This window comes from Nicotiana tomentosiformis, chromosome 2 (genome assembly GCF_000390325.3).
Source record: "Nicotiana tomentosiformis chromosome 2, ASM39032v3, whole genome shotgun sequence".
Classification (NCBI taxonomy): Eukaryota; Viridiplantae; Streptophyta; class Magnoliopsida; order Solanales; family Solanaceae; genus Nicotiana; species Nicotiana tomentosiformis.
This window is the reverse complement of record NC_090813.1, coordinates 46,975,022-47,037,805: the sequence shown is the minus strand read 5'-3', so window position 1 is coordinate 47,037,805 and position 62,784 is coordinate 46,975,022. Positions and strand designations below refer to the sequence as shown.

Below are 62,784 nucleotides of genomic sequence, written 5' to 3'. Positions count from 1 at the left end.
GAAGACATTTGATGATTTTTGAGTATTTATTTAATCACACTTGTCCTTATAATTGCTCACACTTTATTTTACTAGATTTCTCACCTCTCACTTATTTAACAATTAAAAATCGACCATTTCTAAAATGTTTAAAAGGATAATTACATGGCTAGTTCACCTTGGCTTGCCTAGCGGCGACGTTGGGCGCCGTCACGACCTATAGGGAAAATTGGGTCGTGACACTTAAGATCCTCATATATATTTAGCGTTATCATAGATGTAATCGACGAACATTTTATATCGGTTCCAACCCATTTGTTTTTCATAAAGACATAACATAGAGATCTCTTCATTCATATTTTAAGGTACCTAAACCTCTCTTGAGATTTTATGACGTGTTATGTCATGTGATCTTCTAGATCACTTGCCTCCTTATTATGACCATTTTGATCATTTGTTCATCTTCTCTATCAAGAATTTTATTTGAAACCAATTTGTCTATACGTTTTAAACGTACCATAGACTTATTCTAATATGAGCGTTTGTAGTGAGAATATAGTTACTTTCTTTGGGTCAGCAAATGCGTCTGGCATGATTTGCAATATATTACAAATGAATTATCTTTTTATGAAATTGAAGTTCATGTTATTTTATTCGAGGATATAGATGTACAAATGATAATTCATTCCATTACTTTTTTTCAATTGTTTATCATGTCTCCCCCTCATGTTAGAAAAATTAACTCGTTTCCTCAACTTTGAAAATCCACCTTTGTGCATTATGGTGTTAATCAAAATATACACCGCACATCAATAATAATAAGATGAAATTATTTGGTTCCTGACCCTGAACCACTTGTGAGAGGAGAATGTAATATACTTTCGTATATCAAACTAATATAAATAATTCTGTTCTCATAAGCAATAGTTTAGCTGTTAAGTGGGGCACTCAATAAATTATTTTGCTAAACCAACTGTGAGTAAACCAACATATCAAGATGAACTTCTTGAATAGAAAATCTGAAAAATTATGCTCTAAATTTAATTATTGAGCAACTTACCTCGCAAACACCAGGTTGCGGGTTAATAATAATTTTACACGTAATCATCTCGTAGGTGTATTTTATGTGGTATACATGTCAGGTGAATGGGCCCATATTCACCTTAGATATTTCCAGCATTCATGAGATTCAGTCCCAATTTTAGTTGGTCTATTAATTAATGAGAACAAGCAACATAAGAGAATTCGTAATGAACTTTCTAGTTCTTTAATATTTACCCATATGAATTCTCTTTTATTTTTGCACATCATACTTAAATTAACATGGCTAAACCAATTGTATCAACCAAATAAATTTATCAATATTGATAAACTTCAGGTTTACACCATGACGTGTGCAATTATAAAAATACTCCAAGTTTATTATGATATGATTTTTTATATCAATAAACATCCACTTTATTGTAGTATTCTTTTATTTGTGTAATACAAACTGAAGAATAAAGTAGACAACTTTTCACATACATATTACCCTGTTACAAGTTGTAGTAATAAAAAATATTAAATTTTTTCTTTATTTATAGTCTCAATTTAACCAACCGCTTTCACGAATACTTTAGAAACTCAATTAAATTTCTTTGAGACTTACTACAACACAATGCCTTATTGATAATCAATTTTATTCCTCCAAAATAGTAATAATTGGCTCTTCCAGAGCTCTCAATTAATTTGGTACCACCACATATTCATCAACATCCATATGGTGAATATCTCTTTTTAAGAGAAAGTTATACCATTATGGTTATGGTTAAAATTATATGCAAGATCTGTTTCTTGCATTTCCGTTATCCTTTAATAATCATATTGCCAAAATATTTTGGTGTACAATAGGTACGTGACCAATGACCATTCATGTCATAATAATGACATTATTTTCTTATATCATCTCAAACCTCATTCTAGAGGTGAGTGTGGTATATTCACTACCACTAACACGTTCATATTCTTCCAAGAATGAATATGTATTCATAAATCACATGTTCTCACATTCACATTTTGAATGGACCCTAATCATGTATATGTGCTTTACAAAATCTCATGTCAAATTATGTACAAGATGAGCACAATGCACGTATCCCAAAGCCTAATGACCGCATCATATACCTATTGTAGGAATATCAATGAATTCACCCAAGGGCCTCATGCAAATTCCTATATCTTCTCTCCACGGGTGGTTTAATTTCTCAATCGCTAGACAACTAATTAATAGTATGTCACAACCCGAAATTCTCACCGTCGGAACCGTAATGATGCCTAACATTTCACTTGCTAAGCAAGCCAACGTTAGAGAATCATTAAACCAATCATTATTCCATTCAATAATTAACAACAAATTTAGCTAAGATGAAATATAGTGAGTGCGGAATAACATCAAGGTTGTATTAACTACTACCACCCGGATCAGGAGTCACAATTCACGAGCATTCTAGAATTTACTACAAATAATAGTCTGAGAGAAATATAACTGTTTGAATGAAAGAAACAGTAAAACAGAAGAGATAGACAGGGACTTCAAGGTCTATGAACGCTGACATATCTACCTTGAGTCTCCGGATAGCGGGTCCAACAGCTAAAATCTCGATCAATCCGAGCCGGTACCAAAATCTGCATAGAAAGTGCAGAGTGCAGTATCAGTACAACAGACCCCATGTACTGGTAAGTGTCGAGCCTAACCTCGATGAAGTAGTGACGATGCTAAGACAAGACACCCACAAATCAACCTGTACAATTTAACAGTGTATATACAAATAACAGCAATGAAAGCTAGACAGGTAGTATCGGGAGGGGGAAACATGCTGAGGGGAAATATGAGATAAAGAACTATAGCAAAATGATAAATGGAACAGTTAATATACTATGGATCAACAGAATAGTGAATACAGTAAAGGAAAAATGCACGGCGTCACCCTTCATGCTTTTACTCTCAACATCACCATAAAATCAATAGAAACAGCACGACATCACCCTTCGTGCATTAACTCTCATTTCATGGCACGGCATAACCCTTCGTGCATTAACACTCACAATATAGTACGGCATCACCCTTCGTGCATTAACACTCACAATATGTCACGGCATCACCCTTCGTGCATTAACACTCTCCCTTACTATAATGCAATGAACAATTAACAACAGGGAGATAGAATAACATGTACAAGCCATACTTTAACATTTTGTTCCACAATATCAATCTCAACTTTGATATAAATACTCAATTATTACCAGAAGATCCATAAACATGATAAGAACGATCAATTTAACAACACTAGTCTAAACACGTAGCAATTAGGCATAGAAAAGAGACAATATGAGAAAAACGGGAGAAAACAGGGGAAAAACAGGTAAATTGGCAGCGTATAAGTACTCGTCACCTCATATATACGCCGGTAACATGAATTTCACATAGCAAATAATCTGAGGTTCCTAACTCCCTCAAGTTAGGGTTAACCACGATACTTACCTCGCTCCGAAGGCCACTCAATACTAAATCACAGCTTTTCCTCTAGAATCCACCTCCAAACCATTCGTATCTATTCAAAAATGACTCAATAATATCAAATATTGCTAAAGGAATCAATTACATTGAATAAATTTAGATTTCATAAATTTTCCTCCAAAAAGTCGAAAATCGACCCCGGGTCCGCTTGGTTTTAACCCGAGGTTCGGATCAAAATCCATTTACCCATTCACCTCTGAGCCCGGATATATAATTGATTTTGGAATCCTACCTCAATTTGAGGTCTAAATCTTCAAATTTTCGAAATCCCTAGTTTCTACCCAAAATCCCTAATTCTACCATGAAAACCTTAGATTTTAGGTTGAAATCTTGTAAAATGTAGTGAAAGATTGAAAGAAACCAGTTTAGAATCACTTACCTATGATTTGGGGAAGAAATGGTCTTTGAAAAATCGCCTCTTGTGTTTTAGGTCTTGAAAATTTGGGAAATGAATGAAAATTCCCGTCCAAAAGTCATTTTGATCAGCTGCAGATGTCGCATTTGTGACCTGAGCTTCGCAAATGCGAAGGAGTCTTCGCAAATGCGAAGCCCTTCACAGTTCTTCTGCCTTCGCAAATGCGAAGATAAGTACGCAAATGTGACCTTGAATCTTCGCAAATGCAACTAAATGATCGCATTTGCGATCACTGCCCTTCCCCGACTCCCTTCGCAAATGCGAAAACTCTTGGCCCAGCTTCTCTTCGCATTTGCGATGAGAAGCTCGCAAATGCAAACCTCTCAGAGGTCGCAATTGCAATGCCTGATCTCGCAAATGCGAGATCAGAGGCCTGCAATAATATCAGATGCACCAGCAGTGTTTTCCAAGCCAAATCTCACTCCGTAGTCTATCCGAAACTCACCCGGCCCTCGGGGCTCTAAACCAAAGGTCCACACAAGTCTAAAACTATCATACGAATTCGCTCGCCCGATCAAATCACCATAATAATACCTAGAACGACAAATTTAGCACCAAACCAAATGAAATTCTCAAGAATACTTTAAAATTTCTATTTTCTCAACTGGACGTCCGAATCACGTCAAACCAATTCCGTTTCTCACCAAATTTCACAGACAAGTTTTAAATATTATAATAAACCTGTACCGAACTCCAGAACTAAAATACAGACCCGGTACTAACAGTGCCAAACATCAATCAATACTTAAAAATATTAGATTTTCAGACTTTTAATTTTCATAAAAAATTCATAACTAGAGCCAGGGATCTCCGAATTCGATTCTGGGCATACGCCTAGGTCCCATAATTCGATACGGACCCACAGGGAGCGTCAAAATAGGGATCCAGACCCGTTTACCAAAAATGTTGACCGAAGTCAACTCAACTGAAGTTTTAAGGCAAAAATTCTTATTTTTATCAGTTTTTAACATATAAACCTTCGGCGCCAATACCCGGACTGCGCACGCAAATTGAGGAGGGTAAAAATGAGATTTTTAAGGCTTAAGAGCGCATTATCAAGTTCAAAAATATAAGATGTCATTTTGGGTCATCACATTCTCCACCTCTAAAATAAACGTTCGTCCTCGAATGGACATAGAAAAGTACCTGAGCTGGTAAAAAGGTAGGGATATCTACTCCGCATATCGGACTCGGACTCCCAAGTAGCTGCCTTAATAGGCTGACCTCTCCACTGCACTCGAACTGAAGGGTAACTCTTTGATCTCAACTGGCGAACTTGCCGGGCTAGAATAGCCACCGGCTCCTCCTTGTAAGTTAAATCCTTGTCTAACTAGACAGAGTTGAAATCTAACACATGGGACGGATCACCGTGATACTTTCGAAGCATGGACACATGGAACACCAGATGAACGGATGATAACCCCGGTGGCAATGCAAGCCAGTAAGCCACCTCTCCCACCCTCTCTAGAATCTCAAAAGGTCCGATATACCTAGGGCTCAACTTGCCCTTCTTTCCGAATCTCATTACACACTTCATGGGTAATACCCGAAGCAACACTCTCTCTCCGACCATGAATACAACATCACGAACTCTGCGGTCGGCATAACTCTTCTTCCTGGACTGAGCTGTGCGAAGTCGATCCTGAATAATATTGACGTTATCCAAGGCATCCTGTACTAAGTCTGTGCCCAACAACCGAGCCTCTCCCGGCTCGAACCACCCATCTGGCGACCGACACCGCCTACCATATAATGCCTCATAGGGAGCCATCTGAATGCTCGACTGGTAGCTGTTGTTGTAGGCGAACTCCGCAAGGGGCAAGAACTGATCCCATGATCCTATGAAGTCTATAACATATGCGCAGAGCATATCCTCCAAGATCTGAATAGTGCGCTCGGACTGCCCGTCTGTCTAAGGATGAAATGTTGTGTTCAACTCAACCCGCGTACCCAACTCACGCTGTATTTCCCTCTAGAAGTGTGAGGTGAACTGTGTACCTTGATTAGAAATGATAGATATAGGCATACCATGAAGACGTACGATCTCACGAATGTAAATATCTGCCAACCGATCCGAAGAATAGGTAACTGCCACAGGAATGAAGTGCGTTGACTTGGTCAGCCTGCCCACAATGACCCAAACTGCATCGAACTTTTCCTGAGTTCATGGGAGTCCAACAACAAAATCCATAGTGATACGCTCCCACTTCCACTCTGGAATATCTATCTTCTGAAGCACACCATAGGGTCTCTGATGCTCACTCTTTACCTGCTAGCAATTTAGACACCGAACTACATATGTAATTATATCTTTCTTCATTCGCCTCCACCAATAATGCTTCCGCAAGTCCTGATACATCTTGGCGGCGCCCGGATGAATAGAGTATCGGGAACTGTGGGCCTCCTCAAGAATCAACTCACGAAGTCCATACATATTAGGCACACAAATACGACCCTGCATCCTCAAAACTCCGTCATCTCCAACAGTAACCTGCTTGGCACCACCATGCCGCACTGTGTCTCTAAGGACAAGCAAATAAGGATCGTCATACTGCCGATCTCTAATACGCTCAAACAAAGAAGACCGAACAACTGTACAAGCTAGAACACGGCTGGGCTCAGAAACATCCAACCTCACGAACTGATTGGCCAAGGCCTGAACATCCAATGCAAGTGGTCTCTCACCAACTGGAATATATGCAAGACTACCCATACTAGCTGACTTTCTATTCAAAGCATTGACCACCACATTGGCCTTCCCGGGATGATACAATATGGTGATATCATAGTCTTTCAATAGCTCCAACCACCTCCTCTGTCGTAAATTGAGCTCCTTCTACTTGAAAAAATACTGCAAGCTCCGATGATCCGTGAATACCTCACATGGCACGTCGTAAAGATAGTGCCTCCAAATCTTCAGCGGGTGAATTATAGCTGCCAACTCTAGATCATGAACATGGTAATTCTTCTCGTGAACCTTTAGCTCCCGCGAATCATATGCAATAACCTTGCCACCCTGCATCAATACCGCACCCAGACCAATACGAGATGCGTCACAATATACTGTATAAGATCTTGAACCTGTGGGTAACACCAATACCGGTGCCGTAGTCAAAGATATATTGAGCTTCTGGAAGCTCGCCTCACACTCGTCTGACCATCTGAACGGGGCACCCTTCTGGGTCAACCTGGTCAATGGGGCTGCTATGGCTGAAAAAACCCTCCACAAACTGACAGTAATAACCTGCCAATCACTACGGATGTCTGTAGCTTATGTGGGTCTAGGCCAGTTCTGAACTGCCTCAATCTTCCTAGGATCCACCTGAATACCCTCTGCTGATACAACGTGACCCAAGAAAGCAACTGAACTCAACCAAAACTCACATTTTGAGAACTTAGCATATAACTGGCTGTCTCTCAGAGTCTGAAGAATGATCCGAAGGTAATGCTCATGCTCCTCTCGGTTATGGGAGTAGATCAAGATATCATCAATAAACACAATCACAAAGGAATCCAAGTAGGGCTTGAACACCCGGTTCATCAAATCTATGAATGTTGCTGGGGCATTTGTCAGCCCAAATGACATCACTAGAAACTCATAATGCCCATACCGAGTCCAAAAAGTTATCTAAGGGACATCGGATGCCCTAATCCTCAACTGATGGTAGCCAGATCTAAAATCAATCTTCGATAACACCTGGGCACCCTGAAGATGATCAAATAAATCATCAATCCTCGACAATAGATACTTGTTCTTGATGGTGACTTTGTTCAACTACCGGTAATCTATACACATCCTCATCGATCCATCTTTCTTCTTCACAAACAACACAGGTGCACCCCAGGGCGAGACACTAGGCCTAATGAAGCCCTTATCAAGTAAATCTTACAACTGTTCCTTCAATTCTTTCAACTCTGGCAGGGCCATGCGGTATGGAGGAATGGAAATGGGCGGAGTGCCCGAAGCCAAATCAATGCAGAAATCAATATCCCTGTCAGGTGGCATTCCCGGCAGGTCTACAGGAAACACCTCTGGAAACTCACGAATAACCGGCACTGAATCCATGGAAGGAACCTCCGTACTAGAATCGCGGACATAAGCCAAATAAGCTAGGCACCCCTTCTCGACCATATGCCGAGCCTTCACATAAGAGATAACCCTGCTGGTAGAATGGCCAAGAGTCCCTCTCCACTCTAATAGAGGCAACCCCTGCAAGGCTAAGATCACCGTCTTGGCGTGACAATCTAATATAGCATGATAAGGTGACAGCCAATCCATACCCAGTATGACATCAAAATCAACCATATCGAGAAGTAGAAGATCTACACAAGTCTCAAGACTCCTAATGGTGACCACACACGAACGATAAACACAATCTACAACAATAACATCTCTCACTGTGTAGACACATACACATGAGCACTCAAAGAATCACGGGGCACAACCAAATATGAAGCAAAATAGGATGACACAAAGGAGTAAGTAGACCCCGGATCAAATAGAGCTGAAGCATCTCTACTGCAAACTGTAACAGTACCTGTGATAACAGCGTCAGATGACTCAGCCTCAAGCCTGGCTGGAAAAGCATAACATCGGGGCTGGGCCCCACCACCCTGAACTACGTCCCTGTTACAACCTCTAACTGGTTGGTCTCTATCTCTAACGGCCTGACCTCCACCTCTAACAGTTTGTCCTCTACCTCTAGCTGCCTGACCCCTGCCTCTAGATGGCTGAGTAGGTGGTGCAGCAACTAGTACCATAACCATGGCATGAGAACTTTGATACTGTGAGTTGCCCGTTGCCAGAGGGCAAATTCTAGCAATGTGCCTCGGATCACGACAAGTATAACATGACCTCGGCTGCTGTGATTGCAAACCCTGAAACTGACCCTGTCAACCTGAGTAACCACCCTGATAACTCTGGAGTGGAGGTGCACTAATAGGAGCTGGTGGTGCACTATAGGCTAGCTGGTCGGAATAAGGCATATGAGGACCACGACCACCTGAGGCACCGTGGGATGCTTGGAATGCTGAATGAAATGGCCTGGGAGGATGACCTCTACCAAAAGTACCCCTACCTCTAGATGAGGCACCGCTGAACTCACCGGAATGACGAGGTCTCTTGTCAGGCCCTTGACCTCTCTGAGTAAGAACCATCTCGACTCGTCTGGCAACATTGGCAGCCGCCTGAAAAGAAATTTCACTCCCAGTCTCCTTAGACATCTGCAATCTGATAGGCTGAGCAAGTCCATCAATAAACCTCCTCACCCTCTCTCTCTCTCTCGGTGGGAAGCAGAAAAATAGCATGACGGGCCAAATCCACAAAACGGATCATATACTGAGTAACAGTCATACCGCCCTGCTGGAGACGCTCAAACTGATGGCGACGCTCCTCTCTCAATGTGATACGCAGAAACTTCTCTAGGAAGAGCTGAGATAACTAGTCACTAGTCCGAAGTAAGAGCGGGCGACCCAGCTGGTCTGGTCAACAAATAATCTCTCCACCATTTTTTGGCGGAACCAGTCATCTGGAATGCAGCAAAATCGACCCCATTGATCTCCACTATGCCCATGTTCCGTAGAACCTCGTGACAGCTATCGAGATACTCCTGGGGATCCTATGAAGAAGCACCACTGAAGTGAACTGGGAAGAGATTGGTAAACCTATCCAATCTCCACAAAGCCTCAGAAGACATAGCTGACCCGTCACCGGTCTATGGCGCAACAACCGGCTGAACTACTCCAACTGGATGAGCTGCTGGAACGTGATACTAGGGAGCTATCTGCTCCGGAGCGGGAGTAGTGGGAGTCTGGGCTCCTCCTCCAGCCTGAGAGATGGCTGGTGCCATGGAAATGCGCCAGTCTAGGCCACACTCTCCATAAGGCCCACCAAACGGACCAAAGCGTCCTGAAGTACTGGGGTGGCAATGAACCCCTCTGGAACCTGAGCTGGTCTGCAGGAACAGTCTGGGCTGGAACCTCCTCGTCAAGCTCTATCTGAGGCTCCACTGCTGGGGTTGCTGCTTGGACTCTAGGCTGAGCCCTGCCCCTGCCTCGGCATCTGGCATGGCCTCGGCCTCAACCTCTGCCCCGCGCAGGATCTGCCACTGGTGGCTCTCGCTGCTGCTCAGCTGAGGAAGCGGTACGTGTTCTCGCCATCTGCGAGAAAATAAGAGTGGAAGAGCTCAATCAGTATTGAGATAACAAAATCGCACGACAGAGAAGAATATAAGTGAAATTTGTTCCTAAACATCATAACCTCTGGAAGATAAGCACAAATGTCTCTGTACCGATCCTCCAGACTCTACTAAGCTTGCTCGTGAATCGTGAGACCTAGGCAATCTAGTGCTCTGATACCAACTTGTCACGACCCGAAATTTCTACTGTCGGGACCGTGATGGCGCCTAACATTTCACTTGCTAGGCAAGCCAACGTTAGAGAATCATTAAACCAATCCTTATTCCATTCAGTAATTAACAACATAGTGAGTGCGGAATAAAATCAAGATTGTATTAACTACTACCACCCGGGTCTGGAGTCACAATTCACAAGCATTATAGAATTTACTACAAATAATATTCTGAGAGAAATACAATTGTTTGAATGAAAGAAACAGTAAAACAGAAGAGATAGACGGGGATTTCAAGATCTGTGAATGCCGACAGATCTACCTTGAGTCTCCGGATAGCGGGTCCAACAGCTAAAATCTTGATCAACCTGAGCCGGTACCAAAATTTACACAGAAAGTGCAGAGTGCAACATCAGTACAATCGACCCCATGTACTGGTAAGTGTCGAGCCTAACCTCGATAAAGTAGTGACGAGGCTAAGACAAGACACCCACAAATCAACCTGTACAATTTAACAGTGTATATTCAAATAACAGCAATGAAAGCTAGACAGGTAGTATCGGGAGGGGGAAAATATGCTGAAGGGACATACGAGATAAAGAACTACAACAGAATGATAACTGGAATAGTTAATATACTATGGATCAACAGGAATAGTGAATACAGTAATGGAAAAATGCACGGCATCACCCTTCATGCTTTCACTCTCAACCTCACCATAAAATCAATAGAAATAGCGCAGCATCACCCTTCGTGCATTAAATCTCATATTATGGCACGGTATCACCCTTCGTGCATTAATACTCATAATATGGTACGGCATCACCCTTCGTGCATTAACACTCACAATATGGCACGACATCACCCGTCGTGCATTAACACTCTCCCTTACCATAATGCAATGAATAATTAACAATTAACAATTAACAATAGGGAGATAGAATAACATGTACAAGCCTTACTTTAACATTTGGTTTCACAATATCAATCTCAACTTTGATATAAATACTCAATTATTACCATAAGATCCATAAACATGATAAGAACGATTAATTTAACAACACTAGTCTAAACACGTAGCAATTAGGCATAGGAAAGAGACAATATGAGAAAAACGGGAGAAAACAGGGGAAAACAGGTAAATTGGCGGCGCATAAGTACTTGTCACCTCACATATATGTCGCTCACATGAATTTCACATAGCAAATAATCTGAGGTTCCTAACTCCCTCAAGTCAGGGTTAACCACGACACTTACCTCACTCTGAAGGCCACTCAATACTAAATCACAGCTTTTCCTCTAGAATCCACCTCCAAACCACTCGTATCTATTCAAAAATGACTCAATAATATCAAATATTGCTAAAGGAATCAATTACATTGCATAAATTTAGATTTCCCAAATTTTCCTCCAAAAAGTCGAAAATTGACCCCGGGCCCGCTTGGTCAAAACCCGAGGTTCAGACCAAAATCCATTTACCCATTCACCCTCGAGCCCGGATATATAATTGGTTTTGGAATCCGACCTCAATTTGAGGTCTAAATCCCTAAATTTCCGAAATCCCTAGTTTCTACCCAAAACCCCTAATTCTACCATGAAAACCTTAGATTTTAGGTTGAAATCTTGTAAAATGTAGTGAAAGATTGAAAGAAACCAGTTTAGAATCACTTACCTATGATTTGGGGAAGAAATGGTCTTTGAAAAATCGCCTCTTGTGTTTTAGGTCTTGAAAATTAGGGAAATGAATGAAAATTCCCGTCCAAAAGTCATTTTGATCAGCTGCAGATGTCGCATTTGCGACCTGAGCTTCGCAAATGCGAAGGAGTCATCGCAAATGCGAAGCCCTTCACACTTCTGCAGCCTTCGCAAATGCGAAGATAAGTTCGCAAATGCGATCTTGAATCTTCGCAAATGCGACTAAATGATCGCATTTGCGATCACTGCCCTTCCCCGACTCCCTTCGCAAATGCGAAACCTGTTGCGCAAATGCGAACCTCTCAGAGGTCGCAATTGCGATGCCTGATCTCGTATAGCCTGCAATAATATCAGATGCACCAGCAGTGTTTTCCAAGCCAAATCTCACTCCGTAGCCTATCCGAAATTCACCCGAGCCCTTGGGGCTCTAAACCAAAGGTGCACACAAGTCTAAAAATATCATACGAACTCGCTCTCGTGATCAAATCGCCACAATAACACCTAGAACGACGAATTTAGCACCAAACCAAATGAAATTCTCAAGAACACTTTAAAATTTCTATTTTCTCAACTGGACGTCCGAATTATGTCAAACAAACTCTGTTTCTCACCAAATTTCACAGACAAGTCTTAAATATTATAATGAACCTGTACCGAGCTCCGAAATCAAAATACGGACCCGGTACTAACAATGCCAAACAACAATCAATTCTTAAAAATATTAGATTTTCAGACTTTTAATTTTCATCAAAAATTCATAACTCGAGATAGGGATCTCCGAATTCGATTCCGGGCATACGCCTAGGTCCCATAATTCGATACGGACCCACCGAGATTGTTAAAATATGGATCCAGGCCATTTACCAAAAATATTGACCGAAGTCAACTCAACTGAAGTTTTAAGACAAAAATTTTTATTTTTATCAGTTTTTAACATATAAACCTTCCGGGCCAATACCCAGACTACGCACGCAAATCGAGAAGGGTAAAAATGAGATTCTTAAGGGTTAAGACCGAAGTCAACACAACTGAAGTTTTAAGGCAAAAATTCTTATTTTTATCAGTTTTTAACATATAAACCTTCCGGGCCAATACCCGGACTGCGCACGCAAATTGAGGAGGGTAAAAATGAGATTCTTAAAGCTTAAGAGCGCAGTATCGAATTCAAAAATATAAGATGACCTTTTGAGTCATCACATAGTATATCTACAAACTAAAACAACCGCCCTCTACTCAATTGGTTATAGTCTCGTGATGATAACGTGTTATAAAACAATAAAAGAAGAAGAGGAGTATTGCAGAGAAAAGTACAGAGAGAGAATTCTTATTGATTTGGGATGAAATTACAATGGAATAGAACCCTTCTATTTATAGAGAAAAAGTGACTTAGCCACCAAGTAACAAATTCTAAAATCTCTCTAAAATATAGATATTCACCATAAATAAATTACTATTTATAACAAATGCAATATTATCATGCTAATATATTTTTTTAATCATTTGCGCATCGCGCGGATTCTAATACTAATTATACTGTAATAATGAAGATGGTGAAGGGTGACTTTGTTTCCATGATGAAGGGAATTCACTGTTTGGGAAGGTTTCCGTGCTTGGTAATAAATGAGTAAGAAATAAATGTCCTTTATAAAATTAGATTGGGCGCTTTCAATATATCATCTATATCTATACTATATTAAAAGCACCAAGGCCCTTAGCGAAATGTCGTTCGCCTTTTTTACTCTTTAAAAATATATTTATATTGGACAAAATAGTAATTTAGTTATTTTCCTAATAGGTAAGAATATTCATTAATTATTTTTCTAATATGTAGGGACAATCATTTAATTAATTGCCTAATATTAAGACTTTGATATGGAAAATCATATAATTACCTTTTTGTTGTAAAAAATTTAGTTTAAGAGTCCTTGACGAGCTCTTTTTTTTTGGTTAAAAAGTTTTAGGTTTAGTAGTGTTTTCTTTCTTTTTCAGAACTCATTTTCTTCGTATAATTATGTAATTTGATTATACAATGAACTACAGTAATTTATTCTTTTCTAATCTATTGAAAATAATTCATATAATATTTATTATTAATTCAAAAATAAATAATTTGCATTTTACTCTTGAAAAAATGGTTATTTTCTATAATATCACTGTAATCATTTAATTAGTTCATATAATATTTATTATTAACTGTATTATATGTTGGATAAAATTGTCAATACAAATAAAATATCTTCTTGAAAAGAATTGCCGTAAGATAAAAAAGGAAGAATAAAAGAAAAGAAAGTAGGAAATTTCTTCTTAATTAATATCCCTAATGACAGAGAAGGTAAAAGTCGGTCCTTTGATAGCTTGCAGGGAAAGTCAATATTTTCGAAGGAAAAAAGCTAAAAGATAAGACAATAACTACGAAAGTCAAAAATTTCGTAGTTTATAAAGAAAAAAGAACAAGACAATAAGTAGAAAACTCATTAATTAATGTCCCTATTAGAAAAGTCAAATTTTGTAGGTTAAAAAGGAAAAAAAGAATAGATAATAAGTAGGAAACTTATTCTTTAATATCAAAATTAAGGAGTGTAAAAAAAACGGTTAATATCCCAATTTTTATTTTCCATGAACACTTTCTTTTAGTTTTTTGGGTGGTCACTAATTTCATCTACCTATTTTGTTTGTAAGTCATTGTTAAATTAGAATTTTAAAACTAATTTTTTTGTAGAAAAAGGAGTTAAAAACTTCTATAAAAGAAGCTAATATTTTATATTTATTTAAATTTTTTTTTGTCATTCCTCTATTTTTTGTTAGCTTTCCTAATACCAAACAAAAAGAAATTTGCTCTAGAGATAACATTTTGTTAATTAGTTGACATTGTCTGTGTCATGAACTTAAGATTATATATCATTCAAAAAATATTAGAAAAAACTCTTAAATCTTCAAGAGTTTATGTGTTCTTGCTAAAAAAAATATGAAAACTTGAAAAATAATAATGAAATATAAAGATAAAATAAATTTTTAGTTGAATATATAGACCAAGATAATTGAGGACTTTTTAGTGTCATCATTTTTCTTTATTGAGTTAGCTAAATATGATCGAGAATCATTTTGAAGAACTTACTTTTTTTTTTATGTAACTATTTTATAGCTCAAAGACTATTCGTTAATATAATATTGACGTAATTTTTAAAATTGTGTACTTATTAAGACGGGATACACGTGTAACTCGCGTACCCTAAGACTAGTATATTTATAAAAGTTTTAAGTTTTGCTTGCACATGGAATTTAAGTTATATGTATCGGCAATGTAAATAACTTTTAACTATCAGGTCACTCAAAGAATATCTACATATAAAATAAAAATAAAATAAAATAAAATAGCAAACCTCCTAGAGATATGACATTTGTGATTAAAAATAAGATAGATCACCTGCTTAAAATAAAAAGTAAACATGACCTAAAGGCGTAAACTTCCTTGGGTTAAAGACTGCGAGGGCCTGCCTAAATCCCACCACCCTACACTTGCTCAGTTTAAAACACTATGCGCTCAATCTGAAAGAGCTAAAGTCCAAGACGTAACTCCATAATTCTTTTTCAACTTTCCCCATCTATTACCCAAACCCCACAAACCAACCTCCACGTCCACCCTAAATAGAAATATTATTAATATTACTTTCTTTTTATGATATAAAAAAATAATTTTTTTATTTTAACAAAAAAAAGTACTTTCCTTTTATGATGTAGAAAAAATATTTTCTTTCATTTCAACAAAATGACGTAGTAAAAAGTATTTTCTTTCATTTCAACAAAAAGAGTACTTTCTTTTCATAATGTAGAAAAAATATTTTCTTTCATTTTAATAAAACGAGATACTTTCTTTTCATGATGTAGAAAAAGTATTTTCTTTCATTTCAACAAACTGAGTATTTTCTTTTCATGATATAAAAAAAGTAATTTCTTTTCATATTGTAGAAAGGATACATTCTTTTTCAACAAAATAAAGTATTTCCTTTTTAGCTATCGAGCTCAAATTTCAACATTGTTCTCGTGTGAAAAAGTAAAATAGACATTAGTTCCTTTGAGTTCTTGTAAATTATTGAAGAAAATTGAGTCCGGGGGTGGAGGGAGGGGGGGGGGGGGTAGGAAACATGAGGATTTTGAAGAAGGTGGGTTGAGGAGAGTAGCATAAAAAATTATTTTACTAAAGATATTTTACTCTCTAACCAAACACTGAAAAATATTTTCCGGAAAAAGTTTTTCACTCACCAACCAAACAAGGGAAAATAAGTGATAAAACCACTCATTTCCCAGGAAAACATTTTCCTTACTACCAAACACACCCTATATCTATGATCATTTCTCCTTTATCATGATGCTTTTATTGATAAAGGATAATCGGAAGAAACTTGAACAAATTATGATCTTAGGGATGAGGATAATCAAAAAATTATATTATAGTCAACTCTAGACATAGTTTAAGGTTTTAAGCCAATACAACAATAAATGCATACTTATGTCATGATGGAAGAAATAATTGTCATAATAAACATGTATGCGACAGAGATAGCTTTACTGAAGACACTGATACTACTGAGAATAAAATGAACAAAGATCCTACATGCTTCAAAGAGTACGTCAACTGATGATACTTGTATTTTACACAAAGCAAACTAGAAAACAAAGAGAATGTTGCAATTTCCAAATCTAAGGGCCTCGAAAACTGTCTGCTTTATCCAGTCTTGAGATACCTGAGCTTGAGGATTCTCCCATTATATCAGGAGAAGGTGCTGGACGTGTTTCCCGCTTCAAAGAAGTTGGCAATCCTGAAACTTCCTGGAAAAGAATTAAAAGGAGTAACAGTTCTTATCTACACAATTCAATGACTAGGAGAAATGATCTCATTTTGAATTCTTTGTTCCATTTCTTTAAGAATACATAGTATTACCAACCACTGTAAGAATTGAGATGACTGATTTCCCAGTGAACATCAAAAAGCAAACAATTATACGGTATTAACATCAATGTTTGAGAAGTTGTGCAAATATTTGAGCAAATCAACAACTCTAGCTAAATCAAATCCAGATACAACAACAACCAACCCAGTGAAATCCCACAACTAGGAGGGTAAAGTGTACGCAGACCTTAACCCTACCTTATGGAGGTAGAGAGGCTGTTTCCGAAAGACCCTTGGAAACAAATCTAGATGCTGCTGGAAGTACAGGCCTTGGACATAGAGTATTGCTATGATTCCTTTAGACACAAAATACCAGGCGCAGAATGTTATCTTTCCTCTTCAAAATGCAATGACGTCACTATTTTAATCTTAAATGCAGGTATCTGTGCTCTTATGAAGCATCACAACATATAAGAATGTAAGAATCATTTTCCTCTGAACTTATTTCATTTTAGGGGTTATAAGAAGAAAAAGGTAAATGCATCAGTTCAATCGTTACGGACACAGTACAATGCCTCGCTCTTAGAGGAGGCCTTGAGTCGTGCTTAGTTTAATATGGTATCAGTAGCTGTAGCTGCTTCCAGTTAGTTCAACAATTTCTTATTTGGCAAAGCACAGTTTGAAGTTTCACTGCGACATAAAGTTGCAACATAGAAGATGAAGTTACATCATGCATTAGAAACCCCAGATGAAGGAGCATATTTAGGATGCACCGCTAATTAGACCTATCAAACTGTTCTTACTGATGGGATCCGGAAAGAACAGTAGGCTGATTTCTGTTTCCTTGTTGTTCTGTTCTTTTTCTGTACCATCTTGGCACCATTCAATAAAATCTTTATCTTATCCAAAAAAAATAAAATGTTCTTACTGAACTTGGATCACATAACAAATGAAGATTATGTAACAATAACCTTAGATTTTTACCTTCTGTTCAGTTTCATGCTCAAAGTCGGAATGAAACTGTTGCACAGGGTTACATGCAGCAGTCTTTTTTTTTTTTCTTTTCAAAACAATGCAGCAGTTTTCATTAAGAAAAATATGGCAACTTACAGTAGAATACTATAAGGAGAACAACAAGTAAGGACAAGATGGGACCACATCCAGATTTGGTGCAGTGATGAGGACAAGGAGTAAAGAAATGGCAAAAGAAAAGAGAGTTGGGAAAAAAGCGGAAGCAGAAAACAAATAGTTCTTTCACTTGTCCCTAATGGCTGCTGTGCTTTTACATGCTGTTAGAAATTTGTCAACTATGAGTCATTATTTGGTTGAAATGGCTGAGATCCTCAAATTTGAGTGGTTATCACACATTGTACTCATGAGATTGTTCCCATGTGACACTGATACAACAAAAAAATTCATTAATGCACCTTACCTTCATCAAATGCAGTCTCAAGTCACAAGGTCGAACTTGATTACCAATACAGGCCATCACAAAATTTGAATATTGAAACAAGACATCTGCAGCAGCTTGCTTCTTTTCTTCAACCTGGAATTTTATATGAGAGTTAAAGCTAATAGCACAATATAGAGATGAAATTTGCAAAGGATCCTCATGCACATTGCATGGTAACCAAACACAAACTTTTCAGCAAGCAGTGGTCACTCCTAAAATAAGGAAAATATTTTCAGATAACTAAAGTCAGCGATAAAATCTTATATACATGGCCAAGCTTCTAGCCATGCTTATTTCCATCTTACAGGGGTTATGTCAATTATTTATGCACCAGCGGCGTCCCTAATACATGTATCAAAAACCCAAAACCCATGACTACAGATGCTTAACAAAACAATAATCATCAAACCAATCCCAAGGAGAATTGTTTCTTAAGGTAAATAATTTAATCACGTGGGAAAAACTCCTGTATACAAACCGTATACCAAAAAATAGAGAACATACACAATAACATGGTCTGCTAATGTCACTCAATACAAAAAACTTCATGGCTACAGCAAAAACTATAAAAAAAATTATGCCTATATTATACAAGACGCTTATTTTGCAGTCAAACACTTCCATCAATCCTTAGAGAGGTGAAGAAAACTCTCTCACTTAGTGGGTATTTCCACTTTCAACTATTAACAATCAAATTTTCCTATACAGAATTTTATTACTGCCAAAAGATGTAAATCTTGATTATCCTTTTTCAAGTTGATTACCGGTTCCTTTCTTTAGCTAGGCAGTTCACCAATTTGAACTAGTCATAGTTTCAATCTGAGGAAATAAATCTCCTTTTCTTTTTGTTAGCTTTTTTAAAGAAAGATTAAGGGAGGATTTGCCTCCTAAAGCCTTCACCTATTGCAAAGCATGCAATTGCCTTTAAGGAGGTGATCTATGACCAGATAAGGCAAAGCTAGAATCTAGAAATCAAAGTCACTACTTGCTCGAAACACTTCTTCCCATTAGCCTAAGCTTTGGTTGGCAGTGTTACCTGGTACCTATATCAAATACCATCGTTATTAAAAAACCCACTTTTGAAAATTACCTAATTTTGATATATTCTTTTTAACCCAATTTTGATAATCATTCTAGACTCAAATGCTACTAAGGCCACAGGATTTCGAGATCCAACAACAACAACATACCCAGTATACTCCCATACTAAGGGTACTATGTACACAAACGTTACCCCTACCTAGTGAATCAGTATTCCAAGATCCAAGGCTCAAGATAGTTTCTTCCATGCTTATGGGTAAGTTATGTTTGGAACTACTGGTTCCAATCGACAAACAAACCAACTTTATTGTCATCTTATATGGCATCACTTCTTCCAAAAAAAAAAAAAAAAATTACAGTTAGAATTGTTCAACTGCATCCGAGATAAGGACTAAATTTTTTAATAAACTTGAAAGCAAAACACAAAAGGGGTAATAAGAAGCTCCAGTTAAAGCTTCAAAAAACACAAACAATGTCGAGTCTCTATAAAAACCAAAAGCAGAAGGTTTAAAGCCGCAATCGAGAATCAAATCAAAATACCTAGTGTTACATAGCAAAAGGATATCAGACTCAATATAGATGAAACAGTTAACAGGAAAACGGCAGAAAGCAGAAAGGTTGGTACCTCGTAATCGTCCTTCATCATGCCTGAAATATGGGTTTTCTTCCTCCTGCTTCTCCCTCAAATCCTAAATTAACGTCAATTTTAATATTGAGTATATTTGTTTTTATAAGTATATTTCTAGAGAATCACCAATGGCCCATTAGCTCAGTTGGTTAGAGCGTCGTGCTAATAACGCGAAGGTCGCAGGTTCGAGACCTGCATGGGCCAACGTTTGCTTTTTGCTTTTTTTTTTTTTTTTTTTTTTTTTTTAACACATACACTGTCTTCTTGCTCCTTTTTTGTTTTTTATATATCCTTGCGACAATAAAGTTATCTTATTGCTTTTTTTTAACACATACATATTTTTAACTTCTTTGTTTAAATAAATTTTTTCCCTGGTTTAATAATTTGCACGTCAAAGATTGTTCAGAAATTAGAAGTTAATTTTCGTAACAGAAACAAAGACACAAAAATTAAAGTTGGGAAAAAAATAAGAAAAAACCAGCAGTAATATTGAAGACGCTTATTACAAACTTTTGCATAAACTATAACAAATACATAATTAGTGTTCAATGTGATACATGTTATATAAATAATTTTGATAACTCAAAAAAATATATTCAAATTGATGGCTAGGTTCATTCTTTTAATATTATATTAATGGGTCTTTAATATACTAATCAGTTGGAATATATTTTTAATATTTGTAAGTTGAAAAGTTTTGAATTCAACTTTGACCAAATGAATTTGGCTATTGCATACTTTAATTGTTGAACGTTATTTGACAAATGTAACTGACTATTTACTAGTCTTAATATTATTGATATTTTCATGGATTTACTAATGATAAAGTTTGCTTCTCTTAGTTATCAGATGTATTCTATTTTGAACTATATATATATATAGCCTTGTGTTCATTTTAGTGAAGAGTGAAAAAAGGAAAAACTTTCTTCTCATATTTTTTTTTTTATTGTGGTGGATTTTCTTTTGATTAATCTTTGTTGTTTATACTCCTAATTTATACTGGAAGAGCTTGTCGAATCCTAAGGGATATACCTAATTTTATTCATCACGGTGTGAGCGAAATATTAAGGACAGTGTCTTTGACACGCCTCAAGCTAAATATTATTACTCTCCATAACCAATATATTTTTTTACAACAATACATACATCTCCTGTACAGATTGCTAATATCTTTTGCTAATCAACACTCTGCTTAAGCTAACTATAAAAATAAAAATAAAAAGGCAGCGCGTGCAGTGTTGTAGACACTTATTAATTAGAACTTCTGCATTAGCTATAGAACAGATACAAAGTTAGAACATTTCCTGTACAGATTGCAAAACTTTTGCTAATCAAAACTCTGCTCAAGCTCACGAGCCCTTCCATTTTTATTTGTTTCTACTGTTTTTGGAGAGGTATGACGGTTAGGATTTTCTGTTGGTCAAGGAAAGAATGGTGGAAACCATCAACTTTCTGTCGATGGGCTTGGTCAAATAAGCATCCATACCAACCTGTAAGCATTTTGCTTCATCTGATGACATTGCATGAGCTGTCAGTGCAACAATGGGTATGTGTGTTCCTGTCCCCATCTCCGCTCTTCTAATTGCCTTTGTTGCTTCATAACCATCCATCTTCGGCATCTGTTAGCAGAAATGTTTCTAAAACTCTTAGAATAATCATCCGGAGAGAATTAGAATTATACACGCAATAACACATTTCTATATTTAGTATCTCTTTTAACTATAAACTTCCTAATTTACCCTTAACGACATGCTCTTATAGCTATAGAAATATCATGGCATGGCATGTTCAGAACCACAAGTTCTAAATTCTAAGAGTACTTTTGGCACATGCAAAAAGTCTTTATTTCTTTATTGAAATCCGTGGCCAATCAAATATTGTTGTATAAGATGAAAAGGAGGGATTATTATGTAAAAGTCGTGAACGACTTACTTGACAATCCATGAGGATCAAGTCATAAGGAAGGGAATCAGCGCTTTCAGCTTGGGGGGTAATTGAACTGCCTTCTTCCTGAAGAGATTCATTTCTACATTCATCAGAACTAGACATGGGTTTTAGTGCATCCACTGCCTGCAGTCCATCTCCTACAACAACCACTTTAGCTCCCAATTTTTCCAGCATTATTCTAGCTACTCTTTGCAGCACTGGAGTATCTTCAGCAAGCAGTATACGTAGATCAGCTAGAGATTTCTGGTCTGCCATCTTATCTGAGCAGGCATTAGTGACCTCTTTGGTGGCAGTGCTTGTCAAATGACGTTCTCTATTCCTCATTTGTCCAAGATCATTCATGTCCGAAGTGTTTTCTTCATTGAAGTCAATATAGTAGTTATTTAATGTCCCAAAATGTGAGAGAGAGGCTTTGGCAAAATTTTCTTCCCTATTTTTTTCAGAAAGGAAGGCACTTGCACATTTTTCATTTCCGTTATCTGACTTGTCAGAATCATCTGAGCAGGCAATGTCAGAGTGGTTAGGATCAATTTCAAGACAATCATGCAAATCTCCTTCTACTGTTGCACTGTCAAAAGAATGCAGCTCAAGATTTTTTTCTTTTATAATAGCTTCCAAAATCTGAATCATTTTCCCTTTATATAGTGGTCTATTGACCATAACTAGGTGTCTCCTTCGCAGTTCCATCTTAATGGTACTGGGGGTATCATGGTAAAGAATCCATGCAAACTTTGCTCTGCCGTAGTATTTATCAAGAAAATTTAGCTGCTCCTTCCATATATTTGTGCTCAAGTCAAGTATGCCAATGTCTACAACTATGACAAGAAGTGATGGGGCACTAGGATCTTGAATGCTCAAATCTTCAGGTTCTAAACATTCACAAGGTTGCAAATGGCTTTTGGAAATAGAAATCCCCTGAAGAATTTGAGTGAGCTCATTCCAATCAGATGCTCCGCAAGTATGCACCCCATTTCTCTCTAACCACTGGGACATTATTTCTCTACTCATTCTGCCATTGAGTGCAAGCAACACCTGCATTCAAGTTCCATTATGTACAATTGCAACTTTCACAATCTTATACTCCCTCCGTTTCAATTTAGATAAGGTAGTTTGACTCGGCACGAATTTTAATTATAAAAGCTTCTCATTAACGGTAAAATTGGTAAAATGAAGAGTTTAAAGTTGAATTATTTCCAATTGTAGAAATGTGTCATTCTTTTTGGAACGGACTAATAGGAAAGTGTGTCATCTAATTTCAAACAGAGGGAGTAATCATTTGAACTCAAGGTACATGAGGGTTTTCAAAAGTTCAAAGTAATTTAACCATTCTTAATGAGGGTGCTGGGGACTGTAAGGGCTAGTTGGAGATGGATCATGATAAGATAATGAAGTAGGGATATCACATGATAAAGTGCCAAAAAAGTACTTTGATGGGTGCTTGCAAAGGGAAGAATCCGTATCAATTATACATTTGCCACAAAGAATTGTATGAGGGAGCGATCACAAGGGTGAGACAGGAGTGGAGATACGAAAGAGCTTCCCATAACCGTGAATTTATGCCGATGATCTTCCTTGAGTCTATACTTGTTACATATTTATGGATGAACTGACCACTACCATACATGCTGAGATTAAAATGTACATGCTATTGCATATAATACTGTTTTAATTGACAAAACTAGCAAAGTATTCAACCAAAAGTTGGAATATGGAACACAAATGTAGAGCGGAAAAGTTCTAGGATAAGCAGAAGTAAGACAGAATATATCTGCTGCAAGTTTAGTCCCATAACAATGGAGGTGAACTGAGATTAGACGAGATTGTGTGCTTAAAATGAAGGCAATTTAGATATCTAGGTTCAGTCATTAGAAGAACAGTATGATAGATGAAGATGTAATACATAGAATTCAAATAGGATGACTGAAATGGAGGAGTTTTGCAGGCTAGCAAAGTAAGGTGCGACTTTTTAGAATAATCAGAAGACCAACAATGTTACATGTGTGTAAATACTGGGCCTAGGTGTCTTAGAAATTTGAATGCTATGATGGACGTGCAGTAAAACCAGTATATACAGGATTAAAGATGATCAAGTCCACAGAGAATGCAACTAACTAACGCAGATGTATATGACATAAGTAATTAGATAAGTTAGCCTAAGCTGGTTTGGTCATGCTCTGTGTATTCCGACAAATACATCATTGCGTAGGTGCAGCACTACAGACACATCATTTCGTAGTTTTACTTACCCTCAGTTTATGTTCTTCAAAATTGAACTGGCAGTGGTGTCCAGTAACTTCTGCAGGACAGTTTAGTTGAAGGTATAGTTGCATCACTGTCCCTGGTCCATTTTTCTTTACAACTTTAATCCCTCCACCCATTTTGTTAACCTGCATATCATCCTATCATCATTAGAAACTGGCAAGGCAGTCAATATTCTTCACTTGTATGCTTAAAGCCTATTCCAAGGGGAACCTTTTTAGAAATGATGAACAGTGTGGAATTTTGGTTTGAGAGTTGTTTATGCCATCTATTGGCTTGTAAGGAGCTTAAGACGTCATCAAGTCCAGAAAATCATAAAGATAGAACTTGAACTCTTTTTCAAGCCAAATCCAATTTGAAACATTTTTTCTTGCGAATTCGAAGTCTCAAATTCCTGAAACTTATTTATTTGAAACAGGAAAAAGTTGAACTCACCAGGGTACGTACAATGCATAGTCCAAGGCCAGTGCCACCATGCCTGAGTATGAAAGTAATCAAACAATGAAATATATTTAGTTAGGTATTAAATAGCTTTAAGGTGTGCAGGAAGTAAATTCATTCAGTCATACATGCATACTGCTAACTAACTAACAAAGTTTACCCAATAGATGAAATTGATGTGAAAACTGCTTACAAGCGAGTTGTTGAAGGATCAGCTTGCTCAAAACTTTCAAATACAGATTCCCATTTACTTGGATCAATTCCTAGAGCAACAAAAAGGAAAATATCCAGAGAGAGAGTTAATATGCAGTAGCAGCAAGTGGGGAAATAAGTTTAAATGGTTATTTCATACCACAACCAGAGTCCTCAACTTCAAACCACAAGATCATTTTGTTATCTTTCTTGGACAATTTCTTTCCCTGGCTTTCTTGTCTCTTCAACTTTACTTTAGGAGCAGACCAAGAGTCTTTCTGATTAAGTGGAAAATTCCCTGTGCGAGAAAAAGTGTTTGCACTCTCGCACCATCCCCGAAGAATGATGTAGCCCGCTGTAAGGTATTTCAAGTTGTAAAATCACCAAATGCACTTGTCCATCAAGAAAATTTTATTTATCAAGACCCTAATCTCTTCATTTTATCAGAGGTGGTATAGGGTCGGTAGAATCACGCTATTTTATTCTTGTAAGGGCTTTACCAATTATGAGGACAAATGAAAGAACTTGCAAATGTATGTATTAAAAAGGTGCACTTACAGGTAGTAAACTTGAGAGAATTGCTAATTAGATTTGCGAAAATTTGAACAACTCTGGCAGAGTCTCCTTTAACTAATTTTGGCATATCATCTGCGGATAGAAATATGAAAACACAATATGCCTTTAGAAAACAATGCGAAGAGTCTCAAATTCAACTCTTAATCATAATTCTTTTGCATTTTCTACAGTTGTACGGAGAACAAAGGCTCTACCGGAGATATCTAGAACTGTCTCAACATTGTGATTAATGCACTGGACAGAGAACATATCAACAAGTCCTTCAAGTTCTTTAGCCAAGTCAAATTCTGTTTCTTCCAACACCAGTTTTCCAGATTCTACCTGTACAAAAAGTATAAGATGATGTATATAATTTTTCTCAGGTCTAATTTAAAACGATTATTTGAAGAACAAGCTTAAGCCTGCTGCAACGTTACCCAAAATGGTCCATGAAAATCTATCGTGCTATTTCATTGCTACTATAGTTTCTCCAAGGAACAGTGAGGTAACTTTAGCCAATCAAAGAGTAAACTCTTTCCAATATATCATCAAAAGAGTTGTCAATGTGCTATATCAGTGTTCACAAACGTGTTGATATTTCCTTAGTTTGCTTTTGCATCTTACCTTGCTGAGATCCAAAATGTTGTTCAGAAGCCGAAGCAAAGCGGTTGAGCATTTACGAATCTGAGTAATAGTTGCATACTGCTCATTTGTAAGATAACCATCACTTATAAGGATGTCCAGCAAGCCAATAACTGCAGCCATAGGTGTTCGTAATTCATGACTGTGAAAAAACAAAGCATGAAGTAACTGTAGAAATGTACAGCTAAAAGCTAATTATTGTCTATATCAGCTAAAAGAAACTAAAACTTTCAACTGATCACAATGAATCAGACCCTAAGGCAAGATCTAGAATAGAAGAGTGGAAGTTTAGCTAATTATTGTCTATATCATCGAGTTAAAAGTAGAAAGCAGTCCAAAAGAAAGGAAATATAAACAAAAAGCTAAAAGCTCAGAAAAAACGTGCTTCGTTGAACAAGCAAAAATGTTAATGCAAATTCTGCTGAACTTGAAGGGAGCACGTGTTGGTTAATATTTCGTGCAGATGTTGAACCTTAATTTGGCAAGTAACAATTCAGGTACTAATAATGCCTACCAGTCATTATTTATTTTGCAAAAAAAGTCCATATTTTCATGGAATTCGTCTGTTTTCTGATGCAATTTTTAAAACAACTATGGCGAGCAAAAATTAGACCAAAGGATAGACACTGCTGAAATGTCTGATAGCTTTATTTCAGATAATTTATTTTCAGAAGATGGCCGTCACTTGCTAATATGAGCTGTGTAAACATAAACAGTGCAATTATTTCTCTTTTGAATCTGCTAGAATTTAACCCATTATTAATGCACTAAAACCCCCCACAGCAGGTACAAATATATTAAGCTAATAATAATAAAGGACTGATGAATATTCACCTCATGTTTGCTAGAAATTGGCTTTTGTAATTGCTCGATGCCTCTGCCTTCCTTCTTGCATCAAACTGGCTTATCAGCTGTGCTCTAAGTTTCATTTCTTTTGACACTCCATTTGTCAGTACGAAGATGCAGACACATCCAATGATTAGGATGCATATTGATGCTGAGATCAATATTACTAGAGTCTTGATAGCCCTCTCGTCTACCTTCCCCATTATATATTTCCTTGGAATAATGATAACTCCTACCTGCAAAGATTGCAGATCAGTAAGACGTCTGATAATTTTGCCTCGAACTTAACCAACCATGATACTGAACTTGTGCTAAGCTAACAATTTACCATTGGAAGTCTCTTTAAGTGCAGGAAAAATGAGTCAATATAATAGAGCTGGTTCCCAAGTTTAGCATTCTCTATGTGCACTTCTTGACTTGGGGGAAGCCTGTTTCCATATTCTTTCTGTAAGCACTCAGCTCCAGACCGTATAACTGGGTCTTCAGAATCAATAGCCATCATTAGCTTTGGTCCTTTCGTAGTATTCATCAAGAGAGGGGAATTCGTGGAAGTAGCGAGCAACCATCCCTCCTGAGAGGTTAAATAAATGTGACCACTGTGGAATTCAACAATTTCTTTCATCAATTGACCTACACTATAAAGAGCTGTAGTAACTCCAACAACAGCAACTATGCTTTTGTTTGATGGATCCCAAACTGGCAGCGCTGCTGAAAGCAACGGCGAGTCTGTGTACTTGCTCACAGCCACATGCCACGAAGCTGCACCATCTGGTACTTGAGATATTCCAGCAATGTTTATCAACTCATCTGGTGGGATTATGCTTCGCTTTCCATTCCTTTCTCCAGTCGAGGGATCTAAGGGTTCTCGGTACCAAACTGCCGAGATGTTGTTGTGTATAGTTTGATCATTCCATCCTTGACGAGACGATAACAAATTAACATCATATATACCACTTATAGAATAATTGGCAAGATCAGAGTATATGTAGAATGTATTGTTGCTCCTGTGATCTCTGTGGAAAGCCTGAACAAAACCATTTCTATAGTTGATGGTTAAGGAATTAAGAGCTTTCCGACTTGCAAATAGAGCCCACGTTACATCCTTCATGGATTCGTACAGCTGCTGAGGCGCAAACATCAAATTAATAGAATTAGATAATGAGAAGCTTGAACACTGCTTCCAAAAAGTAAGAAAGCAAGAGGAGAAAGAAATAACCTCTACTTGTTGAGCTTGATCAACAGGTTTGCTATACTTTCTGATTACATACTCTGATAGCTTGACCTGAGCAGTGGTTATTTCAACAGTAGAATTCAAAATGTTCCACATTCGTAATATTGGTCGCTGCAGAAGTTCATGACGAAGACCAAATGCTAGTGTGTTTAGTGACCTTGTTGTGTAAACTCTGGTAAAATGCCATGTTAATAAAGTTAGCATTCCAATCAAAATAGCTAGCATGACCTGCATACACCCATAAAGAAAAAGGCCAAATCAAGAATCTGAATATATTTCCACCTCATTTAGCTCAATATATATCTAACCAACACTTGTACTATCTCAAGATGAAAAATCAAGATTCAATTTTCCAACCACGGAGCCTAGGAGCAACGGTACAGTTGTATCCGTGTGACTATAGGTTACGGATTCGAGCCATGGAAGCCGCCACTAATTCTTGCATTAGGGCAGGCTGTCTACATCAAACCCTTGGGGTGCGGCCTTCCCCGGAGTACAGTACCGGACTGTCCTTTTAATTTTCAAACCAGTAAAATATTAGAAGTGGGATATTGAAATAAATTGACAGCTCAAGATGAAAATTAAACAAAGGATTTAATTTAATATGTTTCTAGTAGACTAGCAAGAAGATAAAATAGGCTGCTAATGCCTGTAGTTTAGAAGTTTTTCTCCTATGGGGGTGAATCAACAAAGTTGGCAAGCAAAACAAAAAACAGCCAAAACTGATTGGTACTGTAATAAGAACTATGCATATTTACCCCTCCCCACCTCCCCCAAAGAAACGATTTCTATAGTTGCTTTCAATAAACAAAATTTACCATAATAGCAAGACGAACAACGAAAACACCACGGTAAGAGGACTGACAAATGCTACTGTCGAACTGAAGTTCTTCATCGACTTCAACATCCTTATGGAAGGAAGGAGATAATTGGTTTCTTTTGGAAATATCAGCAAAACCAAGCATCTTGTAAAGAGCCCTTTCAGGCAATGATCCATTTGGTGTAATTGGAGGTGATGAAGATTCAGAGCTTAGACTAGTACTAGTTCCATAAGCTTTATTATGTGCCATTAATATTCTTTTTGTTCAACTGTAAAGAGGAGAAATAATCACAAGACTAGGACTTTGCAGTAATTAACAACTTGAGGAGAAAGTTGAAGACCATAGACATAAATGACAGAGACTAAAGAAGGGGCAGTGTGTGTTGATTATATAAAATTTCTGGTGCAAGTGAATCAATGTCAGCGTGACACTGTCGCTTCCCACTTTATGAGCTTGTGAAATATGAACAGTGATTGGGAGGTGTGGTGTTATTATTCACTTGGTTCCTCATCCACATACCACCAATTTTTCCTATACTAACCTAAGTTGATTGTCTAAATATTCAATTAGGCTACATAATTCAATTATTTTTTGTTTTTTTACCCAACCACCCACGTCATCAATAGAGGACACCTTTTTTTTTGTTTCTCATCCGGTATCCGGTATCCGCATTGGAGCCCGACTATATCCGGATTCGCACAGGATATGGCCCCATTCGAAGGTAGTATTTTTCCATACCCAGGGAAGGAGCAGCCCTATCCACTGCACCACATCTTTGGTGGTGCGGACTTCCTTTTTTACTAAGGGTGTTATACGACACCCTACAAAGTACCAATTTTTTTGGGGAAAAAAACATGTATGTGTACACTAGACTAGATCTCTTGAAATAACATAAAGTGAATATCAGTTTGAAATAAAAAGTAAAATTTTAGTCCTTGATTCAAATCACCATACAAAATATATTGTGATAATAGATTGACATTGCTTGTGCAGAATTCTGTGTACGCCTTTGCATCCTATTCCATCCAACCTACGAAAAATCAGATTTTTCATGGTTGGAGGACTTGGAAGTGCTTTGGAATATTTGGATGACTTGGAAATTTATTAAGTTCAATAATCCTTCATCTCATTTTACATACTCCTTTGTGTTAATGGCATTTAAGAAAATATTAAAAAAATAATTGAAGATTAGTGCGCTAGAGAAAATACTAAGTGGGCGTTTGGACATAAGAATTGTAAAATTTCAAAATAAGGGGAAAAATATTTTCAAGTAAAAATGATATTTGAAATTTAGGACCCGTTTGGCCATGAGTTTTGCCAAAATAAATTTGAGATTTTTTTGGCAAACACATGTTTAGCCATAGATTTTGCCCACATTTTGACAAAATTTCAAATCCAAAATCCCAAAATCACCTCAATTGCTGATTTTGGGCCAAAACATGACAGTTACATTTTTAAATTTTTTTAAATATTACCCTGAACTTTTATAGTTTGTAAAAAAGCCACATTTATTACGACCAACTAAATATTTGATGAATATGCTCCCTTATCAGCTCAATCGTTTGTGCATCTTACTTTTGCTTCTGATTTGTAGGCTAAATGACTTTCTGAATACTCATATCAGTTACTTTTTAATTAGGAGCCGTAATTCTCTAATCGGATTTTATTGTAATTAATGATTTATATAGTTCATTATAAAAATAATAATTTTGTACCAAACTTATTTATGTTCAGGACTATGGTTTGTGATAATGGTACTATTGGGTATTTGTGATAGTTTTTAGAACTTGTGGGATATAAGTCATGTTTCATGTTTTTTCAAATAAAAAGTGAAATATGTTTTGAAAAATCATGTCCAAACACATTTTCATCTTCAAACCAAACTTCACCCAAATCAGATTTTTCAAAACAAATTTGGAAATCTCTGACCAAACGCCAGCTTAGAGTTGTGTTTGGACATGAATATAATTTTGGGTTGTTTTTGAAGTTTTGTGAGTGATTTGAGTGAAAATTTTGAAAAACAGTTTTTTGGAATTTTTCAAATTTTCGAAAATTTCCAAAATGCATCTTCAAGTGAAAATTGAAAATTTTATGAATAACCGTTGATTTCGAAAAAAAGGTGAATATTTTTTTGAAAAAAGCGAAAAAAATTTCTTATGTCCAAACGGGCTCTAAATCATATTTTAAACGTCAGAATAAATGTGATTTGAATTTTTAGTTTGAAAGCTGTGAAAGTCAAATAGATTATAGAATAAATTTATGAGTACAATAGTACGTGCCAAATATTTTGAAGTATTCCAAAATGGATAGAGTGCAATCTAAAATAGGGCATAAAGAGTAATAGCTCTTAGGTCACTGGTAGAGCTTTCACCCAAAAAATTATATATTAAAAAAGGAGGAAAAAGACTTCTAAAAGTGTTAGTACCACTTAAAACAAGGACATAAATGAAAAGTCAAATGGTCTGCCCTTCGCTTTTTAATCAATATTCTGGAGTAGCAATCTGGATTGCAAAGGGTAAATACAGTGGCGTTTCATATCATGACCTCTGAGTTTAGGAGAAATCCTTGATCATTGAACCCACCACTTGAACTTTAATTTTTTACTTTTATCATTAGCAGCTTGTTATTAACTTTACAAATGTGACTTGAAAAAAAACACTAAGGTTTTGTAGCTATTGGTTATTAAAAGTCTATTTGACCAAGTTTCTTAACAGACTAAAAGTGTTTTTTTTTTTCAAAAGCATTTTTTTTTTCTAACTTGAGGTGTTTGGCCAAATATTTTTGGGTAAAAAATACTTTTGGGAAGAAGTAAAAAAAATAATTTTTTTTCAAAAGAAGAAGCATAAGCAGTTTCGACTTTTTTTCTTATCAAAAATACCCTTAACAAAATATAGTATATACCAAAATACTAACTGTTAAACCTAATACTTAGGATATTAATGTATAAATATTTTTTATTATTTTTAGGATAACTTTCTAATATATAATGACTTTAAGGGTGAATGCTTTTTATATTTGTTGAATGATTTTAAATATATTTAACTTATATTAAAAGAATTAAGTACTTTTAAATTTTATTTTCATATTTTACATAAATAAAATAAAAATATTTAATTATTGCATGTCCTTATTCGTAATTTGATACTTAAAAGTACTTTCTAAAAAAATACAAATACAAATTATTGTTCAAGAGTGTTTTTGAGAGTGATTAGTCAAACACAAACTGGTTTTCTCCAAAAATATTTTTTTCAAAAATATTTTTGAAAATATCACTTCTCAAAATAAATTGATTTCTCCGAATTGGCCAAACATGCTATGAGGCTCTTTTCTTTATTTTCTTTTCTTTTTCTCTTTTGGATTTTTATGGGAGAGGTGTTTGATATTGTGATTCACATTGCTGAAAACTACCATTGAATAGATACAGACTAGTCAGCGGTCATCATCGAAACCTTGTACTGGCAATAGCTAGGCAAAATGTAGTTGTCATTGACGACTTATTATTGATTTTTGAGGTCACAAAATATCCAAGTGTATGGGGGACACCGACATTATCTCTTATGGATCCTTATATGGACTACACTGCTTTGCTGTGTTGAACTGGAGTCCGTGTTTTTTTTTTTTTTTTTGTTTTTTCTTTTGTGTTGCGGACTTAACAGTCGACGTGCAACATCGCATTTGGCATTGCTCTTAAATGCTTTCCCATGCAATAATATTCAAATTTTACGCTGCATATAAACATGATATAGGCTTGTCCGCTGGAGACGAATTTAGGATTTAAATCTTATTGGTTCAACTTTTAAAGTTTTTAGTATTGAACTTGTTTACCCTAAAAATCGGATAACAATTAAATTTATACATGATTTTAAGGATACGTGATATAATTTGATACAGAGTGATAAATCGGATCAATTATGGAAATAAAAGATAAAAAAGTAAATACAAACTACGCAAGTTTGAGCAATCTAGCCTTGTAAAATTAATCTCCCCCGAGCTAGAAATAATATAATTGATGATATTATTGATGTTGTAGTGCAATGAACTATGACAAAGATAAAAATAACACTATATAACCTTTTGATATGAGTTACAATTATGTTTTATGAATTGTCAAGTCCCACTTATATATTAGGGGAGATATACCCTTTGAGATATTATTTTATTGTTCTATAAAAGGTAAAAGTCCTTGATTTGCTGACCGTTGGTTCTCTTTTTGAGTCGTTCCGTGATTTCTGCCATAATGATTGGTTAATGGCGAGAATTACGGACCCATATCGGATGAGTTGGCAAAACTTTCTTCGAGACCATTAGAAACATAACCGGTCACGCCTTCGGCAAACTCGAGGGTAAATCTGATGGTTTTGATGGCTAATTTTGATAGTGCTTTAGGTTCGATCATAATTACCATGTCCCGATCTTGATTGGTGATGTTAGTCGTCAGATCGATCTTTGAGCTCGACTTCACCCGATCACAGATATTTTCGGCCCTGGCATAATCAAGGAGTTTGGAAGCTCGATCGAATATCGAGCTCGGTTTTACCCGTATACAGAACTCGTTATATTTTTAAAGTTATGAGTTCATATCTACTATTTTTGTAATTTTAATAAATTTTTACATGTAAATTTTTACTCCGCATAAAAAATTATGGATTCAACATGAACCTATCGGTAATACGCTAAGTCCGCCCTTGCTGCCCACTGCTTGCATTATAGCTGGGATTCAGCTGGGCTTATAGCGTGACCAAAAATATTTTTTTCCTTTCCAACGTTAACGTGTTTGACCAAGTTTTTAGAAGGAAAAAAGTGTTTTAGAATAGAAGTTGAAGCAGATTTTGAGAAACACCTTTGAAAAAATACACTTATAAATATTTTTTAAAAGTTTGACCAAACACTAATAAATGCTTAAAAGTATTTTTTAAATTAATTAGCCAAATAAAAAATATTTCTCACTAATTTTTTTTTTTGAAAAGTACTTTTTAAAAAAATACTTTTCAAAATAAGCTTATTTTAGAAACTTAGCCAAACATGCTATCATTATAGTCATAGCTCACCTCGCTTAATTTAGTCAAAATTCATCTCAACTCGGTTAGCTCGATTGTACTTTAAAAGTAAAATCTATTCAATAGGTTCGATTAAGTAGCAATCAATTTAGAGCTTAATTTAATAATGAGAAATTTGCGCTTGTAGTCAGTCAAATATTAATAAATTTTAATTTTGATCCTTATGATATCTGACTAAGCACATTTAATCTTCTATTAATTGAAATGCGCATTTTTATCCTGTGCCTGTGAATCTTAACAAATTTACTGATTTTAACAATTACACCATTTAGCTATCCATGAGATATGTTAAGTTTTTCCCGTTATTCCATATTTGATAGTAATATATAGCTCTAAAAATAGTGTGGATATTACATATTTCCTATTGGATACATTTTAAATTAGTTATCTCTTTACGATTGGCGTGAATCAACATGACTACACTTCATAATGTTGTTACCTGAATAGAAAATCTATATATTTAAGAAATTGCATAAAGGTACAATATTCTTAAATAGTCTTAAGGGTATAAATGGTATCCAACCCTACACATCCACCCAATTTAGACCATATTTATCCTATCAGGAGAAGGACCTCTACTTTGATGATACTAAAGTTTGCATTATTTAAGCCGATTCCAAAGACAAAGAGAATTAAAAAAGATATATAGGTTCAGCTCAGAAATCAAACTTTTGAAGAACCCAAATATTCGAAGTAGACAAGCCATGGATTTGAAAGATTGCAAAATATGGGAGACATAACACGTGTATTTTTCTGGAATTACTACCAGCAAAAGGCAAAGGGCATCTCTGAATTTTAAAACGTCGCTCTGTAGGATGCATTACATAAAATAATATATGCATTACTAATAATATCTTGTTTGGTACATTTTTTGAATTTATGTATTAGTTATGTAAGCATTAGTTATACACCCTATTTGGTATTATCCTATGCATAACTAATGCATAGAAAATCATGATATTAAGAATGCAATGAGTTAAATGCATTAGCTTAGTTAAAGACAAAATTGTCCTTCACAATTTATGCTTGATTAAAATATGCTATTATATTAATGCAAGTTTAAAATAATCCAAATAGTGAGAAATAAAATTATATCCCAAGTAAATAAATAAATACTTAGTATATTTCCTTTTTTTATAAATAAATATTTAGTTCTATACTACAATATAGGTAGACAAATCAAATAATTTTTTTAAAACTTTTTCATATAATAACATTTCCCAACATATATTTCTTTTAAAAAGATAGAGTGATGGACTGGTTTTGAGGGTATTTTTGTAAACAAACAATTCTTTTAGAAATTGTGCAATACTTTAATACATCAAACCAAACAATGGATAAGAAATATGTCAGCATAATTAATGCCATCAAAACTAATGCAAGCATAACTAATACCAGCATTACTAATACACTATATTCAGTATTATGTTATGCACCCTACCAAACAGACCCCTCATGGTGCTGAAGGCTGCGTGTTTTGTAGATGCGCCGTTGGTGCATTACAGTCCGCTACCATACACAGAATCTGTCGTGAAATATTAATAGTAGTAAAAAGTGTCATGCTCAATTCTCATCGTACCTATTATATGAGGACTAAGATATTTTAAGCTATACACTAATTTATCCACTCGACCTACTCCCATTGCATAATCTAGTCGCGTTGAGTGAAAAACAATTGCTTGATACGCATGTATACGGTCGAAGTTGAGCTCGACTATAACTTGATAATTAGGCTTGGAACGTGGCGACCAAGGACTAAAGATCGACCTCGAGTTCCATCGAGCTAGAATCCGAGGTCGGAAAGCCTGCCTTCGAGGAACATTAAGTCCGGTGTCGACCTTAGCCTCGGACGAGCTCGGAGAAACATTGTTGAGATAACTAACAAAAGTCCGAAATATCCGTGATCGGTCGGATATTTCGGCGGGAATCTCAGCACGAATCAATAAGGAACCGGCAATCAGCGAATCAAGAGATCTTTTACCTTTTATAGTTTTGTACCTAAAGTAAGATTCCTCTACTATATAAAGGGGAGGTTTGATTATTCATAGCGGACATTGTAACACGCATCCAAAAGCAATATGTTATTATTCTCCTTAAGTTCTTATTGTTCTCTTGTTGTTCTGGCCCTATTGAAGTACCAAAGGTGCGCTCAGCCCGGTGACTAGGAAATGGGTTTGCCCTCGATTAAAGCACTTCTGGCTCGAGGGTGGCCAACCTTCCAAGGTTAAGGTTGTTCAACTTGTGTGGTTTGCATTTACTTTTCCATTGCTTATTTGAATTACAATTTGATTTACCGTTTTGTATCAAGTTAGATCACGTATTCTTAAAATCACTTATAAATTCAATTGTTATCGGATTTTATGGGTAAACAGTTTGGCGCCCACCGTGGGGCTAAGGATAATAGTGGTTATTTGATACAAATCTCCATAATACACACTACTTTACGCTTGCTCTTTGAAGTGTCTCTGATTGTAGGTTAAAATACAAAATGTCAAACTCTCAATCAGTTCCCCTACATGTTGACCACGAGTCTGGTTACCACGGTGAAAATAACAACATAGCATCCGGTAACGAGGTACCGCCCGCTGATCCCATCGAAATTCTGGTCGCAGACCCAATTGACGCTAATTCACATGTGGCTATCAACGCAAACTTGCCAACTGACCCCGAGAATAACGTCTATGGTGGAGCCCGATCGGCAACTCAAAATACAAAAAATATTGGAGGGGACGGGATCCGTTTACGGGTGATCTTCGAAATGTTGCAGGCACAACAGGCAGCAATAGCTTAGTTACAGAACCAAAGCCGTGCACCGAGCAGAGTTGAACCTGATCCACCTCGGGAAGTCATCCGCATGGATGAACCGGTCGCAGGAAGGTTGAATGAACATGAATCGGGGCTAACCCCGAGATCATAAAAATGCTCGAAGAGCTGACAAAACGGATAGAATAAGAGGAGAAAAAAATCGAAGCTAATGACAAAAAAGGTGAAAACCTACAATTCCAGGGTATATCAGATCCCAAAAGCACCACCGACATTGAAAGGCCTGGATTCCAAGAAGTTCGTGCAAAAACCTTTTTCTCCGAGCGTGGCTCCGAAGCCGATCCCTAAGAAATTCCTCATGCCCGAGATTGCTAAGTATAATGGAACGACCGACCCAAATAAGCATGTGACCTCTTACATATGTTCCATCAAAGGGAACGACTTGGAGTATGATGAGATCGATTCTGTCCTATTGAAGAAGTTCGGAGCGACCCTATCAAAAGGGGCTATGATATGGTATCACAACTTACCTCCTAATTCTATTGATTCATTTACTATGCCTGCAGATTCTTTCGTGAAAGCACACGCTGGGGCCATCAAGGTCGAAACCAAGAAATCAGACCTTTTAAAAGTAAAACAGAAGGATAATGAGATGCTCAGAGAGTTTGTGTCCCGGTTTCAAATGGAATGAATGGACCCACCACTTGCCTCTGATGATTGGGCCGTTCAGGCTTTCACTCAAGGGCTCAATGTTCGAAGCTCGGTGGCTTTGCAGCAGTTGAAACAAAACCTGATTGAATATCCGGACGTTACTTGGGCCGACGTGCATAACCGGTATCATTCGAAGATCAGAGTGGAAGATGATCAACTCAGGGCCCCTTCAGGGTCTGTCTATCCCATCAGAAACATTGACAGAATCAAGAGAGATATCGATCGTGAATCGAGATCAAACATAGATAGGTACCAGCCGTATAATGGAGACCGAAGAAGCAGAGGGTCCGGGCGGAACGCTATGAGAAACGAAATAAGAAGTGACAGAGGTTAGAGCAATCGGGGACTCATAAGCAAAAACAGCTTCGATAGGACCATCAGGCCCAAAGAATCACCAAGGTTATTAGAATACAATTTTAATGTCGATGTCACCGCCATTGTATCAGCTATCGGATGAATCAAAGATACCAAATGGTCTCGACCTCTACAATACGATCCAACCCAAAGGGATCCTAACCAGATATGTAAATATCACGGCACTCACGGCCATAGAACGGAGGATTGCCGACAGTTGAGAGAGGAAGTAGTCTGATAATTCAACAGCAGGCATCTTCGAGAATTCCTGAGTGACCGAGCCAAGAATCATTTCAGGAAGAGGGATTCTAACAAACAAACCGAACAAGAAGTACCTCAACACGTCATTAACATGATCATTGGTGGGGTCGATGTCCCTCGGGGGCCGATGTTGAAACGCACCAAAGTGTCCATCACGAGGGAGAAACTAACTCGAGATTACATACCAGAAGGAACCCTGTCCTTCAACAACGAGGACGCGGAAGGGATCGTGCATCCCCACAATGATGCACTGGTAATATCTGTACTCATAAATAAAATTCGAGTTAAATGTGTGTTAATTGATCCAGGTAGCTCAGCCAACATCATCTGATCGAGGGTCATGGAGCATCTTGGTCTGCAAGATCAAATCGTGCCTGCAGTCCGAGTTCTAAACGGATTCAACATGGCATGCGAAACCACTAAGGGTGAGATAACATTACTGGTGAACACCATTGGTACCATCCAAGAAGCTAAGTTTTATGTAATCGAAGGAGACATGAGGTACAACGCTTTGTTCGGAAGGCCGTGGATCCACAACATGAGGGAAGTACCCTCAACTATGCACCAAGTGTTAAAATTCCCAACACTAGGCGGAATTAAAATGATCTATGGAGAACAGCCAACCACAAATGAGTTGTTTGCGGTCGAAGAGGCGATTCCGATATCCGCACTTGCAATGACAAAGGGGCCGAGTTCGATCACAAAGCCAGAAACTAAATAGCAATTAGCGACACGAGCTCCGACCCAACCGGAGAAATATGGGACTGATGAAGATGATGATTATGATTACGGGGTACCCAGGTCTTTTATAGCCCCCGATGACTCCGATGCCACTAAATCGACGGTAGAGGAGATGGAATAGGTCATATTGGTCGAGCACCTACCCGGTCAAAAGGTATACCTGGGCACGGGGTTAAATCCCGAGCTCAGGAAAAAAACTCATTCAGTTTCTTATAGCTAATATAGATTATTTCGCTTGGTCCCACCTTGACATGACAGGGATCCCTTCGGAGATAACCACTCATAAGCTAAGACTGGACCCGAAATCCCATCCGGTGAAGCAGAAAAGGAGATCCCAGTCCGAAATCAAACATGCTTTCATCAAGGACGAGGTATCTAAACTCCTTAAACCTCTTTCATCACTAAATACGACACCTATTGCTATAACGTAATGCCATTCAGGTTAAAGAACGCCGATGCCACTTACCAATGCCTAGTAAATCGGATGTTCGAGGAACAAATAGGGAAATCAATGGAGGTTTATATTGACGATATGTTGGTTAAGTCCCTGCGAGTAGAGGACCATTTAAAACATTTGCAGATAACCTTCAGCATATTGAAGAAATACAATATGAAGCTGAATCCGGAGAAATATACATTTGGAGTTGGGTCAGGTTAATTCCTCGGATTCATGGTATCCAATCGGGGAATCGAGATCAACCCCGACAAGATCAAAGCCATCGAAGATATCACAGTTGTGGACAACATAAAGGTCGTACAAAGATTAACTAGGCACATAGCCGCCCTTGGGCGATTCATCTCGAGGTCATCCGACAAGAGCCGCCGGTTCTTCACACTATTGAAGAAGAAGAAGAATAACTTCTCATGGACCCTGGAGTGCCAGCGGGCTTTGGAGGAACTCAAGCGGTATCTATCGAGCCCACCGCTGCTTCACACACCAAATACAGACGGGCAACTATACTTGTACTTGGCAGTATCAAAAATAGTGAAAAGTGGAGTCCTGGTCCGGGAAGAACAAGGTACGCAATTTCCAATTTACTATGTTAGCAGGACCCTAGGTGAGGCCGAAACTAGGTATCCTCACCTAGAAAAGCTGGCGCTCGCTTTGCTAAGCGCCTCTAGAAAGCTAAAATCATACTTCCAATGTCACCCCATATGTGTCGTGACTACTTACCCATTAAGGAATCTTATGCATAAGCCCGAGCTCTCGGGCCGGCTGGCCAAATGGGCCGTGGAAATCAGTGGGTACGATATTGAATATCGACCCCGAACCGCCATTAAGTCTCAAATTTTGGCAGATTTTGTGGCCGACTTTGCGCCGACCCTAATACCCAAGGTCGAAAGAGAGTTATTAATAAACTCAGGGACCTCCTCAGGGATCTGGACCCTCTTTACGGATGGCGCTTCAAACACAAAAGGGTCCGGACTTGGCATCGTATTAAAGCCACCAATGGGCAATATAGTTAGACAATCTATTAAGACTGTGAAATTGACTAACAACGAGGCCGAATATGAGGCCATGATTGTAGATATCGAACTAGCCAAAAGCTTGGGGGCAGAGGTAATTGAAGCTAAATGCGACTTCCTCCTTGTGGTAAACCAAGTTAATGGGACGTTCAAGGTCAGAGAAGAACGAATGCAAAGGTACCTGGAAAAACTGCAGGTAACATTACATAGATTCAAAGAATGGACTTTGCAACACATACCTCGGGAACAAAACAGTGATGCCGATGCCCTCGCTAACCTAGGGTCATCGGTCGAGGATGATGAGTTCCACTAGGGGGGCATTCGTACAACTTATGAGATCGGTAGTTAAAGAAGGTCATGCCGAGATTAACTCAATGAGCTTAACTTGGGACTGGAGAAATAAATATATGGAATATCTGAAGACCGGGAAACTACCCTCGAATCCAAAAAAATCGAGGGCCCTGCATACAAAGGTAGCCCGGTTCAGCCTGTCCAAATACGGAACCCTGTTCAGAAGAGCATTCGATGGCCCACTTGCAATATGTCTACTGCCGGGGGATACCGAGTACATTACAGGCGCCGAATCATTGGTTTGAAAAATAATCAGAGCCGGCTATTACTGGATCGATATGGAAAAGGACGCGAAGGAGTTCGTACAAAAATATGATGAATGTTAAAGACACGCTCCGATGATTCATCAGCACGGGGAGTTGCTGCATTCAGTTTTGTCACCATGGGCGTTCATGAAGTGGGGGATGGATATTGTTGGCCCCCTTCCATAGGCACCCGGTAAGGCTCAATTTATATTGTTTATGACTGATTATTTTTCTAAGTGGATGGAAGCCTAGGAATACTAAAAGGTCAGGGAGAAAGAAGTCATCGACTTTATTTGGGATCATATCATATGCCGATTCAGAATGCCAGTCGAGATCGTATGCGACAACGGGAAACAATTCATCAGCGGCAAGGTAAGCAAGTTTCTCGAAGATCATAAGATCAAAAGGATCCTATCAACACCCTACCACCCTAGTGGGAATGGGCAAGCAGAATCGACCAACAAAACCATACTCCAAAACCTCAGAAAGAGGTTAACTGACGCTAAAGGAAGATGGAAGGAAATCCTGCCCGAAATCTTATGGGCATACTGAACGACCTCGAAGTCCAGTATCGGGGCCATCCCATTCTTACTAGTTTACGGCGTCGAAGCTCTGATACCGGTTGAAGTCGAAGAGCTAAGCCTCAGATTCTGATATGCAACCGAGGGATCAAACGGCGAAGCTATGAACACGAGCCTAGATTTATTGGATAAAAGGCACGAAGCAGTCCTTGTCTGGTTGGCCGCCCAAAAGCAACGGATAGAAAGATATTACAATCGAAGGACCAACCTTCAATGCTTCAATGTCGGGGACTTAGTACTAAGGAGGGTTACACTAAATACCCGAAACCTGAACTAAGGGAAGCTGGTGCCGAACTGGGAAGGCCCTTATCAAATTATCGAGATCACCAGTAAAGGATCATACAAACTCGGAACGATGAATGGTGAGAAACTACCGAACAACTGGAACATAGCTCACTTGAAGCGATACTATTGCTCAGGTACGATCATATTCGGTCCCCTTTATTTATTTACATTCCGAACTAACACTTGCAGGGAATCATCAAGGAATGATTCAATTTTTAGGTCTGAAAGCACGCGTTGCACTCTTTTTCTCTTGAACCGATTTTGTCCCAAATGGGTTTTTTGGCAAGGTTTTTAACGAGGCAATGGTAAATCGTGCTAACTTAGAATTGAAGGCCGGTTAAGAACCGGTATCAAAGATCACGGCAACAGTATTCGGGTTAACGACTTTAGCAAGGAAGGAAATTTTATGATTGAACGGTCCCAGCTCGATCGATAGGATTTACTGTAAGGGCCAAACAGTCAGATAAACCGTGCCCGCATAGACTACTCGAGTCCTGGCAAAACAAATTGTACACATATGTAACTATCACACACAAGAATAAAAGTTTAGACCTTGCGGATATATATCTTGTCCTTTAAGAATTTCTCTTTTTTCTTTTAAGGAATTTCTTACATTCGATCCCCTAAAGGTATTGAGCCCAAGGGCCGCCTTTATCGTTCAAACAATCACTCCCGATCGGTGGCTGCGGTCCTAAAACAAACTCGGACAGCTCGGATTATCGGAACCCGGGGGCACAAGACCTATTAGGCAACACCCGAACCTTAAAGGTTATGGTCGCCCCCATTCGGGGATTGTTATCTTAGGCAAGCCCCGATAACCCGAGGTAACAAGCCAATTGGGCAACACCCGAACTAAAAAGGTTACGGCCATACTAAAATGGCTCGGGGACATTCGAGACCCGTAACAAAAATAAGGCCTTGGAAAAATTTCATAACCGTTTCTAAAGGCTACCCTCGGCACACTACAATCTAAAAAGTCATAAGTACTTTGGGGGAAATTTTTTTGATCATATCAAACCCCCATAATGGCTTAAACAAAATAATGTCGAAGGCAAGTCCTGTTCGAACCTCCGAACATGACCTAACTATTTTATGCTAAGGCATTTCGACCTTTGCAAACATAAAAAATAAAGCAAAGGAAAGCAGAATATATAAACAATTGAAGGGGGAAAACAAGCCTCATATATTATATACAATATTTACAAAGACTAAATGGCCCTAACGAAAATACAAAAGTACACGAGTACAAAAAAGCAAAGAAGCAAATGTTTTTTACAAAGGCGTCTAAATAGCCTGGTCTTCTTCGCCCCCGGTTCCATCGAAACCATCAGAGTCTTCTTCTTCTTCTTCTTCTTCTTCTTCTTCTTCTTCTTCTTCTTCTTCTTCTGGGCAGGCCGATTTCCTGGCCTCTGCCTCGAGTTTCTTAGCAGTCTCAATCTCGGCCGATAGATCGAAACCCCAAGCATGGATCTCCTCGAGGGCCTCTCTTCATGATTGTCACTTCTCGTATTCAACGATATCTTTTAAGCTATCTTGGGCCACCTCGACATCGGCCTTATATTGGGCCACCGTCTTGTCGGTGTCGCGTTTCAAGTTCCTTGAGCATAGTTTTCCGCTTGGAGGTAGCCGAATTTAGCCGAGATTAGAGCTCTTTGACTTTCCTGGCTTGCGCCTCGGCCTTTTCCTTTGCTGCTCAAAGCTGGACCTCAGTTGAAGTCCGTTGCTCCCGAGCAGCCTCTTTTTCCGAGGACAGACGATCCATCCTGCCCCTCTATTCATCGGTCTCGGCCTTCACAGCATCCATCTCAGCTTGCAGTTGATCGATTTGATCGTTTTTGTATTCGACCTGCAGATTCCGATAGTTAGTCACCAAGTCTCACTCTTCGTCACTAAGCTCAAATAATTTTACCTGCTCGACCAAGTAGGCATGCTCCTTTCATGCCACCTCCAGCTCAGTTCGGAGGCTCTTAACCTCCCCCTTGCGTTGCTCACTGAAAGTTTGTACGTATCTCTCTTCTCAATAAGCTCTTTGGCTTCGGTCTCGAGGAGACTCAGCTCTTCTCGATAACAGAGGAAGGTCTCGTGGTGAAGCACTGAAGCCTGCAAATATAAAGGGAAAATATTAAGATCATTAAGTAACCAAAGCTGGAAAACGAAAAGGTTTGGTAAACACTTTACGTGATTCAATGCCTGATGTGCTTCGTTGAACAAACATGGAGATTCTACCTCATTCATCTTTGCAAGGTCTTCTTCGGTCACCAGGCACCGAAGGTAGCTAGCTACCCCAACAGGCGAGGAAAGGACCCGGGCGACCTCCGGAATAGAGATAATGAGCGACCGCTTCCGATCAGGATCGGTATTCGGGGCAGGAAATCGGTTGACCAACCTCGGGCTAGAGTTAGATTCACATATCCCCGAGGGCGGACTTCTTCTTGGTACTTCTATGTCACCCAATCCGGTGACATCCTCCACGGCAATAGAGTCCACACCATCGAAAAAGCATTAGATGGGATCGTTTCTCTCTTTGGACCCCCTCATTTGAACGCTCCTTCACCGCTTGAGCTTCACCGAACATTGAGTCCGTGAACGAGGGTGATCCCGTTATATCGATGACACTGGGTGGAGCAGAACCAGCACCTTGAGGGTCCTCGACCCCCACTGATGCATCGACCTCTTGAGTTTGGGAGGGATTGGCCTCTATCGTCTCCCATTCGGTCGATACCCGTTCTTCAAGGACCGATGGCTCCCGGACCACTAAGATTTCATCCTCTTTAGACTCGTCCCTAAGCCGGTAGAGGAAGTCCGAATCAAGTATTTGGGAGCTGGAGGTTTCTTTTGTCTTGCGGATCAGCCTCCTTTTTGGTTTCTTTTTCTTCGAGCTTGGAGAACTCGGGGCCCTTTTTCTTTTCTTCTCTTCACCCTATCTCGAGGCAGGGGAGTCAGTGGGGAGATCGTCATTACCGGATGGAGGTCTCACTTAGACATCCTTGGGTAAACCTACAATAAGATATAAAACAAGTGAGGACTTAGTCGTGCAAAAGGGAAACCAAAAAGTACTCGTAAAAGAGATCTCACCGTGCGAACGAGTCTCCCATCGACCCTTTCAAAGCTCACGCCACGAGCGCTCAAAATAAGGCCTTTGGAATACTATGCCCTTGACCCACTCCTTGAGTTGAGGAACCACGTTCGGGATCCGGGCAACAGCTGCACCGTCACAGAACACCGATAAGAAATAAGAAAAAGGGCGATAAATAAAACCTTGAAAGCAAAATTATATACTTACGTTTTATGTTCCACTTCTCAGGGAACGACATGTACTCGGCCGGGATCAAGTTCGAGGTCCTCACTCGGACGAAATGGCCTAGCCATCCTCGATCCCTATCTTCATCGATACTCGAGAATGCAACTTTGCTAGCCTGACGGGCAAGCTTGATCACTCCTCCCCGGTAGAGTCGGGGACTGTACAAACACATCAGGTGGTCGATCGTGAAAGGGCACCCCTCGATCTTGCTCATGAATAAACAGAGGAGGATTACGATCCTCCAGAAAGAAGGGTGAATCTGGTTGAGGGTTACCTCGTATCTCTTGCATAAGTCGATAATGACCGGGTCCAAAGGACCCAACGTGAAGGGGTAAGTGTAAACACTTAAAAATACCTCGACGTGGGTGGTAATGGCCTCGTCAACTTCAGGAACCACCACAAATTTGTCAGCCCATTTACAATCCCTCTTGACTTCGAAGAGAATGTCCTAGGTTATCGAACAGATGTACCTCGAGACCTCCTCACACCGGCCTGGTACGGAGGAGAGCCTTTCAATTTTAAAGTCAGTATTGATCGGGAATCCCCCTGGGATGAACACTTTTAGAGGGGGTTCCGATACTGGTTCCTCGACAGCTGTATGTGAAGCGGTCACTTCGGTAGCCGGCCGCGAGGTGGGAGGATTCTCTTTTTGAGGAACGTATTTTGAAGTCTTCGCCATTCCTATGGAAAATGAAGGAAAAAGAGGAGGTTAGAAGAGTATGCTTGACGGTTTGAGATAAAAGAAGAGAAGTTCCTGTAAAAGGATTTCAGAATAATAAAAAAATTAATGCTTGGAAGTGTTGAAATTTCTAAGGTACGGGCAAAAGGTTTGAAAGTAACGTTTGAATGAACTAATGAGGGGGTATTTATAGTTTCTCAGCGACTGTTCACATCTAGGAGTGGACGACCGACAACTGACAGGCATTTAATGCCATTAAGACTTGATAGACGAGACGTTTCGATTGTTTTGTTATTTCTGCCACAAAATATCAAAGTCAGCATCGGAAGTTCATGTCGTTTCTCGTAATCTACTCTCCGAAATATTAGGGGACTATCTGTATACGATCAAAGTTGAGCTCATACACAACTTGGTAGATTAGGCTTGGAACATGGCGACCAAGGACTGAAGATTGACCTCGAGTCCCACCGAGCTAGAACCCGAGGTCGGAAAGTCTGCCTTCGAGGAATATTAAGTCCGGTGTTGACCTTAGTCTCAGACGAGCTCGGAGAAACATTGTTGAGATAACTAACAGAAGTATGAAATATCCGTGACCGTTCGGATATTACAGCGAAAATCTCGGCACGAGTCAATAAGGAACCGGCAATCAGCGAATCAAGAGTTCTTTTACCTTTTATAGAATTGTACCTAAAGTAAGATTCTTCTACTATATAAAGGGGGGTTTGATTATTCATAGCAGACATTGTAACACACATCCAAAAGCAATATATTATTATTCTCCTTAAGTTCTTATTATTCTCTTGTTGTTCTGATATCGATTAAATCACTTTTGGCTCGAGGGTGGCTAACCTTCCAAGGCTAAGACTGTTCAACTTGTGTGGTTTGCATTTACTTTTCCATTGCTTATGTGAATTACAATCTAATTTATGGTTTTGTATCAAGTTAGATCATGTATCCTTAAAACCACTTATAAATTCAATTGTTATCCGTTTATACGGGCAAACAACGCGATTTTCTAAAGAAATAGTATATTTTTAGCCGCTCCCAATAATAATAGCTGACAAAATATATGCTATATTTTTGTATATATGTGTATAATTTACATTAGTATAATATACATATTTTATACACTTTTTGACTATCGAAAGCAATTAGTTTTGACGATCATCAATTTTATATTTTGCCCAATTCTTTATCCGTCATACAAAATTACGGAACACATTTTATATTTAAAATTTAACTAATACTTATATTGTTGTTTTGTGAGAGGAATTGTCAAGAATACCTCCTCAAAAATTAAATTGGTGAAGTGACCTCCTATTTTCTTTCTTAATTTCTTTTGGGTTGGAAAATGACTAAAAAAGGTGGATGAAGCCTTTTTAACATTTTCAAAACTTGTGGGTCACCTATAAGGTTTGAAAATTAATATTTCTCTCTTATGTTTCCTCCAAATTCTCTTTCATCTCTCTACTCTCTCTTTTCTCTCTCACCCGACTCCCTCGACCACAGTGATTTCCGGCGGGAAGAGACAAGAATCAAGCTTCGATTTTGGGTGGAATCGTCTTTATAGACCCAACAAACACTGTGTGTTTTCTCAGAATGTGTCAATTTTGGTAAATCCCAAATTCTTTTTTTTTTTGTTTCTTACATTTGTGATTTCGGGTTTTGTAGAGTGATTTGTTCATGTGCATGTTCAAGATCGATTGGATTGTGTATAACCATATCTTATATGGCGTGGGTGATTATATTTGCTTCCCTGACTACCTCGGTGCTCTGTATTTTAGAATGTCGTCTGACTGGCGATCTAAGTTTGAAACTGGCGTTCGAGATTTTCCCGATATCAAAATTGTCCCAAATTGACCTTTTCGGCACTGTCCCTTCTGGTGCCTCTACTTCCTCTGCCCAAGACAATTTGGGACTGCTAGTCGACGATTGAACTATTTTAGCCCATTCCTCTTGCACTTTTGTATGTGAATCGATCTCATCTTCCCTCAATTGTTTCTCCAGTTGTGAAATTTCCTTACCCCTCGGTGACTGATTCACTATCACATCAAATTTGTTTTGATTTCCCTTCCTTCCTTGATTTGTAGTTATGAGTGACGTTGACGTTTGCGCCATTAGTTCTTTCTGAGATGGAATTCGTGCCCTCTTCCTCATGGATGTGCACATTAAGCTAACATGCGCTGAGAGTCGCAAAAAGTACTAAATTAATATATAAGTTTATATATATATATATATATATATATATATATATATATAATATATATATATATATATATATATATATATATATATAAATGTCACGATCCCAATTTGCCTCCGTAGGGTGTCGTGATGGCAACTAGCCTCTAAGCCTAGGTAAGCCTATCAATTATGTGGAATACAAGACTGAAACTCAAATCTCAACATTTAAAATAAATCAAACCGCGATTCAAATAGTTACAACTCCCAAAACCCGGTAGAAATAAGTCACAAGCTTCTAAGAATTTATTCTAAGTGTCTCTATACATCAGAGTCTAAAGAGAATAAGGAAAACAACATAATAAGGATAGAAGGGGATTCCGAGGTCTGCGGACGCTGGCAAATATACATTGAGTCTCCGCGTATAGCTAGTTCACTAATGCTTGGTCTGATAAGAAGTACCTGGATCTGCACAAAAAGATGTGCAGAAGCGTAGTATGAGTATACCACAGCGGTACTCAGTAAGTGCCAAGCCTAATCTCAGTAGAGTAGTGACGAGGTCATGTCAGGCCTTACTGGAATAATAAAAGACAGGGTGAAAAGTTTAACAATATAATAATAATAATGACAATGGGGATGAATCAAGTAAGTAGTATATCACAATTTAACTAGACAGAATAAGGGCAAATAACACCTCGCGGAAGGAAGATAGAAATTTACAACTTTAAGGAAAACACCAAAATAACCAAAGGCAATGCAACCATAAAGAAATACCAACAAGGGCACTCCCAAGGTACCGCCTCGTAGTCCCAAATCATAAATAAATTTACAATATCTCATTTTCTTATATCACCGCGGGAGCCTTCACATTTAATTTTAAAGAAAATATTTTTCCCGAAATAGCATCACGCGCTTTAGCCACCCTTATCATACTGCTTGACTTCTAGTAGGTCCCCTACTAGTCACGCGTATCAAGCCACCCTTATCTCACCGCATGCGTTTTAACACCCAGACCTTAACTTATATCACCGCATGCGAATAAATATCATAATATATCACAATTTGCACCTCAAGTGCCCAAATATTTCAACTTGTCAAAATAGATCAACAACAACAATATTGTCCACAATAAGGAGCTCACGACTCAATTACAATGAGTACAAAATCTCACAAAATATTCAGGAATGAATAACTCAGCAAAAATAATATTTCACAAATTTAACACCTTGCCTTAATATCAAAATTTTAAATGTAAAATACTTCATTTTAATAATATTTAAATTAAGAAATCCAACCATCAAATAATGCACAGAGCAAAAGAAATAGAGTTTCAACTAAACAGGTAAAACAATTAGTAGGAACAAGTCAGACAAATTTAAAATACAAAAATATGTTAATGATGATGAATATAACAGTATAAAATAATTTAATATGTAACAGTGCTCTACACAATTTAAAGACAAAATCTTCCACAGTTAGACCATGTACACACTCGTCACCTCATGTACACGACTTTTAACACATCAAAATTTTCATATCAATACCAACCCTAAGGAAGAATTTCCCCTACACAAGGTTAGACAAGTCACTTACCTCAAATCTCGCTCAATCAGTCAAGTAGTTTGCCTTTCCCTCGTTTTTCAACTCTGATCGGCTCGAATCTAGTCATAATTAATTCGATTCTATCAATACAAATTATAGGAATAAATTCCATATGAAAATACAAATTTTCTAACAAAATCCAAAATTTAACCCAAAAATCGCCCGTGGGGCCCACATCTCGGAACCCGACAAAAGTTACAAAATATGAACGCCCATTCGACCACGAGTCCAACCATACAAAGTTTACTAAATTCCGACATTAACTCGACCCTCAAATTTTCAAATTTAACCAAGAGGGTTTCCAAACGTTTTCAACTTAATTTACCAATTAAATGTTAAAAACTACCATAGATTCGAGTACTTTAACCAAAATTAAGTTAAGAACACTTACCCTGATATTTTCCTTGCAAATCTCCCGAAAATCGTCTCTCCCCGAGCTCCAAATCGGTAAAAATGGAACTTAAACATTCTGCCCATTGCGAACCTCACCATTGCCTCGCGTTCGCGAAGCACAAAATGCTTCAGTCCAAAAACCTTCTTCGCGAACGCAATGGCTCAATCGCAAACACGGACGCTCACAGAGTCTACCCTTCGCGAATGCAATGGCCCAATCGCGAATGCGGACGCTCACACAGTCTACCCTTTGCGAACGCGGTAGCCGCATCGCGAACACGTAGGCTAAATCGCCTGGGACCTCATCTACCCCTTCTTCTACGCCAACGCGAGGACCCAATCACGAACGCGTAGGCCTCATCTCCTTGCCTTACATGAATGCGAGCCCCATGTCGTGACTGCAATGAACAACCTCGCCTACCTCCAGTTCCTCTTCACGAATGCGAGGCCCCTCTCGCGAACGCGAAGAAGGAAACCAGGTGCAGACATCAGAAAAATTCCAACAGCATTCCAAGTCAAAAATTTATTTGTTAACCCTCTGAAACTCACCCGAGGCCACCTCAACCAAAAAGACCAACAAGTCCTAAAATATCATACGAACTTAGTTGAAGCCTCAAATAATATCAAACAATGCTAAAATCACAAATCATACCTCAATTCAAGCCTAATGAAACGAAGAAATTCCACCTTCTACATTCGACGCCAAAACCAATCAAATCAAGTCCGTTTGACCTCAAATTTTGCACACAAGTCATAAATGACATAACAGACCTATTCAAATTTCCAGAATCGGATTCCGACCCCGATATCAAAAAGTCAACTCCCAGGTCAAACTTCCAAACTCAAATTTCTATTTTAGCCGTTTCAAGCCTAATTGAACTACGGACTTTCAAATAATTTTCCGGACACGCTCCTAAGTCCAAAATCAACATACGGAGCTATTGGAATCATCAAAATTCTATTTCGGGGTCGTTTACACATAGGTCGACATCTGCTCAACCTTTTCAGCTTATGTTTTTATTCTGGAGAATAAGTTTCTCAATTCATTTCAAAACCTCACCGGACCCGAACCAATTACTCCGGCAAGTCACATAACAACTGTAAAGCACAAATTGAGCAGTAAATGAGGGAACAGGACTACAACTCTCAAAACAACTGGTCGGGTTGTTACATCCTCCCCCTCTTAAATAAACGTTCGTCCTCGAACGAGTTTAGAATTATAACTGGAGTGGTGAAAAGATGAGGATAACAGCTTCGCATATCATGCTCGGTCTCCCAAGTTGCCTCCTCGACGGGATGACCCCTCCACTGTACTTTTACTAAAGCAATGCTCTTCGATCTCAACTTTCTTTCCTGTCTGTCCAAAATGGTCACTGGCTCCTCAACATAAGATAGATCCTTGTCCAACTGGACTGAGCTGAAGTCTAACACATGAGACGGATCGTCGTTATACTTTCGGAGCATGGAAACTATCACGACCCAAATTCCCTCTGTATAACGTTGTGACGACACCTAGTCTCTACAAATAGGTAAGCATAACGAATTGCGGAATACAACAAAATGAAAGTAAAACTTGGCAACCAACAACAGCAGATAACTAAACAACTAGTAACAATGCTGCTTGGCATGTACAATAACCAACACTCTAGTAATACACAGTATTACTAAAACTCAGAACATCATAAGTCACAAGCTATAGAAGGAAACTAGAATCTCTATACACAGGAGTGTACTAAAAGAAATACAGAAGGTAAATGACATAAGAGAGAATAGATAGGGACTACGAGGTCTGCGAATGCGGCAGATGTACCTTAAAGTCTCCGTGCAACAGCAAGCACTCTCAGCTAGTAGTGGGACCGATAAGAATCACCTGGATTTGCAAACAAAACATGTGCAGAAGAGTAGCATGAGTACACCACAAAGGTACCCAGTAAGTGCCAAGCCTAACTTCGGTCGATTAGTGACGAGGTCAGGTCAGGCCCACTGGTAAATAATAAATATGGCAGGAGAATATACAATATAATAAGAGACTAGAATTTAACAAAAGGAAACACAACAAGGCAACAATACAACACACAGGGGTAAACAATAGGGGATTTCCCGAGATACCGTCTCGTAGTCCCAAAATAAATATACAGAGAGAACTTCCGAATTACCGCCTCGTAGTCTCAATAGTAAATATACAGGGAGAACTCCCGAGGTACCGCCTCGTAGTCTCAAAAGTAAATGTGCAGGGAGAACTCCTGAGGAATCGCCTCGTAGTTTCAAAAGTAAATATACAAGGAGAACTCCCGAGGTACTGCCTCGTAGTCTCAAAAGTAAATATGCAGGGAGAACTATCGAGGAACCGCCTCATAGTCTCAAAAGTAAACACACAGATCAAACCGACAAATACAACAGTTAACAACAAGATTTCTATAGTAATACTGATAAAGAACAAGGAAAAAACAGGAATCAATTAGGCATGCTTCACAGAGTTCAAATAAGCAGTTAAAGCACGTAGACATGCGATATTAGACTAAACAAGATAACTACACATATTGGAATAGCTCAATTAAGAATGAAAAACAGACTAATACTCATTTAAACGGTATAACTCAAATTAAAGAAAAAATAGGTTACTACTCAGTAAAATAAATTGGGTTTTACAACAAATAGCCCCTGTACGTACTCGTCACCTCACGTACACGGCGCTCACATATCACAACAGTACCAAATCCTAAGAGGATTTCCCCCACACAAGGTTCGGCAAGCCACTTACCTCGAACAAGCTCAATCAATCAGTAAGAATGTCATTTCCTCGATTATCCAACTCCGAATGGACCAAATCTAGCCAAAAATAATTTCATACCATAAATATAACTATATTAGACTAATTAATTAATGAAATCAAGACTTTAACAAGAATTTCAAAAATCGCCCTAAAAAGCCTCCCCGGGCCCACGTGTCAGAATCGGGTAAAAGTCACAAAATATGAACACCCATTCACTCACGAGTTCATTCGTACCAAAAGTTTCCAAATCCGATATTAAAATCTCAATCAAAACCCAAAACCTTAGTTGAAGAACTTCTTCCCATTTTCCCCAAATTTTCCATCCAAATCTGAAATTAAAAGATGAAATTAGTGATAGATTAGTGGAATATATACCATAAATGTGTTAAGAATCGTTACCCAAAAGCTTCCTCCGAAAATCTCCCAAATTATCGCCCAAATCCGAGCTCTCAACGTCCCAAAATTGAAAATGGGATAAACCCGTCGAACTTGGCCTTTTCTGCCCAGCGATTTCGCATCTGCGGGCCTATAATCGCACCTGCGATGCCGCACCGGTGGAAATTCCATCGCAGGTGCGGACTTAACTTAAGTCCCCTAGTTCTGCATCTGCGAGAGAAGCGCCGCACCTGCGGATGCGCTCCTTCGACCAAGGAACCGCACCTGCGACCCTCGCCGCTCCTGCGCACAGACCAACCGCAAAAGCGAGGCCGCTTCTACGCACTTACCTCCGCACCTGTGAACCCAGCTTGGGCTGCCAAATCCTGCATCTGCACTCCTTCATCCACACGTACGAGTCTGCACCTGCAGTCTCCCCACCGCAGGTGCGAGAACAACAGAGACCAGAAACTTCAGCAAATACACAAGTCTAATTTGCGATTCGTTAAGCATCCGAAATACACCCGAGGCCCCAGGACCTCAACCAAACATACCAACAAGTCCTACAACAACATACGAACTTAGTCGAGCCCTAAAATCACATTAAAAAATGCTAAAAATACGTATCACCCTCCGATTCAAACTTAATGAACTTAAAACTTTAAATTTCTACAACCGATGCCGAAACCTATCAAATCACATCCGATTGACCTCAAATTTTGCACACAAGTCATAATTGACATTACAGACCTACTCCAACTTTCGGAATCGGAATCCGACCCCGATAACAAAAAGTCCATTATATGTCAAAATCTCCAAAAATTCGACTTTTGCCAATTCAAGTCTAATTCAGCTACGGACCTCCAATTCACAGTCCGGACACGCTCCTAAGTCCAGAATCACCCAACGGAGCTAACGAAATCAACGAAACTCTATTCCGGAGTTGTCTTCACACAGTTTCAACTACAGTCAAAATCCTAAGAGTTAAGCTTCTGTTTAGGGACTAAGTGTACCAATTCACTCCGAAACTAGAACAACAACCTCTCGGCAAGTCACATAAGCAGAAAATGATACGGGGAAAGTAGAAAACATGAGATCGGTGATATAACTCTCAAAATGACCGGTCGGGTCGTTACATCCTCCCCCTCTTAAAGCAATCGTTCTTCCTCGAACGGGCATAGAGACATACCTGAAGTGGTGAAAAGATGAGGATAGCGGTTGCGCATATCATGCTCGGTCTCCCAAGTCGCCTCCTCGACCGGCTGGCCCCTCCACTGAACCTTCACGGAAGCAATGTTCTTCGACCTCAGCTTTCCAACCTACCTGTCCAAAATAGCCACTGGCTCCTCAACATAAGATAGATCCTTGTCCAACTGGACTAATCTGAAATCCAGCACATGAGACAGATCACCGTGATACTTCCGGAGCATAGAAACATGGAATAGTGGATGAACTCCTGCTAGACTAGGAGGTAAGGCAAGCTCATAAGCAACTTCCCCAACACTCCGCAACACCTCAAAGGGACCAATGAACCTTGGGCTCAGCTTGCCCTTCTTCCGAACCTCATAACGCCCTTCATAAGCGAAACCCGAAGCAAGACCCGCTCTCCAACCATGAATGAAACATCGCGAACCTTCCGATCTGTATAACTCTTATGTCTGGACTGGGCTGTGCGAAGTCGATCCTGAATCACCTTAACCTTTTCCAAAGCATCCTGAACCAAGCCTGTACCCAATAATCTAGCCTTGCCCGGCTCGAACCAACCCACTGGAGACTGACACCGCCTACCATACAGAGAGCCTCATATGGTGCCATATGGATGTTCGAATGATAACTGTTATTGTAGGAAAACTCTACAAGTGCAAAAACTGATCCCAAGAACCTCCAAAATCTATCACACACGCACGGAGTTTATCCTCTAATTTCTGAATAGTGCGCTCGGACTACCCGTCTGTCTGAGGGTGAAATGCTGTGCTCAGCTCCACTCGAGTACGACCCTCCAAAATCGTGATGTAAACTGCATATCCCGATCAGATATGATAGATATCAGTATGCCATAAAGCCTGACGATCTCGCAGATATAAATTCGAGCCAGCTGCTCGGAAGAATAGGTAGTCATCACAGGAAGGAAATGAGCTGAATTGGTCAGCCTATCCACAATCACCCAAACTGCATCAAACCTCCGCTGAGTCCGTGGGAGTCCAACAACGAAATCCATAGTGATCCACTCCCATTTCCACTCCAAAATCTCTAACTTCTGAAGTAACCCACCTGGTTGCTAATGCTCATACTTCACCTGCTGGCAATTTAGACACCGAGCTACATACTCCACTATGTCCCTTTTTATCCTCCTCCACTAGTAATGTTGCCTCAAGTCCTGGTACATCTTCGCGGCACCCGAATGAATGGAGTACCGCGAGTTGTGAGCCTCCTGGAGAATCAACTCATGCAAACCATCTACATTAGGCACACGTAGCCTTCCCTGCATCCTCAATACATCATCATTCCCAATAGTGACCTCCTTAGCATCATCGTGCTGGACCATGTCCTTAAGGACAAAAATATGGGGGTCATCATACTAATGCTCCCTGATACGATCATAAAGATAAGAATGAGAGACCACACAAGCCAATACTCGACTTGGCTCAGAAATATCCAATCTCACAAACTGGCTGGCTATGGCCTGAACATCTAACGCCAATGGCCTCTCTGCTGCTGGTAGATATGCTAAACTCCCCAAACTCTCTGTCCGGCGACTCAAAGCATCGGCCACTATATTGGCCTTCCCCAGATGGTACAAAATGGTGATATCATAATCCTTAAGCTTCTCTAACCACCTCCACTGACGCAAGTTAAGATCCTTTTGCTTGAACAGATGCTGCAAACTCTGATGATCGGAGTAAATCTCACAAGGTACACCATACAAATAGTGCTGCTAAATCTTCAAGGCTTGAACAATAGCTGCTAACTCAAGGTCATGGACAAGATAGTTCTTTTCATACACCTTCAGATGTCTAGACACGTAGGCAATCACCCTACTATCCTGCAACAACACCGTGCCGAGACCAATCCACGACGCATCACAATATACAGTATAAGGCCCCAGGCAATACCAATACTGGGGCTGTAGTCAAAGCTGTCTTGAGCTTCTGAAATCTCTCCTCACACTCCTCTATCCATCTGAACCGAGCACCCTTCTGGGTCAGTCTTGTCATAGGTGCTACAACAGATGAGAATCCCTCTACAAAACGACGGTAATATCCCGCAAAACCAAGAAAACTCTGGATCTCTATAGCTAATGACGGTCTAGTCCAACTCTGCACCGCTTCCACCTTCTTCGGATCCACCTTGATCCCATCACTCGATACTACATGACCCATGAATGCCACTGAGTCTAGCCAAAATTCACACTTTGAAAATTTTGCATATAACTTCTTTTCTCTCAAGGTCTGAAGCACAGTCCTCAGGTGCTGCTCATGATCCACCCGAGTCTGGGAGTACACCAGAATATCGTCAATAAACGCAATGACGAATGAGCCAAAATAGGGCCGCAACACTGTGCATCAAGTGCATAAAAACTGCTGGGGCATTGGTCAACCCAAATGACATCACAAGGAACTTGTAGTGACCATACCGAGTCCTGAAAGCAGTCTTCAGGATAGCTAGCTCCCGAATCTTCAACTGATGATATCCGGAAGGTAAATCAATCTTGGAAAACATTCTGGCACCCTGTAGCTGATCAAATAAATCATTAATACGAGGCAATGGATACCTGTTCTTCATTGTGACTTTGTTCAACTGGCGGTAATCAATACACATCCTCATAGAACTATCACTCTTCTTCACAAATAAGACAGGAGCACCCCAAGGTGACACACTAGGCCGAATGAAGCCCTTATCAAGCAATTCTTGTAACTGTTCCTTCAACTCCTTCAACTCAGGAGGAGCCATACGATACGGAGGAATAGAGATGGGCTGAGTGCCCGGCAACAAATCAATACCAAAGTCAATATCTCTGTCGGGTGGCATGCCCTGAAGATCAGCTAGAAATACGTCAGGGAAATCCCTCACTACTGGGACTGACTAAACTGTAGGGGTATCAATAGTGATATCTCTCACATAATCAAGATACGTGTCACACCCCTTCTCAACCATTCGTTGAGCTTTAAGAAATGAAATAACTCTGCTCGAAGTATACTCTAAGGCACCTCTCCACTCTAATCGCGGTAATCCTAGCATAGCCAGCGTTACAGTCTTAGCGTGACAATCAAGAATAGTATGATGTGGCGACAACCAGTCCATGCCCAAGATATCATCAAAGTCTACCATACTGAGCAATAATAAATCGGCTCTGGTCTCAAAACCACTAAGAGCAATCAAACATGATCGATACACACGGTCCACAACAAGAGAATCTCCCACAGGAGTAGACACATAAATAGGGGAACTCAAGAAATCTCGAGATACGCCCAAATACAGGGCAAAATAAGAGGACACATAGGAATATGTAGAGCCTGGATCAAATAAGACTGACGCGTCTCTATGATATATCAGAACAATACCTGTAATGATAGAGTCGGAAGCAACTGCCTCTGTACGAGCCGAAAGAGCATAATATCTGGCCTGGCCTCCCCCTCTAGGACGACCTCGACCGCCCCAACCTCCATCTCGAGCTGGCTGAGTAGGTGGGGCGGTAGCTGGTGCTGGAATCATAGCTTGAGGACCCGGTAGAGCACGTGGTAGCTGAGAAGTCTATGGAGGTGCACCCCTCCTAAGTCTGTAGCAATCCCTCACCATATGGAGGGTGTCGCCACACTCAAAACAAGCCCTCGGAGGGCGTGGCTGTTGTGACTGGCTCGGGCCAGATCTGCTGGACTGACCACTAAAAGTACCCCGTGTAGGAGGCACACTAGACAGTGGCGGTGCATAATAAGGCTCTTGAGGCCTAGAAGGGACCAGAATACCACTGGCGGTTGGAAGAGCTGAATGAACGGGGCGACTCCCATAACCCCTACCATGGCGAACTGCAGCTAGGCACGAGTACCGTTGTAAGTGCCAGACTCTCGAGACCTCTTAGCCTCCCTCTCCTCTCTATCCTGAGCGAGCATGCCCTCCAGTATCCTAGCAATAATCACAACCTGCTGGTAAGAAATATCCATTTCTAGCTCCCTGACCATACTAATCTTGATATTGGGTGGAGTCCCCCAATAAACCGACGAAGCCTCTCTCAAACTGTGGCAACTAAGGCTGGTGCATGTCGGGCCAAATCACTGAAACGAACTGCATACTCTGACACAGTCATAGCACTCTGGCGCAGCTGCTCAAACTTCTCGCGCCATGCATATCTGAGACTCTAGGGAACATACTCCCTCAAGAACATATCCGAGAACCGAGTCCATGTAAGTGAAGCTGCCTCAGCCGGACTACCCAACTCATAAAGCACGCCACCCCTGATAGGCTGCTCCTCTAAGTTGGAATGCAGTAAATGAAACCCCAGTCGACTCTGCTACACCCATAGTATGAGAATACAGTGAAACTCCTCCAGAAAACCCTGGGCATCCTTTGACGCCAATCCACTGAAGGTATAAGGGTGGTACTTCTTGTACCTCTCAAGTCTGATCTGCTCCGCCTCAGAAACTGCTGCCCTAACCTCGGGATGAGCTGGAGCTACCGGCTGCACTGGTATGATCACTGGATCCTGGTCTACCTGAACTCGCTGCTCTGGGGTACCGGCGACTGGGGGGTTTTTTCTCCTCCCCCGGCCTGAGATGTGGTAGGAGCAAGTGGAATCAATCCAGCCGGAGCTAAGGTGCTGAACATGCTCAGAAACTAGGCTAGAGTCTCCTACAGGGTTGGTGCAGCAACAGGTACCTCAGGTGCCTGCACTCCAGCTGGAGCTACTGGGGGCTCCTCTGTAGCAGCTCGTGCGGGTGCTCTAGCTGCACCGCGCGGACGTCCTCGGCCTCTACCCCGACCCCAGCCTCTCGCGGCTCTAGCAAGGTGCGCGAGTGCCTGACCATCAGATCTGCCTGTACATGTCCTCACCATCTGTGAGAGAATAGAATGCAAAAGTTTAGAATTTTGAATTCAACAATTTTCGCACGACAAGGAATCAAGGAGGGTATTTTTTCTTAACAGTTCCATAGCCTCCCGAAGATAAGTACAGATGTCTCCGTACCGATCCACGAGACTCTAATAAACCGAGCTCTGATACCAACTTGTCACGACCAAAACTCCCTCCGTATAACGTCATGACGGCACCTAGTCTCTACGACTAGGTAGGCCTAACGAATTGTGGAAAACAATAAAACGAAAGTAAAACTTGGCAACCAACAGCAACAGATAACTAAACAATTAGTAACAATGCCGCTTTGCATGTACAATAACCAACACTCTAGTAATACATAGTATTCCCAAAACCCGGAACATCATAAGTCACAAGCTACAGAAGGAAACTAGAATCTCTATGCACCAGAGTCTACTAAAAGAAATACGGAAGGTAAATGACATAAAATAGATTAGAGGGGAACTCCGAGGTCTGTGGACGCGACATATGTACCTTGAAGTCTTCGTACAGTAGCAAGCACTCTCAGCTAGTAGCGGGACTGATAAGAAGCACCTGGATCTGCACACAAAACATGTGCAGAAGAATAGCATGAGTACACCACAATGGTACCCAGTAAGTGCCAAGCCTAACCTCGGTCAATTAGTGACGAGGTCAGGTCAGGCCCACTGGTAAATAATAAATATGGCAGGAGAATATACAATATAATAAGAGACTAGAATTTAACAAAAGGAAACACAACAAGGCAACAATACAACACGCATGGGTAAACAATAGGGGATTTTCCAAGATACCGTCTCGTAGTCCCAAAATAAATATACAGGGAGAACTTACGAGGTACCGCCTCGTAGTCTCAATAGTAAATATACAGGGAGAACTCCCGCGGTACCGCCTCGTAGTCTCAAAAGTAAATGTGCAGGGAGAACTCCCGAGGAACCGCCTCGTAGTTTCAAAAGAAAATATACATGGAGAACTCCCGAGGTACCGCCTCATAGTCTTAAAAGTAAATATGCAGGGAGAACTCCCGAGGAACCCCCTTGTAGTCTCAAAAGTAAACACACATCTCAAACCGACAAATACAACAGTTAACAGCAAGATTTCTATAGTTATACTGATAAAGAATAAGAAAAAAAAATAAGGAATCAACTAGGCATGCTTCACAGAGTTCAAATAAGCAGTTAAAGCATGTAGACATGCAATATTAGACTAAACAGGATAACTACACATATTAGAATAGCTCAATTAAGAATGAAAAACAGACTAATACTCATTTAAATGGTATAACTCAAATTAAAGGAAAACATGTTACTACTCAGTAAAATAAATTGGGTTTTGCAACACATAGCCCATGTACGTACTCGTCACCTCACGCACACGGCGCTCACATATCACAACAGTACCAAATCCTAAGGGGATTTCCCTCCCCCCCTCCCCCCAACAAGTTTAGGCAAGCCACTTACCTCGAACCAAGCTCAATCAATCAGTAAGAATGCCCTTTCCTCGATTATCCGACTCCGAATGACCCAAATCTAGACAAAAACAATTTCATACCATAAATACAACTATATTATACTAATTAATTAATGAAATCAAGATTTTAACAAGAATTTCAAAAATCGCCCTAAAAGGCCTCCCCGGGCCTTCGTGTCAGAATCGGGTAAAAGTTACAAAATATGAATATCCATTCACTCACTAGTTCACTCGTACCAAAATTTTCAAAATCTGATATCAAAATCTCAATCAAAACCCAAAACCTTAGTTCAAGAACTTCTTCCTATTTTTTCCAAATTTTCCACCCAAATCCGAAATTAAAAGATGAAATTAGTGATATATTAGTGGAATATAACCATAAATGCGTTAAGAATCGTTACCCAAAAGCTTTCTCTAAAAATCTCCCAAATTATTGCCCAAATCCGAGCTCTCAAAGTCCCGAAATTGAAAATGGGATAAAACCCTCGAACTTGGCCTTTTCAGCCCAGCGATTTCGCATCTGCGGGCCTATAATCGCACCTGCGATGCCCCACCTGCAAAAATTCCATCGCAGGTGCGGACTTGACTTAAGTCCCCTGGGTCCGCATCTGCGAGAGAAGCGCCGCACCTGCGGATGCGCTCCTGCGACCCTCACCGCTCCTGCGCACAGACCAACCGCAGAAGCGAGGCCGTTTTTGCGCAATTACCTCCGCACCTACGAATCCAGCTTGGGCTGCCAAATCTCGCATATGTGCTCCTTCATCCGCACGTGCGAGTTCGCACATGTGGTCTCCCCGCTGCAGGTGCGAAAACACCAAAAACCAAAAACTTCAGCAAATACACAAGTCCAATTTTCGATCCGTTAAGCATCTGAAATACACCCGAGGCCCCCGGGACCTCAACCAAATATACCAACAAGTACGAACTTTGTCAAGCCCTCAAATCACATCAAACAATGCTAAAAACACGAATCACCCTCTGATTCAAAAACTTGAAACTTTAAATTTCTACAACTGATGTCGAAACCTATCAAATCATGTCCGATTGATCATTTTGCACACAAGTCCTAATTGACATTATGGACCTACTCCAACTTCCGAAATCGAAATCCGACCCCGATATCAAAAAGTCCACTACCGGTCAAAATCTCCAAAAATTTGACTTTCGCCAATTCAAGCCTAAATCAGCTACGGACCTCCAATTCACAGTCCGGACATGCTCCTAAGTCCAGAATCACCCAACGAAGCTAAAAGAACCGACGAAACTCTATTCCGGAGTTGTCTTCACACAGTTCTAATTACAATCAAAATCCTAGGACTTAAGCTTCCGTTTAGGGACTAAGTGTCCCAATTCATTCCGAAACCACAACAACAACCTCCCGGCAAGTCACATAAGTAGAAAACGATTCGGGAAAAACAGTAAATAGGGGATCAGGGTTATAACTCTCAAAACGACCGGTCGGGTCATTACAGAAACATGAAACACTAGATGAATTGTAGTGAGACTAGGTGGTAGTGAAAGTCTGTAAGCCACCTCTCCAACTCTCACGAGAATCTCAAAAGGTTTGATATACCTCGGGCTCAACTTGCCCTTCTTTCCGAACCTCATAACACCCTGCATAGGCGAAACCCGAAGCAAAACCCGCATACCAACCATGAATGCAATATCATGAACTTTCCAATCTGCATAACTTTTCTATCTAGATTGGGATGTACAAAGTCGATACTGAATCAATTTAACCTTTTCCAAGGCATCTTGAACCAAGTCTGTATCCAATGGCCTAGCCTATCCCGGTTCGAACCAACCCACTGGAGACTGGCACCACCTACTATACAAGGCCTCATATGGAGCCATCTGAATGCTCGACTAGTAACTTCTATTGTAGGCAAATTTTGCAAGTGGCAAGAACTGATCCCAAGCACCCCCACAATCCATCACACACGCATGAAGCATATCCTCTAATATCTAAATAGTGCGCTCGGACTGTCCATCTGTCTGAGGGTAAAATGTTGTACTCAGCTCCACATGAGTACCCAACTCTCGCTATACGACTCTCCAGAACCGTAATGTAAACTGCGTACCTCGGTCAGAGATGATAGATACTAGTACGCCATGAAGCTTGACAATCTCGCGAATGTAAACCTGAGCCAGCTGCTCCGAAGAGTAAGTAGTAACCACATGAATGAAATGAG

General features: G+C 39.4%; 2 protein-coding genes and 1 non-coding gene across 5 annotated transcripts; 1 reads left to right on the top strand and 2 right to left on the bottom strand.

Annotated features, from left to right (window-relative positions):
- Positions 1-16,418: 16,418 nt before the first annotated feature.
- LOC104105879 (uncharacterized) lies at positions 16,419-20,138 on the bottom strand. The gene is made up of 3 exons (XM_009614298.4): positions 20,002-20,138; positions 18,315-18,428; positions 16,419-16,821 (listed from the first exon to the last, which is right to left on the bottom strand). Exons 1-3 carry the CDS (start codon positions 20,020-20,022, stop codon positions 16,693-16,695), a joined length of 264 nt encoding a protein of 87 aa, XP_009612593.1. The 5' UTR covers positions 20,023-20,138; the 3' UTR covers positions 16,419-16,692.
- Positions 20,135-20,208, top strand: TRNAI-AAU (transfer RNA isoleucine (anticodon AAU)). The gene has a single exon. It is a non-coding gene; the product is annotated as a tRNA-Ile (tRNA).
- Positions 20,209-21,057: 849 nt separating this feature from the next.
- On the bottom strand, positions 21,058-29,408 carry LOC104105880 (histidine kinase 1). 3 transcript variants are annotated; one of them, XM_009614299.4, is made up of 13 exons: positions 28,936-29,408; positions 28,103-28,345; positions 27,215-28,009; positions 26,875-27,122; positions 26,023-26,182; positions 25,614-25,740; positions 25,402-25,491; positions 25,004-25,198; positions 24,845-24,914; positions 24,646-24,688; positions 24,198-24,338; positions 21,937-22,983; positions 21,058-21,623 (listed from the first exon to the last, which is right to left on the bottom strand). In XM_009614299.4, the coding sequence occupies exons 1-13, from the start codon at positions 29,185-29,187 to the stop codon at positions 21,408-21,410; spliced, it is 3,627 nt and encodes a 1,208-aa protein (XP_009612594.1). In that variant the 5' UTR covers positions 29,188-29,408; the 3' UTR covers positions 21,058-21,407. The 3 variants fall into 3 exon arrangements, with proteins under 3 accessions (XP_009612594.1, XP_009612595.1, XP_009612596.1); XM_009614300.4 differs by having other exon boundaries at positions 27,215-28,006; XM_009614301.4 differs by having other exon boundaries at positions 28,103-28,289; positions 28,936-29,068.
- Positions 29,409-62,784: the final 33,376 nt, after the last annotated feature.

What these genes read in the sequence shown, in the direction of transcription:
- LOC104105879 (XM_009614298.4), bottom strand. Translation starts at nt 20,022, where the DNA reads ATGATGAAGGACGATTACGAG. An exon ending in TGATGAAGGACGATTACGAG is followed by an intron (nt 18,429 to 20,001) that starts GTACCAACCTTT and finishes ATAAAATTCCAG; the next exon opens with GTTGAAGAAAAGAAGCAAGC. An exon ending in TGAGACTGCATTTGATGAAG is followed by an intron (nt 16,822 to 18,314) that starts GTAAGGTGCATT and finishes ATTCTTTTCCAG; the next exon opens with GAAGTTTCAGGATTGCCAAC.
- LOC104105880 (XM_009614299.4), bottom strand. Translation starts at nt 29,187, where the DNA reads ATGGCACATAATAAAGCTTATGGAACTAGTACTAGTCTAAGCTCTGAA. An exon ending in TTGTTCGTCTTGCTATTATG is followed by an intron (nt 28,346 to 28,935) that starts GTAAATTTTGTT and finishes GGGTGTATGCAG; the next exon opens with GTCATGCTAGCTATTTTGAT. An exon ending in CAATTTCTAGCAAACATGAG is followed by an intron (nt 26,183 to 26,874) that starts GTGAATATTCAT and finishes GTTTTTTCACAG; the next exon opens with TCATGAATTACGAACACCTA.